Source organism: Pristiophorus japonicus, chromosome 23 (genome assembly GCF_044704955.1).
Source record: "Pristiophorus japonicus isolate sPriJap1 chromosome 23, sPriJap1.hap1, whole genome shotgun sequence".
Classification (NCBI taxonomy): domain Eukaryota; kingdom Metazoa; phylum Chordata; class Chondrichthyes; family Pristiophoridae; genus Pristiophorus; species Pristiophorus japonicus.
In genome coordinates this window covers 31,896,502-31,968,590 of record NC_091999.1, presented here as the reverse complement: position 1 = coordinate 31,968,590, position 72,089 = coordinate 31,896,502, and the positions used below count along the sequence as shown (strand labels likewise).

The window sequence follows — 72,089 nt, the reverse complement described above, 5'->3', positions numbered from 1 at the left end:
ATGAGAGAGGAGTAGATGGGAGAAGGGATGAGCCGAGTGGAGAGGATGGGGGAGGAGAGGGGAGAGGAGAGATGATGAAAGGATAAGGAGGTGAGCAGAGGGGAGAGGAGAGGAGTGTGAAGGAGAGAAGAGGCGAGAGGAGGAGAGTAGTGGAGAGGCGAGGAAAAGAGAGACGAGGGGAGAGAGGAGGGTAGAGATGAGCAGGGAGGGGACGAGTGTGTAGGGGAGGAGAGGGGAGAAGAAAGCAGAGCAGGGGAGAGTAGTGGAACGGAGAGTGGATGTGATGAGAGGAGACGAGAGGAGATGAAAGTGGAGTGAAGTGGGGAGGGGATTAGAGGAGAGGACTGGGGAGAGGAGAGGGTAGAGGCGAGGGTGGGAGAGGAGAATAGAGTAGAGGAGGGTAGAAGGTAGGGGAGATGAGAGGAGATGAGCATTGGAGAGACGTGAGGAGAGAGGTGAGGAGAGGAGTGGTGAGGAGGGAAGGTGTTGTGGTAAAAAGGAGGCTTCTCTCCTTCAAGGACGAACTGATGTAGTTAATCGACACCTGACCTTCCGTTGGGATAAAACTGGGCTTCTCTCCCTCGGGGTGTACGAACTGATATAGTTAATCGACACCTCGCCCAGCTTCCCACTGTATGACGAACACGGAAGTAAACACACGAAACCTCAGGTTTATCGGTTTTTTTACGAGCAATGCACGGGAAGGTTCCGTATTGGAACCTCCGACAGAGAAGAGTTTTGAAGCATAATGTATACAGGTGTTGGAGAGGAAGTATCCTCCTACAAAATCATCGATAGGTCTATTGCTATCAGCGAAGTTACAGTGATTTGTCGACTCTTATCAGACGGGCTCCGAGTGGTACATGAAACTGCCCATCTCTCATCATTGTTTTATTCCATTTTGCCCTCTACCCCAGTCTATCCGACACCTGGTGTGGTTGTCCTGGCTTCTTTATCTCTTGATCAGCGACTTTTAAACAAAACTGCTGACTTTGGCTGTTTAAGTTTTACACAGGTTAAGCTATGATATAATGCGTATAAGTGTGTCATACCTATATAAGCAAGTGTTACATACATCGACAATTGATAAGTTCACTACCTTCGGCATAATTCTGACCCCCTATCTAGAACCTTACTATTTATCCCTTACAATTACCCCCTAATGGCCCTTGACTATATGCCCAAGATAGGCCATTTCGCAATTAATACCACATGGGTGAGATTCCAGGGTTGTCCTTTCCCTTGGGTAGTGCTACTTCCCGAGCTCCTGGAGCTATCTGTTGGCTTTCCCATCAAGGTTATACTATGTATGTCCTTTCTGCCGGACTGTCTGATTTCCCTTTCTTCAATGTTTTAACTATAGTACGGGCTAGGGCTTGCCTCTTACGTCGGTTACAGCTTTTTAAAGGATAATACTAGCAAGGTGAGCACCCTTGCACTACAACCAGTACATTGAGTCTAGCTTAGTTCATGTATAAGTCCTTTGTAGCCAACATTTTCTCGGTGTTCGTATTATGCCGCGCCTGGAGTATCTGCTGTTTCATCTATCTTCCCTCCACTTGGGGTCTTCACTGTTCTGCCGAATTTCTGCCCCGCCTGGAGTATCCTCTATGTTGTCGAATGGTGTCCAATTCAGTCGAGTTTGTTTCTCTTTCAATTCGAGTATCGGTTTTCCTTGTGGCCCGCTGGTCTTCGCAAAACCTCCTCAGGCAATGTCCATCATTGTCCCATCGATCATTCCTCCTTTAGCTCAGGGGTTATAATAAACCCATTTATATCTGTCTCATCAAGTGGAGTAAAGCAGAAGTCAATATCCATAATGGTGCATGAGGTGTTCCTTTCTTCATTTCAGTTGCCGTGGTGGTCACACATCAATCTCCATATCCTCGTGAAACAGCGATAATTTTGTAGTCCTGTGTTAGTGGGGGTGATGCTCAAGGTGCACCCGTCCAATTGGTTATATCCACAGTCATCTTTGATCATTCGTAGTGGATCTCGACATAAAGCAACTTGGTTATTTTTATAACAATCTACATATGCTGAGACTCTTAGGACTGTTGTTCTCCTCAGTTACATTTCTGGTTTGTCATCATACCACACGCGAGTTTGATTCCTTATTTCTCCTGCATTGTTTGGTATGAAGGATCTCCTGTTGTCACATAATACTGTGGTAGAGATAATAAAAAATCTATTTAAATGTCCGGTAACACAGCTGGCCTTTGAAACCCAAGCATGACTGTTTCTCTGCACCTCGCAGGCATGAGTCATGTTTTTGTCTAAGGTTCAGTTTGTAAATATATCGAGTGTTATCCAATCCGACACCTTTCTCTTCTGAAGCTACTCTATGTTATGTTGTATTCCAGTGAGCAACCATGCTCCATATCCTGCACGTACTTGTTCTGTCTGTATGGTTTTACTTAAGTTGCGTTATGCTTTATTCATTTATAGTTCTGGTGTGGTCTCGCAATGTGTGGGCCACTGTAATAATTCGCTTTATGCGCCATTACCCAGCTGTGCCTGTATCTTTTCATTATCCTTATCGCTTTCCAGCAATCCCAGTCAGGTTCATGCGAAGGCGTTAACTCAATCATCTATCGTGTGTAGGTCTATAGTTTCGCAACTCCCGCCACATATACGTATTCCGCCGTGTATTCTGCAGTGTATCCTGCCACGTATCCTGCCGTGTATCCTGCCTCGTACCATTTCGAGTATCCCTCTTTTTCCCCTGTCCCGTTTTTTTTTACCTGACTCACTTTCCACATTAAACTTCATGGTTTTGGATTCAGCGCCTTTAAGTGCTCGAAGGATCATGTTTCTATACAGGCTTATACTGTTTAACGCGCAGATGTTGGGGTAGTTTTATTGTTTAAATTTAGGAATACAGTAATTATTCGCTGACGTACCCTGAAGTGTATCTTACCCTTGGTCTGCCTTATCAATTTCTCTTTTGCCCCAGTGTTCACAGTTGGACAGGTTTGTGGCGCTGGGGGTGTGATGGTCGAAGACCTGGTAGTGCTCACTGTTGCTAAACTAGTGGATGGGGCCGTGTTGGTGGGTCTATCTCTGGAGATATCCCTCCACCACCATTCATAGATGTTGAGTGAAATCTGCACCCCCTTCCCCTGGTGCAGTATGTTTGTCTTTCCTGATTAAAAACACACCGCGGTCTTATTCCCATTAATTATGGTTCTATATTATTGGCTCATCCCCAATGTTGTTTCGTTTCCTTGTAACGTTGTTTTATGCCCGTTATTTAACTCTACTGTTGCTCCGTCCGACACCATCAGTGTTTTTGATGTTTTATTGAACTAATGTCGCCCAAGTCCCTGTAATACAGGCCTTGCCATCCCTCAGTCTGTTGTCACTGATATGAGGCTGCATTACTCCACCTTATTTCCACGAGCTCTCGAGTCCTGCAAAAAGCAATATTTTCCGGTCGTCACTGGTTAGTTAGTGACCATGCTTTTTTAACTGGGTCCAGTGTTTCCACTTGCCAATACTCCGTATAAGTACCATAACTTACCATGATTACCTGATAGAGACCGATCCATTTGGATGCGATCCCGAACCTCTCTGTGGTAATCACTTGACTGCCTATTTGGTGTGTTTGGAACTTCTGCTTCTTAGTGTCGTTCTCTAAATCCTTGATTTGCTGATCTCTAATCTTTGCCTCTATATCATGTAACTGCTTACAGAGTTCCATTACAGATTTCCATATTATTTTAATTAAAAGGGTATCATTCCTATCGTTCGACTAGGGGTTGCCTTGAGCTTTATTTATACTCGGTGTATCCTGTCAACCCATCCCTTTCCAGTCTCGTTGATGTGGGATAGTTTTTGCCTAATCCCTAAGCGCACGCCTGTTTCATTATCTTCCCTGTGAAGGGTGAACTTTGATCTGAGTTCAGCTGCAGTGCCGTTATTTTGTTTGCTAGGATCCTGGCCATGGTTTCTACTGAACAATTCCTAGTGGCGAAAGCTTCTACCCACTTCATAAACGTGTCTATTATATCTAAGCAGTATGTTTTCCCCTTGTTGCTGGATAATGGTCCAGTAAAATCTACCTGCAAATTTTCCCAGAGTCCCTTCGGTGGGGGCTGATGTCCCATTTTGACCTTTACTTTCCCCCCTGGGTTGTATTTTGCGCATATCACTCACCTTCTGCAGAGGTCCTCTATATCTCTAGATATTCCCTTCCACCACCAGCATCTGGACATCAAGTTTATCATGTTTGTTCTACCTGTATGGACATAGCCGTGGTATAAATTTAATAGGCTCCCCTGGATGCATTCCGGGGCCACCACATTCCCATCTTTTCTCCATATCCCGTCGGTCCCCTGTTTGGCCTTCTCTGCTTCCACCCCTCCTGTTCCTGCGGAGTGGCCTCTCCCTGTACCTCAAGCATAGAAATATAGAAACATAGAAACATAGAAAATAGGTGCAGGAGTAGGCCATTCGGCCCTTCTAGCCTGCACCGCCATTCAATGAGTTCATGGCTGAACATTAAACTTTAGTACCCCATTCCTGCTTTCTCGCCATACCCCTTGATCCCCCTAGTAGTAAGGACCTCCTCTAACTCCTTTTTGAATATATTTAGTGAATTGGCCTCAACAACTTTCTGTGGTAGAGAATTCCACAGGTTCACCACTCTCTGGGTAAAGAAGTTCCTCCGCATCTCGGTCCTAAATGGCTTACCCCTTATCCTTAGACTGTGACCTCTGGTTCTGGAATTCCCCAACATTGGGATCATTCTTCCTGCATCTAACCTGTCTAACCCCGTCAGAATTTTAAATGTTTCTATGAGGTCCCCTCTCATTCTTCTGAACTCCAGTGAAGACAAGCCCAGTTGATCCAGTCTTTCTTGATAGGTCAGTCCCGCCATCCCGGGAATCAGTCTGGTGAAACTTCGCTGCACTCCCTCAATAGCAAGAATGTCCTTCCTCAGGTTAGGAGACCAAAACTGTACACAATATTTACTTCCTCAGGCCCAATTGTACATGCTCTGCCTTGGGCTTCCCCGGCCAGTGTACCTGCCACTCGCTTTGCTGCTTCATCTGTCCATGCATTCCCCTGTTCATACTGATCATTATTTTTTACGTGTGCTTTGATCTTTATTATCGCACACTCCTGGGGTAGGAAGGAGGCTTCCACTAGATGTTTCCCAATCTCCTCATGTTTAATCGGTCCTCCTCCTGAGGTCGTGTATCACCGTCTGCTCCAGGCTATCATATAATCAAGCTCTACTCCGAAAGCATATCGACTGTCTGTATAGATATTTACTCATTTTCCCCTCGCAAGCCTCAGAGCCTCAGTGAGAACCACAAATTCAACCACTTGAGCTGATAGATTCTCTTCTAACCGTCCTTCCCCTTTGACCTGACAGCTGCTATCTACCACGACCCATCCTGTCTGTGGTGTCCCATTGATATAGCGCCGAAACTCATCTACATATAGATCCATGTCTGCCTCCTCAAGCAGGGTTTCACTAGCCTGACTACTTCCCTCATCTTCTGTTGTGCTATAATGATGCTCCTCTCCCTTTGTAATGATCCACCCTGCAGGCGTCTTTTATTATTGTTACCATACCGTTGAGTGGTGTGGGGGGCGGGGTGGGGGGTGGCAGGAGAGGAGGGGGAGAGCATTATTTACCACCTCGCCATTTGTGCATCGAATACATTTTTAGCCTTCCAGTGTTAAGTAATTCTACTAAGGTACGCTGGGTTTGTAGAATAATGCACCCTGACATTATTATTGTTTCGTTAACTCTGATGGCCCAAGCCGCACAGTCGAGGGCATCAACGCACCTGGACCGTCCTGCAGCTACAGGTTGCGGTTTATCTGAGTAATATGCCACGGTCTATGCCTGTCGCCATGTAATTGAATCACTACCGCGTTATTATGATGGTTAATGTGGTAGGTATAGACGTAAAAAGGCCTATTCTGGTCTGGTAGTCCCAGGGCTGGAGCACTTGTGAGAGTTTGTTTTAACCGCACACATGCAGTTTCTTGATCTAGGCCCCAGTTTACTGGCTCTTAGGAGGGTTCCCACCCTTTGACCTGTTTCTGAATAGGTTAGGCCACCTTGGCATATTCGGGAATAACATTTCTGCAGTAGTTTAATAGCCCGAGTACCTGCCTGACCCCTTTCATGGTTCCTGGTCTGGGGATTGATTGAATTGCTTCCTTCCTGTCCTAGGGCATCTGTCTCTTCCCTTACGATATTATGTATCCCAGATATGTTACTTCGCTCCTTATTTCTCCTAAGTCTACTGGTTCCAAAATCCCTGACAATATTCGATGAAATATCCTGCAGCTGTTATTGAATCCCAGTGGTACCTTCGCCCATGTGTATTGTTATCCATGTACCTTGAAGACAAATTTTCCTTGAGACTCTTTGGCTAAGGGAATGGTCGAAGTTCCATTCACTATACCAGCATGGTGAATATCTTATGATCTGGATCCAGGCCATTAAATATTGTGGCTGGACTTACCACTATTGGGTGTTCTCCGGAAGTCACCTTATTCAGGGTGGTATAATCGATAGTCAATCGGTAAGACCTGTCGGGTTTCTTCATCAGCCACACAGGTGAATTAATGGAGGCTATTACATGTTTCAATATACTTTGCTCCTCTAATTCATGCACTATCTGACAGACCGCTACCTCAGCTTCGGGTGTTAATTGGAACTGTCGGTGAGCTTTCTGTTCGGTTCCAGGAATTTTGATGGGTAATATCTCTGCTAATCCATAATCTTGTTTGCATTGTGCCCACAGAGTCGGGTATAATTGGCACACGCTACCCCATACACCCTTTGTTTCCCACTCGGGTTGGATTATGGTTGTTCCTACCACTCGTTGCTGCTGGTGTCCCGGGTTTTCGAACTTAATTCGGTTTCGTGCTTATCTCCCAAAATTATCCGATTACGCTGAAGAGCTATCAATACCCCTATCTCCCTTAATGTATCGCTGCCTTCTGTATGCCTTCTTTATGTTGCCTTCTGTATTCTGACGGCACCAAAACTGAGCAGGTTGCATAACCCCTGTACTTCGACAACACCATCTCACTTCGGGTTGCTTTCTGATATCCCCGACTCTCTCCTTGTATGTTGATGGTCCTGTGGGTCAGGGGCAAATCTAAGTTGGTTATTGGGTGTTCTCGGGTTGGGGCGGTGGTGGCAGTGGTACCAGTGGTGCTGGTATCTGTCTGAGCATGTCCATCAGATCTTCCCTGGTTAATGGTATTTCCATCTTTGCCTGTTTGTGATCTCGCCATCCAGCGCCTTCCTCATAACTCCAGCAATCTTTGGCCAAATGTCCAAGTTTACCAAAATTTTGACATGTCCCTTTAGAATTGCTGTAACGTCTGCTTTTCTGCAGGCAATCCCTGCTGAAGTTGCAAGCCTCTGGTGGTCTCCACTAAACCACCAGGACAGCGTGGTACCGGCCCTGCAGCCCGGCACCCAAAAGAGATTAACGGGCTCCACGATTGTGGCTCGGACCATAAGAACATAAGACCATTAAAAATAGGAACAGAAGTAGGTTATACGGCTCCTCGAGCCTGCTTTGTCATTCAATAAGTTCATGGCTGATCTGATCATGGACTCAACTCCACATCCCCGCCCGCTCCCCACAACCCCTTATCCCCTTATCGTTTAAGAAACTGTCTATTTCTGACTTAAAATTATTCAGTATCCCAACTTCCACAACTCTCTGAGTCAGCGAAGTCCATAGATTTACAACCCTCTGAGAGAATAAATTCCTCCTCATCTTTGTTTTAAATGGGCGGCCCCTTATTCTAAGATCATACCCCCTAGTTCGAGTCTCCCCCATCAGTGGAAACAGTCTCTCTCCATGCATTTTGTCAAACACGCTCATAATCTTATACGTTTCGATAAGATCACCTCTCCTTCTTTTGAACTCCATAGAATATAGGGCCAACCTTCTCAGCCTTTCCTCATAAATCAACTCCAGAATTATCGGAATCAACCTAGTGAACCTTCTCTGAACTGCCTGCAAAGCAATGATACCCTTGCGTATATATGGAAACCAAATCTGCACACAGTATTCCAGGAGAGGCCTCACCAAAACTTTTTATAGCTGTAGCAAGCCTTCACTGTTTTTATACTCCATCCCCTTTGCAATAAAGGCCAAGATACCATTGGCCTTACTGATCACTTGCTGTACCTGCGTACTATCCTTTTGTATTTCATGTTCAATTACGCCCAGGTCCCGCTGTACTGCGGCACTTTGCAATCTTTTGCCATTCAAATAATGACTTGCTCTTTGATATTTTTCTGCCAAACTGTCTCACACTTTCGAACATTTAACTCCATCTGCCAAATTTTTTGCCCACTCACTTAGCCTTTCAATGTTCTTTTGCAGATTTTTTGTGTCCCACTCACACATTTGTTTTCCTCCCATCTTTTTATCGTCAGCAAACGTGGCTAGGTTACACTCAGTCCTTTCTTTCAAGTCATTAATATAGATTGTAAATAGTTGGGGTCCCAGCCTGATCCCTGCGGCACACCATTAGTTACTGGTTGCCAACCAGAGAATGAACCATTCATCCCGGCACTCTGTTCTCTGCTGGTTAGCCAATCCTCTTTACATGTCACAACCAAGTGAACTTTATCTTGTGCAGTACCCTTTGACCATGCCAGAGGGGGACATGAAGAGCTAACCCGAGAGTCGGCAAAACGAGGAAGATGATGTCGCCGGGCTCTGGCGACATTACCTTTAACTTCTGGCTGCAGCGGATGTCAGAAGCTGGTGTTGGCACCCACCCGCGCCAGCCTTGCGGGAAGCGTTCTCCAAATTCCCGTGCAATTTACCAGGAGCCAGGAGAACCCCCCACCCCTTGCTAAAATTGTCTTTTGCCCCGTTGGCACCCCTGGAGGCACTAACGGGCCTCTAAAAATGGGCAATTTGGTCCCATCAGTTATGCTTTGGCACTCCGTGCTGAAAATTATCCTGGGTTGATCCATAGTTCTTATAAACCGGTGGGTATCCTACTAGTAAGTGTAGAAGTATGACATACTTGTACGTTCTGTCAATATTAATAAAGTAAACAAGTTCGAGAATATATGTGGTTATAGATTTTCGATATATATATATGTAGATAGAGAAATGAGAGGGGGAATGTGTGCGCGAATGCTCTGTTGAAGAGATGATGGATCCTTATACTTTATTAAGCGTGTAGCATCGGCTGCGTTTCATTTCGATTTACTTCAATGTTTAACACAAACAGCGATCTTTATAATGGGCAAAGTCGATGAAAATAGATTGGTGTGCAAAAGGGACTGGGATTGCCTGCGACACATTTTTTGCCTGGCAGCAAAAGATGGAATTCACCCCAGTCCTACAATACTGATTCAGTATTATTATTCCTAGTTAAATAGAAACCGTTACTGAATTTGAGGAAAATAGATGGTTGAAGATTTGGCGATTTTTTATAGTGTAAAGTGAGCAGCTGTGTCACATCAAACTAAAGCGCTATAACGCCCTTTATGCCGGAATTGTGTAAGTAAATAGTTAGCAGTTTCTATTAATGTAATGAAATAAATTCGCACAAACATTTGCCAAAACGTAAAAATGGAAAGTCACTTTCCTTTAGTCACCAAGAGCAAGCATAAATATGTTTAGCATATTATTATTCAATATTGCAATCGATAGATTTTTCATATTGGAGGTATCAAGGGATATGGTGATAGTACGAGAAGGTCGAGTTGAAGTCGAAGATCAGTGCTGTCCCTGTGATTTTGAAGCAACGGCCTCATTTACGCCAGGCCGGCAATTCGGGTCACCAAACGGGTGTCCCGATGCTGCTCCTGGATTGAGATCTCCCAATATCCGGACCCTACATTCCACGTGAATTTCCTGTTCATCACTCTTTCTATCTCAATTTTTTCTCAGAGTTTTGTGTCACACTCAATTAGATGCGAGCATATTTTAGATGGAAATTTCATGCAGCTTATTGTTTTATATCAAACGTTCATCTATCACTAAAATATTATAGCTTCTCTTTGCAACTAAATATAAAATTTACAAGACAAAAACATCAAACTTATTCACAGTTTATTTAATTACGTGTGGCTACTAATGTACACTTTTTAAATAAATCTTAGCCAAAACTTGTTTTGTTCTACTGGCCTTTGACTAGGCCCTGTGCCCAACTCTCAACCTAACGACCGTTTCAAGACCTGTTCCAGCTTCCCCGATGAATGCCGACCCCACCGACTCCCTCCACGTTCATTATGTCTTAAACACTGGTCCTATGATACATGTTAAATTCTAATTCTGTCTACTCAGCCTCAACGATTTTCCTGTCAAACACATCACTCCTCGGTCTACTAGCCCGGTTTTATGCTGAACGTGCAAGCAGCATGTCTTCCCTGCCACCTTCCTTGCTCATCAACCTCTGATCATCAGGTGTGTCTCAGAATCGAGCATCGCGAAATTACCCATTAACACTAAGCAGCCATACCTGAACAACGTTCTATCGAGTAAATAAACTATTCACCTTATTTGACAGTGATACTGACTCTCTCAATTAATAATTATTGTATAAGTTAAACATAATCACTTAAGTTAACTTACTCGATAAATGTAATCATTGATTGAATAATTGATTTAACAACCTCACTTTTTAAAAATTCTATCCGATGCATGTGATCGTTCTCGTCTGATATCTACATTGGTTTACAAAATGTTGTCTGTATTCAGTTTATATTCAGTCTTTCATTATCAGCAACGCAATCATTTCTGCTAGGAAACCCACTAGAAGCCGACGAAAGATCCAATTAAAAGGCCAAAATTAGCGCATTATGAGAAATAACAATAAAAAGTGGGTAACAAAAATGAACCAAAACCCTCTGAAATGAAACTGCAAATATTGCAGCTCTGAAAATAAACCATTGAGATGGAAATGCACAACAACTCAATTAGCATCTGTAAAGAACACAGAAGGAATCTGGCTTCGGTTGCAGGCCCTTCAACAGAAATGATAAATTCCTCACCAATGACCTACACATCAACCCTTACATGTCGAATGCTCCTTACAAACGGGGACCCACCTGTTATTCATGTGCAACTTTTCCATGTTGTCTTTTCATGCACACTGTACGACAACGAAAATATTGGAGATTGCAATCCCCAATAATAGTAGCAACTAATTAAATGGGGATAAATCCCGAGATTTTATCTCTAGTGGAATAGAAAATAAAAGCCAAGAGTAATAATGAAACTACATAATACAAGAAATTGCATTTATATTGCGCATTCAATGTAGTAAAGCGTCCCAAGACGCTTCACAGGAGCATCATACTGAGCCAAATATTCGGAACGATAACCAAATGCTGGATCAGAGAGATAGGTTTAAGGAGCGTCTTTCATGACGAGAGAGAGATAGCACGGTTCGAGAGAGAATTCCAGAGCTTAACGACTAGGGAGCTGAAGGCATGGCCACCAATGGTGGAATGAAGAACATTGGGGATGGGGGATAGGCCATAATTGAAGGAATGCATTCATGATCCAAGATGGTAGGGCTGAAGGAGGTTATAAAGGTCTGGAGGTGTGGTGCAATGGAAGGATTTGACCAACGGTGAGAACGTTCAAATCAAAGCGTTGTTCGACCAGGAACTCGTGTAGGTCAGCAAGCACAGGGCATGATGGATGAAACGGATGGTGGGAGTTAGCATACGGAAAGCATGGTTAACGAGATTTAGTTAAGAATACGGTATAAAGTATTGCAGTATAGGAAGGATAGTGAGGCAATAGAGAGAGAAAATCACGCGATGCTGATTGGCATGATGAGATACAAATATCAATAAATCTTCCAAAAATGTTTTTTAATTGATTAGAACCCTAATTATGGGACGATGTGATAGAAATGTTTCAAATTATGAAAAGATAGGACAAGGGAGCGAGAAACAGACTGCTTGCATTGATTGAGATATGTAGAACGTGGAACACAAAAGGTCGATCCCAACTGAGCAGCTTGGTGTTGGAGCTGGAAATGAAAATCGACCAGCTTCCATAAGGACAAGTGATCAGCGATGCCAGTTTTAGGTAATAGCTGCAAATTGCAATCCTACCTCAATATTGAAAGTCAGGGCCGAAGAATTAATCTCAGGTGTTAGACACTGAATGTCAGGCACTGCGTATACCGGGCGATATATAGACCTGGATATTGTAAATTGCCTCCGTCCTTAGCAACACGGGAATATAAAAATCAGAAGGAACACTCGGGTGCAATTAATGACGGGCTGTAGCGAATAGGCCACCTGTTATATGCTCAGTCGTAATTTCTTCTCCTTCGATGTCAATGGGCAGATAACCGGGAGAATTGTAAAACTGTTTACTGATTCCCTCTACCATGCAAGACGAATTTCACCCATAATCATTTCAAGCAGGCACATCTTCACTTCAAGAGGTAGTGTAAAGCGGCTGATAATGAACCTGCAGCTCGTTTTATGGTCGCATTTTCGCCTACCTCAGTGGCTCCGTGCAGGTTCCGATCTCGCTGCCTGCTCCAGCCAGTTATGTAGATAAGATTATCCATTGATTAAGCTTGTTAAGCCCGCCCAGAGCATTGCTCGGGCGGTTTGAAGGAAGGGGGCCTGATGACGTCATTTGGAGACGCTTCATCAGACGGTTTCCTGAAAGGGACCTTTTCGAAATTGAATTTAATAGTTGTGCTCTGAGAGTTCCACAGCATTGAATTGCTACAAACAGTGACACGCACTGCAGAAAGGTGCACGGCTTCACCCAGGCTCTCCTATGCAGCACAGAGAGACGTTTTCGTTACTTACTATGGGCAGGGGCGACCTCCCCAGGAAACCAAATCAATACGGTTGCACATTGCAGTGGAATCAAAGGCAGTGATATCGTCAGCAGGACCAGACTGCAGTGGTGAAAATCTTTCCATGATCTAAGTGGATCACACACTTTATTGCAAAGCCATTCTCAACCTTATCCTGTTGTGCCACTCACCACAGCCCCATCACTTCCTGCACATTCTTACGCACATCAACTTTCCTTGCACATCCACCTATCCCTCTCTATCTACATTATAACTTCTCCATCTCGCTAGCCACGCCCCATACTCACCCTCATCCTGTTGCAATTATACCAACTAACAACACACAAGGATAGGCATGTGTGGTTTAGCCAATGATCATACAAGATTTCTTTTAATGTGCTGTCAAATATTTACACCTGTAATTTCATCACTTTGTGTTCTTGGACAGATTTATGCGCATCTTCAGATGTGATGCTATGAGCTGTGTGAATGTTGAAACATAACGGTACCCCCCCGCAATGGCAACGATTGTGAAAGCTGTGGCTTGGGCACTGTAACGACGCTGTATGATGTTCTTTTGGAGTGGTGTCAAAATGGCGCATTATGTGACAGGCAGGATGTACAGCGTCTGCTGAAGTAAATCATGGTCAGGCCATCCCTCCCGTCCTGGTCAGCAATGTGGCCGAGTTCTGATGCCCTCTCTCCTGTGCAGCATCAGTTGATTGCGGAGAAGGATGTTGTTGTTGGTGCTGCTAGTGTTAATTGTGATTATGGTGCTGGCGCTAATCGTGATGTGATTCAGAGGAGCAAAGTGAGAAAGCTTAAATTTCCAAAGGCTAATGTAATAGATGGCAAATGACCTTGAGAGGACAGAAGTGATCTATCAATGGTGAGAGTTTGTTCCAATGAGGTGAAACTTCCAATGAGAGATTGTTCCAAGGACGTGCAACGTCCACAAAGTTCAATGTGCCTCCCAAACCCAGTAAGCATGACGTTTTAATCTTGAAATGCAAACAGCTGTGAGATGGGAGTATTTATAACATATTTGTAGCTAGCAGGTAAAGAAATGAATTCATGGTAACAGATGGCCCGATGTCCTGCTTCCCGAGCCGTGTGAATCTCATTGAAAACCAGGCAAAATGGGAAGTTCAGCACAACATTATTTTTAATAAACTCTTAACAAGGTCACAAGGACCTAAATTGCCTCGCCTGCTGCAGCGTGGCGGGTCTGTTGAGAGTTTACAGACAGGACATCTGGGAAAGTAGCATGGCGCTCGGTCCCAACACACTGTCAATGTTTTTATTTTGATAGCTGACTCTCCACCGATCCCGTCCTCTGAGCGCTGGCAAAACTCCAGCATCCCAATTAGTATTTCTATTGAAGTCAATGAAATAAAATTCGGGAGAGATGTAACACGGACTGCCAACTCACTTTCACCTTTTTCACAATGACACATATTAAAATTCTATCTAAGGTGATCTTGCTGAAAATTTGTCCTCAGATTTTCACATGTAGAATTATCCACACACAATCATAGGTGTTAAAAAAGTGAACAAAACATTATTTAAAAAATATAATTCAGTACAATTAACAAGCCGAACATAATGCTTGCTATTTGCAATAATCGCAGAGTACTGTGTGTATTTGAGACTCAACCACTGCAGCTTGTGTAAAAAAATACATATAAATTAAAGAATGATGGAAAACTAGGATACCACTCACGAAGTGACTTTCTAACAAACAACTGGAGATGAATATGTCACATTTTAAATTGTCAGTAACAGCTGTAAGTTCATTCAACAATCATTTACAATTTAATGATTTAGTGCAATGACTCACCCGGAACTCCAATAGCTGCGAGAATAGGATAGTAAATGGCATAAACTAGACCAGTTATCCGACCGTGCATATTCTATGAGAAGCGATGGTCTCTGCTTGTGAGAGTCAATCAAACAGATTCTCCATGACAGGCTCAAAGGGTCCTCATTTATATGTGTTGGAAATCCACAGGTAGACAATTAGTTTTCACAATTATTTACAGTTATTTGAACAAACAAATTCAGCAGTTACTTTCCATTTTCATTGTGGGAGGAGGAACAATTTTGTTCGGACTCTTGGGATATGACTCCCAAGGCTCGAGATATCATGTGGCCCAGCTTAGCATCTAAAGTAATATCCCAGCAGTTTTTGCAAAACTAAGTACGGCTGACTCATATGGAATGTTCAATTCTGTGAAGCAGCAAAGGAACAACACTTCCAATGAGGCGGAACCAATCACAGCTCAAGGACATCTAGAACAGGCACGAATCAGAGCAACAGTGACAGTCACATGCTGCCGTATGTAGTTATGTAATGGAAGTTATACCCACACAATGCAAGTTACACCCCAGAATATGAGACGTACCCACACAATAAAAGGTGTACTCGCACAATACTAGGTGTACTCACAGAATACAAGATGTACAAATAAACAAAACATGTACTCACATAATAGAAAGCGTACTTTCAATATACAATTTGCAATAAAATAGTACAAGTTGCACACACACAGTACAAAGTGTACTTAGAAAATAGAAGTTGTACTTACCCATTACAAGGATCGCTCACACAATACAAGTTGTACTAATACAAAATAATGTGTCGGTAGACAATACAAGGTGTACTCACACAATATCAGCACTACTCACACAATACAAGGTGAAATCACACAATACAATGTATCCTCACAAAATACATGGTGTACTCACACAACACAAGATGCACAAACTGACAATGCAAGTTGCAGTCACACATTACAATGGATTCTCACACAATACATGATGTACTCACACAATAGAAGCTGTACTCACACAATAGATAATATATTCACACAATACAAGATGTACTCGCACAATAGAAGATGTGCTAACACAATACAATGTGTACTTATACAATGTGTACTCACATGCTTTAAAGTGTACTGCCACAATACAATATATATTCACACAATACAAGATGTACTCACACAATACAAGGTGTACTCACACAATACAAGATGTACTCGCACAATACAAGATGTACTCGTTCTATAAAATGTGTACTCACATAATACAATGTGTACTCAAATATTCCAAGTTATTCTCACACAATAAAACGTGAACTGGCAGATTACGGGGTGTACCCACACAATACAAGGCGTATTCACATAATGCAAAGTGTCATCACGCAATACAAGGTGTACACTAACAATACAAGGTGTATTCACACAATACAAGGGGTAATCACCATACAAGGTGTAATCACACAATACAAGGTCTATTCACAATACAAGATGTAATCACACAATTCAAGGTGTATTCACATAATGCAAAGTGTAATCACACAATACAAGCTGTACACTAACAATACGAGGGTAATCACAATACAAGTTGTAATCACACAATACCAGGTGTAATCACACAATACAAAGTCTATTCACATTACAAGATGTAATCACACAATTCAAGGTGTATTCACAATACAAGGTGTAATCACACAATACAAGCTGTAATCACACAATACAAGATGTATTCACACGATACAATGTTTACTCACATGATACAAGGCATATGCACAAAATGCGAGGTGGACTCACAAAGTGCAAAGTGCTCACAAAATACAAAATGTACTCACGAAATACAAGGATGACTCACACAGTACAACGTGTACGTACACAATTCAAGATGTACTCATGCAACTCTGATTGTCCTCGCAAAATACAAGGTGTACACACACAATACAATGTGTAGAAACATAGAAACCATAGAAAATAGGTGCAGGAGCAGCCCATTCGGACCTTCGAGACTGCACCACCATTCAATATGATCAGGGTTGATAATGCAATTTCAGTACCCCATTACTGCCCTCTCTCCATACCCCCTGATCACTTTAGCCGTAATGGTCAAATCTAACTCCCTTTTGAATATATCCAACGAACTGGACTCAAAAGCTTTCTGTGGTAGAGAATTCCATAGGTTCACGATATTCTGGGTGAAAAAGCTTCTCCTCATCACGGTCCTATTTGGCTTACCCCTTATCATTAGCATGTGACACCTGGTTCTGGACTTCCCCAATATCGGGAACAATGTTCCTGCATCCGACCTGACCAATCTCGTCAGAATTTTATATACTTCGATGAGATCCTCTCTCATTCTCCTAAATTCCAGGGAATATAAGCCAATTGAATCAACCTTTCTTCATATGTCAGTCCTGCCATCCCGGGAATCAGTCCGGTTAACCTTCGCTTCACTCCCTCAAAAGCAAGAAAGTCCTTTCTCAGATTAGGAGACAAAACTGCACACAATACTCAGGGTGTGGTCTCACCAAGGCCCTGTACAACTGCAGCAAGACCGTCCTGCTCCCATACTCAAATCCTCATGCTATGAAGGCCAACATGCCATTTGTTTTCTTTACTGTCTGCTGTACATGCCTGCCTATTTTAATGACTGATGTACCATGATGCCCAGGTTTCGTTGCACCTCCCCTTTTACTAATATTTCACCATTCAGATAATAATTTGCCTTCCTATGTTTGCCACCAAAGTGGATAAGCTCACACTTCTCCATATTTTACTCAATCTGCCATGCATTTATCCACTCACTTATCCGGCGAATTCAACCTGCAGCCTCTTAGTATCCTCCTCACAGCTCACACTGCCACCCAGCTTAGTGTTATCTGCAAAGTTGGAGATATTACATTCAATTCCTTCGCCTAAATCATTAATATATATTGTAAATAGTTGGGGTCCCAGCACTGAAACTTGCGGTATCCCACTACCCTTCATAATTAAACCCTTTGTCTTTCTCTACTGAATTCTAAACTTCTTCCAGTCCTCAGGTTTGCTACTTTTTCTGGCCAATTTATATGCCTCTTCCTTGGATTTAATAATATCCACAATTCCCCTTGTTAACCACGGCTGAGCCTCCATCCCCGTTTTATTTTAATGCCAGACAGGGATGTACAATTGTTGTAGTTCATCACTGTGATCTTTAAATGTCTGCCATTGCCTATTTACCAGCAACCCTTTAAGTATAATCCGCCACTCTATCCTAGCCAATTCATGTCTCATACCATCGAAGTTACCTTTCTTTAAGTTCAGGACCCTAGACTCTGGATTAACTGTGACATTATCCTTCTTAATGAAGAATTATACCATATTATGGTCGCCCATCCCCTCGTATGACAAGATTGCTAATTAATCCACCCTCATTACACAAGACCCAGTCGAGGATGGACTGCTCTTTAGTTGATTCATCGACATATTGGTACAGAAAACCATCCCAAATACACTCCAGGAAATCCTCCTCCACAGTACTGCTACCAGATTGGTTACCCAGTCCATATGTAGATTTAAGTCATCAATGATAACTGCTGTACCTTTATTGCACGCATCCCTAATTTCCTGTTTCTTGCCATCCCCACGCTCACTACTACTGTTTGGTGGTCTGTACATAATTCCCGAAAATATTTTCTGACATTTGGTGTTTCGCAGCTCTATCCATATAGATTCCACATCAGTCAAGGTAATGCCTTCCTTACTATTGTGTTAATCTCCTCTTTAATCAGTAACGCTACCCCACCTGCTTTTCTTTTCTGTCTATCCTTCCTGAATATTGAATACCAATGGATGTTGTGTTCCCAGCCTTGGTTACCCTGGAGCCATGTCTCCGAAATTCCCAATTACATTATATCCGTTAAAAGCTATCTGCGCTGTTAATTCATCCACCTTATTATGAATGCTCCTCGCATTGAGACTCAAAGCCTTCAGGCTTGTTCTTTTAAAACTCTTTGTCCTTTTAAAATTATATTTTAATATGCCGCTTTTTGATTCCTCTGCCCTCCACTCTTACTTTTCTCCTTCCTATCTTTTGCTTCTGCAGCCTTTTTACTTCCCTCTGCCTCCCTACATAGATCCCCATCCGCCTGCCATATTCGTTTAAACACTCGCCAACAGCACTAGCAAACACACCACCAAGGACCTCGGTCCCGGTCCTGCCCAGGTGCAGACCATCCGGTTTGTACTGGTCCCATCTCCCACAGAACCTGTTCCAATGTCCCAGGAATTTGAATACCTCCCCCTTGCCCCAGACCTCAAGCCACGTATTCATTTGAACTATCCTGCTGTTCCAACTCTGAATAGCACGTGGCACTGATTGCAATCCTGAGATTCTACCTTTGAATCCCGACTTTTAAATTTAACTCCTAGCTCCCGAAATTCATCTTGTAGAATGTCATCCAGTTTTTTACCTATATTGTTGGTACCTACATGCACCACGATAGTTGGCTGTTCACCCTCCCCCTCCACAATGCCCTGCACCCGCTCCAAGACACCCTTGACCCTTGCACCAGGGAGGCAACATACCACTCTGGAGTCTCGTTTGCGGCCGCAGAAACCCCTATCTCTTCCACTTATAATAGAATCTCCTCTCACTATATACCTTCCACTCTTTTTCCAGCCCACCTGCGCAGCACAGTTACCCCTGCTGTCATGAACTTAGCTACTGCTCCCTTTCCCTGATGAGCCACCATCCTCAGCAGTATCCAAAACTGTATATCTGCCCTACCTTCCTTCCCCTGCTCTTCCTGATGGTCACCCATTCCCTATCTGTCTGTGTCACCTTTACCTGCTGTGTGACCAACTCACTAAACATGCTATCCAAGACATCCTCAGCATCGCGGATGCTCCAGAGTGAATCCATGCACAGCTCCAGTGCCTCAATGCGACCTGACAGGAGCTGCAGCTCGACACACTTCACGCACACATAGTAGCCAGTGTCCCTGACTTCCCACATACCACAGGAGGAGCAGGACACGGCTCTGGGCTCTCCTGCCATGACTTAACCTTTAGATTAACATAATTTGGCAACAATGCCAAAGGTTTCCTACTGATAAGAAAAGAAAAAAAAAAGAAAAAATGCTTACCAATCAACCAGCCAAAAACTTACCCCCTTGGCTGTGACATTACTCTTCGATTTCTTTTTAATTCTATTTTGCTTTTTGATTTTTGACGCTACAGCAGCTGTTCCTGCGACTGCTCTTCCTCCCGATCTGCTGCAGTACTTTTATCCGCCTCGATCCTCCCGCTCCCTCTAGCTCCTCCAACTGATGCTCCTCCCGATCAGAGAGCAAGGTTTACTCACATAATACATGGTGTACTTATACAATACAAGCTGAAATTACGCAATACAAACTATTCTCACACAATACAAGGTGTACATACACATTACAAGGTTTACGCACACAACCCCAAGGTGTACTCACATAATAAAATATGTACACATACAGTAAAAGGGGTGCTCATACAATACAAGGAGTACACATACAACAAAAGCTTTACTTTCACAATACAAGATGTACTTACACGATAAAACGTGTGCTCACACCATAAAAACTATACTCACACGATATAAAATGTGAACTCACACCATAATATCAGTACTCACAATATATAAGCTGTATTTATGCAACAAAGTCAGTACTCACACAATACAAGGTGTACTCACACAATAAAAGCTTTACTTATAAATACATGGTGCACTCCCACAATACAAGATGTAGTCACGCAACACAAGCTGTACTCATGCAACACAAGTTCTACTCACACAATATATCGTGACTTCACACAATACAAGGTGTCCCCACACAAAACAACATATACGGACAAATGTCAATCTGTACTCACACAACACATTGCATACTCACCCGATACAAATTATCATCATTGGCAGTGCGTCGAAACGAGGATGACTTGCTTCCACGCCAAAAAGAAGGATGAGTTCACAGATGTTTCAATGAAGGACCTAATATTCCATGTTCCAAACTACATCCTGACGGGTGGAAGATGCTTGTGCATGGATTTTTTTAACGTGTGCTGGCCGTTACACACCAGCCGCCACGCGGGCTTGACAGAGTTAGGTCTTATTCCAGTGGCAAGGGTTATCCTAGATGTGCTCTGCTGCACGAACCTAGTGTGCACACTTATCACTGTGTGGTCTGGCCCGCGCTGCCCAATGGCCCCGAACTCACGCCTCTGTAAGCTACAAGGCTACGGACTAAGAGCTGGAAAGTGGGATTAGAATGGATAGCTCTCTATCAGTCTGCACAAACACGATGGGCCTAAATGGCCTCCTTCCGTGCTGTAAATTTGTATGGTTATATAATGAGAAATAATTTACAGTTTCGGGGGTCGATAACCAGGTGTTTAAAGGCCATTCATTTCTCTCTTTCCATTTCGCTGTTAGTTAAAGATACACAGATTGATTTCCCCTCATTATGCATCTTTAGTTGTGAAACAAAAATCCTTCCTGTTAATAGAGAGCCACATTCTGCACTGGGGGAGACGGCGGGTAGCTTCAGCCTTTAAAATTCTCCTCCTCTTGTTCAAATCCCGCCAAGACCTCGCCACTCCCGATCTCTGTAACCTCCTCCAGCCCACCAACCCTCTTAATGAGGGAAAACATTTTCAGTGTCAGACGGCTCGGTAGCCAGAGGACACTTATTTAAGATGATTGGCAAATGAACCAGATGCCACACGAGCGAAAAACATTCAGTAGCGAAATGTTATGGCCTGGAACGCACTGCCTGTAAGGGTGGTGGAGGCAGATTCACTCTTTACGTGCAAAAGAGATAAATATTTGAGTTACAAAGATTTGCAGGGTTATGAGGCAGAGCAGTGGAGTGGACTAATTATACAGCTTAGGATGAGCAAGAGAGGAAAAAATGTTCCAGAGAAACTAGAACTGTCTGTAGAGAATGTATATCTTGGGCAGGCAGCTCAGTCCCATGGAATGCACATCCTGGGCAGGCAGCTCAGTCCCATGGAATGCACATCCTGGGCAGGCAGCTCAGTCCCATGGAATGTACATATTGGGCAGGGAAGCTCAGTCCCACGGAATGCACATCCTGGCCAGGCAGCTCAGTCCCATGGAATGCGCATCCTGGGCAGGCAGCTCAGTCCCATGGAATGTACATCCTGGTCAGGCAGCACAGTCCCATGGAATACACATACTGGGCCATGTGGGAACATCTGGATGACCACGTTGCGGGAAGTGTCGCCAGCTCCCTAATTACCTGTAAGATGCCCTCCCCAACATCACTACTACGGTTTGGATGTCTGTACAAAACTCCCACTAACGTGTATTGCCATTTGGTGTTCTGCAGCTCTACCCATATAGATTCCATATCATAAGGGTGCATTTTGAGCTCCGGGTTTCGCAGCTTGACCGGTTGCTAGCGTCAATGCAGTCTATCCGCGGAGCTGAGAGCTTCGAAGACACCACATTTCAGGAGGTAGTCACCCAGCAGTTTAAATTGTGCAGGCATAGAGGGAATGGAAGATCGTCAGACAGACAAGGAGGAACTGACATGTAGGACAGGAATCCCCTGACTCATCAACCGCTTTTCAGTTCTGGTTAATGAGGAGCACGATGGTTGCTCTGGGGAGTGAAGCCAGTGCCAAGTCCACGGAACCATGTTTGGCTCAGCTGCACAGAAGGGAAGGAAGAAGAGTGGAAGAGCAATAGTGGTAGGTCACTTGATACATGGGGAATAGACAGACATAGAAACATAGAAAATAGGTGCAGGACTAGGCCATTCGGCCCTTCTAGCCTGCACCGCCATTCAATGAGTTAATAGCTGAACATGCAACTTCAGTAACCCATTCCTGCGTTCTCGCCATACACCTTGATCCCCCTAGTATAAGGACGTTTGGCGGCTGCAGACGTGACTCCAAGATAGTTATTGCCTCCTTGGTGCCAGGGTCAAGGTTTGTCGTTAAAAGGTTGCAGGACATTGTGAGGGAACCGGGGGGAGGGGTGTGAATAGCCAGAAGTCGTGGTCTATATTGTCAGCAATGACAAAGGTCGAAAGAGGGATGACGTCCTTCAGGCAGTTTTAAGGGAGCTGGGAAGGAGACTAAAAAACAGGACCTCAAAAGTAGTAATCGCCAGATTACTCCCAGTACCACATGCTAGTGAGTACAGAAATAGGAGGATCGAGCAGGTGAATATGTGGCTTGAGACGATGCAGGAGGGAAGACTTTAAATTTCTGTGGTATTGCGACTGTTTCTGGGGGCGGTGGAACCTGGACAAGCCAGTCGGGTTGCACCTGAACAAAGCTGGGACCTAGTTCCTCTACAAGCTGGGGAGAGCCTCAGCTCGTTGGTGGGAACATTTTTGGACAAAATGCTGAGGGATAGGATAAATCTTCATTTGGGAAGACACGGATTAATCAAGGACAGTCAGCATGGATTTGTTAAGGGAAAGTCGGGTCTGTCTACCGATTGACTCTCCTGTATATCCCCTCAAAAAATTTAATGAGGCAGTGCATTTGATGTAGCGTATATGAATTCTAGCAACGATTTTGATAAAGTCCCACAAGGCAGACTGGTCACAAAATTATAAGCAATTGGGATACAAGGCAAAGTGGCAAGTTGGATCCAAAATTGGCTCAGAGTCAGGAAGCAAAGGTTAATGGTTGATGGGTGTTTTTGAGACTGGAAGGCTGTCTCCAGTGGGGAATCCATAGGGCTCACTACTAGATCCCTTTTTTATCAATAATTTGGACTTGAATCTATAGGGTATGATTAGGAAGTATGCAGATGACACACAAATTGGCCTTGTGGTTGATAATGAAGAAGAAAGCTCTAGACTGCAGGAAGATAGCAATGGACTGATCAGGTGGGCAGAATAGTAGCAAGTGGACTTCAATCCGCGGTAGTGTGAGGTCTTGCATTTGGGGAGGGCTGACAAGGCAAGGGAATACATAATGAATCGTAGGATACTGAGAAGTGTAGATGAATAAAGAGACCTAGGATTGCATATCCACAGACCCATGAAGGTTTCAGGACAGGTAGACATTATAAATACATTAAAAGGATAACTAGAGAAAGAATGCGGCCTATTAGAGACCACAAAGGAAATCTGTGTGGAAGCAGAAGATGTGACTATCATTCTTAATCAATACCCTGCATTTGTTTTCACAAAAGAGAGGGGCGATGCAGATTTTGCAATGAGGGAGGAGTGTGAAATATTGGACGAGGTAAACATAGTTAGAGAAGAAGTATTAAGGGACTTAGCAGCTTTGAAAGTGGATAAATCCCCAGGCCCAGATGAAATGTATTTCAGGCTGTTAAGAGAAGCAAAAGAGGAAATAGCAGAGGCTCTGACCATCATTTTCCAATCCGCACTGGCTACAGGTGTGGTGCCAGAGGACTGGAGGACCTCTAATGTTTAACCTTTGTTTAAAAAGGGAGCAAGGATGGATCGATTTATTAAAGGCCTGTCAGCCTAACCTCAGTGGTGGGAATTTGTTTTGGAAAAATCCTGAATGACAGGATTAATCTTCATTTGGAAAGACATGGATTAATCAGGAACAGTCCGCGCGGATTTGTTAAGGGAAGGTCATGTCTGACTAACTTGATTGAATCTGTCCCCTCTTCCAGGTCATCTATGTATATTGTAAACAGTTGTGGTCCCAGCACCGATCCCTGTGGCACACCACTAACCACCGGTTTCCAACGCGAAAAGGACCCATTTATCCCGACTCTCTGCTTTCTGTTATCCAGCCAATTCTCTATCCATGCTAATACATTTCCTCTGACTCCACGTACCTTTATCCTCTGCAGTAACCTTTTGTGTGGCACCTTATCGAATGCCTTTTGGAAATCTAAATACACCACATTCATCGGTATATCTCTATCCACCATGCTCATTATATCCTCAAAGAATTCCAGTAAATTAGTTAAACATGATTTCCCCTTCATGAATCCATGTTGCGTCTGCTTTATTGCACTATTCCTATCTAGATGTCCCGCTATTTCTTCCTTAATGATAGCTTCAAGCATTTTCCCCACTACAGATGTTAAACTAACCGGCCTATAGTTATTTGCCTTTTGTCTGCCCCCTTTGTTAAACAGAGGCGTTACATTAGCTGCTTTCCAATCCGCTGGACCTCACCAGAGTCCAGAGAATTTTGGTAGATTATAACGAATGCATATGCTATAACTTCCGCCATGTCTTTTAATACCCTGGGATGCATTTTATCAGGACATGGGGACTTGTCTACCTTGAGTCCCATTAGCCTATCCAGCACTATCCCCGTTGTGATAGTGATTATCTCAAGGTCCTCCCTTCTCACATTCCCGTGACCAGTAATTTCTGCAATGGTTTTTGTGTCTTCCACTGAGACGACCGAAGCAAAATAATTGTTTAGGGTCTCAGCCATTTCCACATTTCCCATTATTAAATCCACCTTCTCATCGTCTGAGGGACCAACATTTACTTTAGTCATTCTTTTCCGTTTTATATATCGGTAAAAGCTTTTACTATCTGTTTTTATGTGTTGCACAAATTTACTTTCGTAATCTATCTTTCCTTTCTTTATTGCTCTCTTAATCATTCTTTGCTGTCGATTAAAATTTTCGCAATCTTCTAGTTTCCCACTAACGTTGGCCACCTTATACGCATTGGTTTTTAATTTGATACTCTCCTTTATTTCCTTGGTTATCCACGGCTGGTTATCCCTTCTCTTACCGCCCTTAATTTTCACTGGAATATATTTTTGTTGAGCATTATGAAATAGCTCCTTAAAAGTCCTCCACTGTTCCTCAATTGTGCCACCGTTTAGTCTGCCTTTCCAGTGTACTTTAGACAACTCTGCCATCATCCCACTGTAGTCCCCTTTGTTTAAGCGACTGTAATATAAATAGAGACAGGGTCTCGTGTAATGAAAATAGGGACAGGGTCTCGTGTAATATAAACAGAGACAGGGTCTAGTGCAATGTAAGCAGGGACAGGGTCGATTGTAATCTCAGCAGAGACAGGGTCTAGTGCAGTAATACATTTTAAATCTCTGGCTTGTGGTTACTGTCCGTCCTACCAGTGGTAAAGGTTTCTAACTATTTACTTGATTAAAACTCCTCATAATTTTGATCGCCACTATTAAATCTGCCTTAACATTCTCGGATATAAGGAGCACCGTCCCAGTTTCCAGCTGTTCTACTGATGCACCTCATGAACATCAAGATGAGGAGTCGCTAAGATTTGATCCCATTTTACAACAGTGCCAGAATATCATCCCAGGCAAGATAAGAGCATTATCCCCGGGAATTAAACCGATTGTGTAAGACTCGTCTCAGGCACTAAACTTTGGACACTCTGAACTAAATGACAACATCTACAAAATTAAGCTGTGACGTGCTAAAGCCCCGGTACAATGGGATCACTCTCACCTCTGAGTGAGAAGGCTGTGGGTTCTCAACCCCTCTCCAGAGGCTGAGCACATAATCTCGGCTGGCACTCCCGGTACCAGTACCGAAGGAGAAGGGGAGGGGGGGCTACATTGACGGTGGAGCAGTCTTTCGGATGAGACGTTACATCTGCTGAGTCTTCACTCACAGTTGGATGTAAGAGATTGAATGGCACTATTTTAAATAGCAGGGGAGTTCACCCCGAAGTCCATTACACATATTTATCCATTAACCAGCATCGCTAAAGCACAGATTCTGTGGTTATTATCACATTATGTTTGTGGGAGCTTGCTGTGTGCAATTTGACTCCATGTTTCCTACATTATAAAAGTGACTACACTTCAAACATACTTCATTATAAAGCACTTTTGGACATTCTGAGGACGTGAAAGTCGTGAAAGTTATTTCTAAACGTCAACATTTAAAATACACGTTGCAATGGGTGACTCCTCTGGTCGCTGTTTTAACTTGTTTAGTTTAAGTGGCTGGAATCTTAAGCTAAATGGACATTCAGTGAATTACTGATCTGTTCAGCGAGGTTCCATTGACATTGGTAGCAGAATTTTCAGAATTGAATTATTAATTTTAATATGTTCCCTTTGATATAAATCACATCTCTTCTAATTGAACAAACCAAAAACCGATGTCACAGCTGGAGATATTTCCATTTCTTTGTACCAACTACCAATATTCATAAAATAAACCCGTGCTGTGAGTTAAAACTAATCAATAAATGACTTTGTGGATCTGCTTTTGCTGCCATGAACACTTCATGGAAACCTGTGAGGTGTTTATGTAAATAAACGCAGAAATAGAAGACCCAGATTAGAATAGTGAACGACAGAATTGAAATAAACAGAGAAAGAAACGCTAATGTCTCAACGGATTCCAGCAACAATTGATGTTTGTGATATTTTTTCAGTTATTGGTGAACAAATCAACGATGTTATCTGCGGCCAGAATGGGGCAAGATTCTAGTCACCGTATATAGTAACAGCTCAAATGTATTCGTGGCAATTCTCTGTATCCCCTCCCTCTCTGCCTCTCTCTACTATCCCCACCTTTTTCCTTGCCTCTAAAGAATGCGTCATTATTTTTACCTCACAATAAGAAGTCAATGTCTAACAAAAATGTTCTCTAAGGTCTATTTCCAGGCCTCAAACCAAATTGGTGGGTGTGCGGAGAGGCAGCTTTATAATAAAATATGTCGTGTGAACTCAATGATCTTGGGTGTTTGATGTGACTCTGTAGCGGGAACTTTACTCTGCATCTAACTCCGTGCTGTACCTGCCCTGTGAGTGTTTAATGGGACTGTTTCGATGGAGCTTTGCTCTGCATAGACCAGTGATGTACCTGCTCTGGAAGAGTTTGATGGGACGGTGTAGAGGGTGCTTTACTACATAGCTTACCCGTGCTGTACCTGCCCTGGGAGTCTTTGCTGGGACAGTGTGGAGGGAGCTTTACTCTGCATAGACCAGAGCTGTACCTGCCCTGGGAGAGTTTGATGGGACGGTGTAGAGCAAGATTTACTCTCTATCTAAACCGTGCTGTACCTGCCCTTAGAGTGTTTGATGTGACGGTGTAGAGGGAGCTTTATTGTTTTTCGACTCGTGCTGTACCTGAGCTGGGAGTGTTTGATGGGACAGCATCGAGGGAGCCTTTCTTTGCATAGGCCCGCGCTGTACCTGCCCTGGGAATGTTTGATGGCACAGTGTGACATCACTATCGCAGAAAATTGATTTTGTCAGTGCAACTTCCTGTATATTGCATTTCGTGTTTACCTGTTTGACATCATCATGTCAGCAACACGTAAACAATGGGTGACGTAATTGTTTACAACAAAGCAACGTCATCAACGTGATTTGGTCGCCATAGCTACATCAGTGCGACGTCTGACCCTCAGCCAAATGGATTGCTCGATTTGACCTATATAGACACATCTATACCCCAGGGTCTAGTGCAGTAATAACCGAGACACGTCCAAGTGTAACATAGACAGAGAGATGATATAGTGTAATATCTACAATGACAGGGACCAGTGTAAAATAAAAAGACACAGCGTCTAGTGTAATATAAACAGAGACAGTGTCTAGTGTAATATAGAAAATAAAGGCTCTAGTGTAATATAAACAGAGACAATGTCTAGTGTAATATAAAAAATACAGGGTCTAGTGTAATATAAACAGAGACAGTGTCTAGTGTAATATAAACAGAGACCGTGTCTAGTGTAATGTAAAAAATACAGAGTCTAGTATAATATAAACAGAGACAGGGTCTAGTGTAATATAAATAGAGACAGGGTCGAGTGTAATATAAACAGAGACAGGGTCTAGTGTAATATAACCAGAGACAGGACCAATCTATTATAAAGAGACAGGGGATAGTATAATATAAATAGTGACAGGGTCCAACATAATATAACAAAGAATAACGTGCTCTAATACTAACTAATACATGAGCTCTTTAGTAGAAACATTGACATTTTCTAGTGCAATATAAACTGAGACATGTCGAGTGTAATATAAAGAGAGACAGGAACTAGTGAAATATTGACAAAAACATGGTGTACGGTCATATAAACAGAGACAGCGTCTAGTTCAGTAGTAACTGAGAATGGGTCTAATGTAATATAACGGAGGGTCCAGTACTGTGATAACTGATACAGAGCCGAGAATAATATAAACAGAGACAGGGTCTAGTGCAGTGTAACTGAGACAGTATCCACAGTAATAAAATTGATCCCGAGACTAGTGCAGTAATAACTGAGACAGGGCCTTGTGCAATCCGAAAAGAGAGATGATCAGGTGTAGTTATAATTAAACAGGGTCCAGAGTAATTTAAACATATAGAATGCCTGGAATAATTTGATAGTAACATTCCAGCCATGCGAATCTTCACGTCTGTCTGACTGTCTATCTGTCTGTCATTCGGTCGGTCGGTCCATTCGTCTGTCCGTCCGACCGTCGATTCGTACTTCTATCCACTATCTGTACTTCTATCTAATATTACACTAGAACCTGTCTCTCTTAAGACCCTGTCCCTGTTAATATTACACGAGACGCTGTCTCTGTTTATATTACCCGTGTCCCTGTCTCTGCTTATATTGTACTAGACCCTGTCTCTGTTTATATTACACTCAACTCTGTCCCAGTTTACATTACACTAGACACTGTCTCTGTTATATTAGTCTACACCCTGTCTCTGTTTGTATTATAATGGACCCTGTCTGTGTTTATATTATACTGGACCCTGTCCCAGTTTATATTGCACTAGACCTGTCTCTGTTTATATTACAGTAGACACTGTCTCTGTTTTTATTACACTGGACCCTGTCTCTGTTTCTATTACACTAGACCCTGTCCCAGTTTATATTACACTAGACCCTGTCTCTGTTTATATTGTACTAGACCCTGTCTCTGTTTATATTATACTAGACCCTGCCTCTGTTTACATTACATTAGACCCACTCCCAGTTCATATAACACTAGAGACTGTCTCTGTTTATATTAGTCTAGACCCTGTCTCTGTTTATATTCTACTAGACCCTGTCTCTGTTTATATTACACTGGACCCTGTTTCTGTTTATATTAAACTAGACCCTGTCTCTGTTTATATTACACTAGACACTGTCTCTGTTTTTATTACACTGGACCCTGTCTCTGTTTCTATTACACTAGACCCTGTCCCAGTTTATATTACACTAGACCCTGTCTCTGTTTATATTGTACTAGACCCTGTCTCTGTTTATATTATACTAGACCCTGCCTCTGTTTACATTACATTAGACCCACTCCCAGTTCATATAACACTAGAGACTGTCTCTGTTTATATTAGTCTAGACCCTGTCTCTGTTTATATTCTACTAGACCCTGTCTCTGTTTATATTACACTGGACCCTGTTTCTGTTTATATTAAACTAGACCCTGTCTCTGTTTATATTACACTAGACTCTGTCTCTGTTTATATTACACTAGACCCTGTCTCTGTTTATTTTGTACTAGACACTGTCTCTGTTTATATTAAACTAGACCTTGCCTCTGTTTACATTACACTAGACCCTCTTCCAGTTCATATTATATTGGACCCTGTCTCTGTTTATATTAAACTGGATCCTGTCTCTGTTTATTTTACACTAGACCCTGTCTCTCTTCATATTACACTAGACACTGACTCTGTCTATATTCTTCTTAACACTATCCCTGTTTATATTGGACTCGAACCAGTCTCTGTTTATATTAAACAAGACCCTGTCTCTGTTTTTATTAAACTAGACCATGTCGCTGTTTATATTACACCAGACACTGCCTCTGTTTATATTCTTTCTGACACTATCCCTGTTTATATTACACTAGACCCTGTCTCTGTTTGCATTACACAAGACCCTGTCTCTGTTTATATTACACTAGACCCTGTCTTTGTTTATATTCTTCCAGACACTATCCCTGTTTATATTACACTAGACCCTGTCTCTGTTTATAATACACTAGACCCTGTCTCTGTTTATATTACACTAGGCACTGTCTCTGTCTATATTCTTCTTAACACTATCCCTGTTTATATTGGACTCGACCCTATATCTCTGTTTATATTAAACTAGACCCTGTCTCTGTTTATATTACACTAGACCATGTCTCTGTTTATATTACACCAGACATTGCCTCTGTTTATATTCTTTCTGACACTATCCCTGTTTATATTACACTAGATCCTGTCTCTGTTTGTATTACACTAGACCCTGTCTATGTTTATATTACACTAGACCATGTCTCTGTTTATATTACACCAGACACTGCCTCTTTTTATATTCTTTCTGACACTATCCGTCTTTATATTAAACTAGACCCTGTCTCTATTTATATTACACTGGACCCTGTCTCTGTTCATATCACACAAGACGCTGTCGCTGTTTATATTCTTCCAGACACTATCCCTGTTTATATTACACTAGACGCTGTCTCTGTTTATAATACACTAGACCTTGTCTCTTTTTATAATATACTAGACACTGTCGCTGTTTATACTACATTAGACCCTGTCTCTGTTTATATTACACTAGACCATGTCTCTGTTTATATTACACTAGACCATGTCTCTGTTTACATTACACCAGGCACTATCTTTGTTTATATTCCTTCTGACACTATCCCTGTTTATATTACACTAGACCCTGTCTTTGTTTGTATTACACTAGACCCTGTCTCTGTTTATATTCCAGTAGACACTGTCTCAGTTTATATCACACGACACCCTGTCTCTTTTTATAATACGCCAGGCATTGTCACTGTTTATATTATCCTCGACACTGTCTCTCTCTTTATTACACCAGATCATCTTTCCTTTTCAAATATATATTGATTTCCCTATTTGAAAGTTATAATTAAATTTGCTGCCATCACCCTTTCAGAGAGTGCATTCCAGGTTATTACAACTCGCTGCATAAAAAATCTCCTTATCTCCCGTCTGGATTTATTTTTTCATTCATCTTAATCTTTGTGTTCTGGTTACCGATAGACCTGCCGATAGAATCCCCACCTTACTATCAACTCAATGAAACCCCTTCACAATTTTGAAAACATCTGTTAATTCTCCCCTAAGCATTCCCTGCTATAATAAGAATGAACCCATCCTCTCTCGTCTCCACAAAACTGAACTCCCTCATGCCTTGCACCAATCTCCTCTGCATCCTTGACAAGAGGCTGACAATCTTCTTAAAATGTGGATTGAAAAAAATGCAATCTTTATTTGCCCTTCAGATTATTTCTAAGGATACATGCTCCCTTTAAATTTGACTGACTGAGAAGCATTAATTATATTGTTTTACTTGTTTTGACAAAACGGACGGTGACTGAAATGCTCAGCAATATCCGTCTCCACATGACTCATGTATCAATATGATCACTGTCGCCACCTTCTGATAAAAGACATCTACTGCAAGCTCCAGAGCTTACTTTAAACATGATTCATAACACCCACTACAATAACTTGTTTGAACGTTTACCCAGAGGATTTTTTTAGAACAAACCACAAGAGGTGCAGATGATCAGGAAGTATCAAGGGCGGAATTAGCAAAATTATTATTGCAAATTCACCTTCAGCTCATCATACAGAGCCGTCAGATTAGATAAACTTCCACAATGAATAAAAACCTCACAGGAACAATGGTGCAACCGTGGCTAACAAGGGAAGTTAAAGATAGTATTAGATTAAATTAACAGCCATGGAATGTTGACAAAAAGAGTAGTAAGCCCGAAAATTGGGAAGATTTTGGAATTCTGCAAAAGATGCACATGCAACTGATAATATGTGAGAAAATATAAAATTAAATAAGCTATCAAAAATCTACAAACAGATTGTTAGAGCTTCTACACGTGTATAGAAAGATGACTTAAATTAGCGTAATTTACAATACAAAAGTAGGTGGGACAGTAAACAGTGAGGAAGAAGTAAGGAGGCTGCAAAGGGATATTGACAGGTTAAGTGAGTGGGCATGAACATGGCAGATTGAGTATAATAGGAGAAGTGTGAAGTTATGCACCTTGGTAGGACAAATAGAGATGCAGAATATTTTTTGAATGCTGAGAAACTGGGTAATGTTCTTATTCAGAAAGACCTGGATGGCCTTGTACACGAATCACAGAAAGCTAACATGGAGCCAAAGTGAGCAATTAGGAAAGCAAATGGAAAGCAACATTTTATTGCAAAGGGATTGGAGTATTAGTAAAAAGAAGCCTTCATGCACTTATATAGGGCTCTGCTGAGAATACACCTGGTGTATCGTGTACAGTTTTGTTCAACTTCTCTAAGGAAGGATATACTTGCCTTGGACGGAGTGCATCTAAGGTTCATCAGACTGATCTGATTCCTGGGACGGCGGCGGGGGCGGGGGGCTGTTCTATCAGGAGAGATTGAGTATCTTATGTCCATATTTCCTCGGAAATCACAACATAAGAACATAAGAATTGGGAGCAGGAATAGGCCATATGGTTCAGCGAGCCTGTTCCGTCATTCAATATAAATTGTTAATATAAGTTGTGAACAATAGTGGACCCAGCACTGATCTTTGTGGGGTCCCTCTTTCTATCTCTCTGTTTATCTGTTTATCTATCTCTCTCTCTATCTATCTATCTATCTATCTATCTATCTATCTATCTATCTATCTATCTATCTATCTATCTATCTATCTATCTATCTATCTATCTATCTATCTATCTATCTATCTATCTATCTATCTATCTATCTATCTATCTATCTATCTGTCTATCTATCTATCTATTACAGGGTTATGTGCAGTACTGATACTCCAGCTGACTGCTGCGACTGACATGGTGTCTGAGACTTTGGATATATTTCCTTTCCTGCAATATGTGAACAGTTACACACATTTACACAACGAAAAAATTTAACTTAACACCAGTTCTGTTATTGGGTAGATGTGTATATAAATAGGTCTTTTGTCAATGTAAATGTTTTGAAGTTGGCTTCCAGGCATGCGGTCAGTAGTGAGAAAACTGGCCTTTGATGGAGTGCACAGAACCCCAGATGCTTCCTGAAAATGACACTGGTGTTCGAGGCTCGCTGACGGCAGTCGGTTGGGTTACTGCCAAATATTGTGCGGGTCAGATTAGCGTGAACAAGAATGAGAGAAATATGGTCTTTAACTATTTAAATATTACATTATTCAGTCGAACTTTTAAAATAAGAAACATTTTCCATAGTATAACATCTCAAGAATGATTTTACGTAAATTGCATGCTCACAATATTACAAAACAGGATCTGAAAATAATGAATTGATCCACACGGTACCTAATGAAAACTATTTCCAAATAAAGACCATTCTAAATCTTTCAATCGATTTATTCAGTACAGCATGAAGTGCTGGAGAGAGGTTTAATGTCCTCACCCCACACTGTAATGAGATGAGTGGGATTCGCAAAGAAACTAAAACAGGTTGAATTGCCTTGAATATTCTCACAGAGAAGTGCCAGCTGCACTTCTTTAATATTCTCACAGAATTTTGCGCCTGGTCTAAACACATGTCTCCATTATTCGTGATCAGTAGCCGCGCAGGGTGCGGTGTAACTTGAACTGATTTGGATCCCTGAACAAGCCCTCTCATAGCCCGGCTACCAGTGGGTGGTGAAAGGCCCAGATTGTGATCTGTTTCTGCTGGAGATGAAGCATTTATTCCTGTGATATTCTGTAAGATACCACTATGTCCTGATACACCGTGTTCCTGTTACCCGTGTCTGTTACACATTCGGTCGCTATTAAAGTTAGCGGCAAGGATTTGGATGTCAAGGTTTGCTGATCACATTATCGATTCTGATTCACCAGCTTCTCTCATAAAACGCTGGTCTGAAGCGGGCGGCCCCCACTTTCTTATGTGTCTTCGTCAACTCACTCCTTAATCATCAGACAAGCAGACTTATTTTACAGCTAAATTTACAAACGGCTGTCTTAGAGTCACAGACTCAGGGGCACTTAGTGAAATGCAGTGAGAGACAATTGTATAATGTGAGGAGTATGATCTCATCTCCAGAACAAACGTGTAGCTTCAGCCAAGTACACTGTAAATAGAATCACATTACCCATCTACCGCACTCGGTTACATAGAGTGATATCAATTCAGATTATAGGGGATACTTTATTGGTACAGTTGCATGGATAGATAGCGGGAGATGTAAAAGCACAAACTGGCCGTGTCATTAGATCCTGATAATGTAATTCAATCTCAAAGATTTACATCCCCTGTGAAAGAGTGAGGAATAAAGGGATTTAATTTACAGTCCAGATGTGAGTCCATTCTGTTGGTGATGTGGAAGGAGTGACGTGGATCCAGAAACCGCTTCTATCAGGGAATCAATGGGTGGCGCCTTTAACCTCGCCCCCATCTCCCAGGTATTTAGCTGCCGGCCACTGGGAGCGCAATACAACAGTCTGGGAGTGGGTTTGCTCAGTGAGTTCTTGCTGGAACCAGTCACCACACATTGCCAGGAGGATGAGGTCGGCGATTGCTTTCGTTCTGTTGCTGGCTTTACTTTCCCGTGAGTAGTTTTTATTGTCCAATTCTCTCATTGTTACTGTCTCAGTGCGAGTCTCTCTCTGAAATTTTACAGAGTCAGGAATCATTTCCCGAGGATTGATCCTCGGGATATTTTGATTATTTTTACAGGTGTCCAGTCGGATGTGGTGTTGACTCAGCCCGAGGCAAAGACCAGGATTTCCTGAGTCTCCCTGAGACTGACCTATAAACCAGCGGGTTCGATTTTGGCGGCTATGGCATGAACTGGGTCCGCCAGGTTCCCGGTCAGGGGCTGGAGTGGCTGGTTTACTACTACACTCCATCGAGCAAGAATAACGTCCCAGGGATTGACAGCCGATTTACTGCATCCAAAGACACATCAAGCAACATCTTCACGTTGGACATAAAGAACAAGAGGAGCGAAGACACCGCCATCTATTACTGTGCAAGGAAGGACTACGGGAGTGGGTCACGGTGCAATACAGAGTGAGCTCTCCATACAAATACCCCAGACAGGGAGTTTGCTAAAACCTGCGACCATTACCACGCCAGGAGCGTCGAAGGAACTGAGGCTTAAATAAAAATAATTAGAAATAAGTTATATATATATATATATATATTTAAATGTATAACAGTTTTCTTCTTTATTACTATTGATTGCCATGTTGAACATGCACAGATGCTTGAGAAGTATTCCAATCATTTTTGTAAATATAATGAACGCTACAAAATGAAATATCTCGCTGATTCACTCTTACGACAGTCAGAATCGGGTTTTTAGAGCTGGGTGGAATTTAATCTCTGTATTTTACAGTTAACAGTCCGCCTGAGTATTTGACACAACGTGTCTCACTGTGTTACGCAATGGGCTACTGGGGACAAGGGACCATGGTGACGGTGACTGCAGGTAAGGAGCATTCACTGATTCAGTAACACTTGTATTTGTGTCTTTATTTTATATTTCTGTTTATTTTAATAATTATTTCGTTCACTGAAACTTGGGTTCGGTGGATTTTGTTTTGAGATTTTTTGCAATTATAAATGTGATTCTGCTGCAAAGTGATTATAGAATTCAACTGTTTCTCCACAGAAAATGTTGTTGATGTGATTTGGTATTTATTTGCTGCCGAGACTGTGTGTCTAGGTTACTTTAAATACTTTATGATTATTACACTGTTTGACGTTTCTGCAATGTTTAATCTTGGTGACCTCTGATTGCTGCAGTTTTTCTGGTCGAATGCAAACATTGTGTTTGAATGTGTTTAAAAGAACATTGTAGGCACAAAACAGAAAGCTTAGCGATCAGTAAATAACCTAAAGGACTTTTAAGTTTTTTCATGAAAATTACATTGTCATTTACTGACCGAATGTTCCCAAATGATCAGATTCAATACGTGAGCTGTAATTAAGAACTGAAAAATTAACATATTTCCAGCTGGAACACATTTAAATTAACATTATTATAACGCAGTAATATCACCAATTATTATTGAAATACGCTATAATATCAAAATTAACGTATTTAACATAATCCGTCGAATCACAATTCTCTGTCAGTATTTTATATTTCTGTTGAATTCAATCATTAGATATCTCAGTGTGAGGCGGGTTCGGTGATTGTGTAATGAGATTTTTTTGCAATGATACATTTGATTCTGCTGAAAGTGTTTATAGAATTACGGATCTGCTCCATGAAAGGTTCTGTCGAGGGATTCCGCCCCTCAGCGATGTGATTTTGTGTTGATCTGCTGAGGAGAGTTCGTGCCTGTGTTACTCAGAATACCTAGAATTAGTGAAGCTGTTTGGCGTTTCTACAATGTTTAATATCGGTGACAGCGGGCAGCAGCAGGTTTCTGATCGAATCCAAACAAGATATGTATTTTGAAACTGTTTTTAAACAGTAGGTAGGCAAAGAACAGGACGGGTTTAGACATCAGAAGTCATTGAAAGGTATTTTAACAGCACAATTATTGAAGTGATAATTATATATTCAACTATTAATCTATTTTGACGATGCTGGTATATTAATATGTGAAATGTAACTAGTTGCCATCTACATAATTAACTTATTCAGGTTGTAGTTGAATTAAATTACTATTAACCAACCGATTATAATGCAATAATATCACCGAATGTTATTAAAATATGCTATTAGTCCAATGTTCATTTACTGAATATTATTCGTCTTCAAAAATCCTGCTCTACACTGGGCACCATTAAGGGAAGCAGAAACTTTTAGAGGCTGGATACAGTTATTAATTATGCCTGCAATTATTTCATTAACAACATACTGATTCCACCGCTGTGTTCAGTTTGAGTCGGGAGTTCAATTACTTGCTACCTCCTCTTTACACAGATGAATGACTGAGTGCAATTAATTATAACTTAAAGCCGTGTTGCAAATTGCATTTTGTCAATTTAATCTATCTGCCGGGGTATGACATTCTCACTGTGTAGCCGAAATTTGTTATTGAATCAATATTGTGTGTTGTTTGATAGAATTATCACTAAGTTAACCTTGAACACTTTGCAAGAACAAAAGCTGAGAGACAGGCATCGCTGGCAGTCAAAGAATTGTTCATGTAATTATATTGAAATTCAAGGCAGATTCCGAATGCGTATGGCTGGAGACAGCAAGTAATCCATTGAAATTCAAGCAGATTAATTTACTTACAAAAGGTTCATCTTACTTTGTATTTGAAACAAAATCCTATCTCCCAAAACGCTGCTGTATGCGGAATAGAAGGTAGACAAAGCACAAACCATATCTGAGAGCTATGTTTAATTTTTATTAATATTAAATTGATGTACAAAGTCTCTCCTCCATTTGCACATTCAGTTTCAGTGCTCCAGATGGTCTGAATGAATTGTTATCCTCTAGTTTTACACTGGCCATTCTGGAAACTATTTTCAAGAAGTAGCAGAATATATTTAATCATTAACTTACGGGCATTTTGTGAATAACTGGAGTGTTCAGCCAGGAACTCATTGAATGGCGGTGCAGGCGCGAAGGGCCGAATGGCCTACTCCTGCAGCTATTTTCTATGTTTCTATGAACTTTAAAAGATTGTCTGTGTTATTAAGTAGTGAAGGCTCTGCTACTGACTGCAAACTGCAAGGATGGATTTTAATTAATAAAACCATTTTTGGGGTTTAAGATTGAGGAGAATATTTCAGCTCGAGATTCCAGCATTAGTAAACAAGCGGTTTACAGCCCATCGGAGTTGTGACCCTGGCTGGACAGAGAACTATTTAAATTAGTCCACACCCAAATCCATAATGTGAAATGCTCTCTGCAAATAGACGCAGTTTATGCTATATTAGAAACATGCAGAGTTTAAAAAGGTGTCGGTCGAGAACGGGACAATAGTAGAACTGCGTGATTATTGTCAATTATTCAAATTTGATTCCATTTAAGTAAAAATAAGGTATATTTCAGAGTAGTCATGTATTAATATGCTGCTTAATATTTTAATATTGATTAATTGTTGTGGTAAGTTAAGTAAACCATAATATATCACAAGTTATCAGGCATAAAAGGTTTTAAAATGTTTAATAATTACTTCTATTTGTATGGCTGAAATTCAAGCACGTTAATTTAATTTCAAAAGTTCCAGGTAGGTATGCTTCTGAGGAGGAAGGGCCAGACTGGCACTCAGATTATTTTCAATATTCAGCTAACATGAACATTAAATTAGAATGTAACATCAGTGCTAATTCATTAAAACATAAGCGAGCACTTACAATTGTGTTGCATACTGGTCAGTATTACAATTATTGCAAAATTTCAAGCGTTGGAGATAATGTTTAATTCATTCATAAATTAATTTAGAAAACAATGCATTGATAACTCGGCTGTGCTGAGTTCGACAATGTGTCGCTGCAGATTTTAGTGAATTAATTTCCTGTTTTGCCGCGATGATTTTACAGGTTATATTTACTGATGAAAACATATAAAATCAGTGGGTGATTAGGTATCGCTGTATATGTCTCCTGGATTGTGACATTCTTACTCTGTCACCGAGTCCCGTGTGACGGGCAGCAAATTCCCGTGGAATGTGAATTATTTCCAGCTACTTGCTTTCAGGGAAGTAAATGTTTACACGGTTTACAAGATAGTTGACAGAGATGGGGAAATGGCTGGATGTTGAAGAGTCTCTCAAATTCATATCAGATTAATTTCAAAGAATCTGCAGCGTTGAGGTGGTTGGAAATTGACAAGAAAAAAACTAGAAATCTAACATCTTCATTGAAATTAACAGATTGAACTGGTCTCTCTCTGCCTAGAGCACCCTTGTTGCACCGTTTGTGTCTGTTCTGTTTCTGTGCGCCTGCTCACTGTGTGAGCATCAGGAGTCCTCCTGACGGGTTGTAAACCTTCTGGGTTGTGATCCTGTATTGCGGGGAGTGTCATTTAATTCAGTTATTTAAGAAATTGGTATCTGTGAGAAACGTGAAAGATTGACTTTAAGGTTGAGGATTCGCCGTAGAAATGAGATCAGTAACCCAGATTGTGACAGTCAGAAGGAGCAGTTCCGAAACACCACGAGGAGACAGTCGAAGAAGCTTTAATCAGTTTCTAACCCGGTTGTACCTGCCCTGACAGTGTTTGATATGACTGCTTTACTCTGCAACTAACCCGTGCGTTATCTTACCTGGCAGTGCATGATGGGACATTGCAGAGATAGCTTTAATCAGTATTTAACCTTTTCTTTACAAGGACGTGGAACTTAATTGGGTCCTTCAATATAGAATGTCTTCTATTTAATCAGAGCTTTGGAGGGGTGGTGCGCTTTAATGGGACAGTGCATTGGAAGATTTTCATTGTACTCGTAATAATTGTGCTTAATTAATCGGTAAATTTGATAACGCATTTTATGGGGAGAAATTTCGTAGCACATCTCTGCAGTACTTGAGCTGGGAATGTTTGACGGGATAGTATAGATAACATATTACTCTGTGTGCAACACTTGCTATACCTGTCCTGACCCACACGGCAGCATAGCGGGAGCTTTGCTCTCTTATCCGTGCTGTGTCTGACCTGAGAGTGCTTGGTCAGTAATGTTCAAGGCACCGTTATCTGCGTCTAACAGATAGCAGATAAACTGCTCGTGCCAGATATATACAATAATTCGGCCCATTGCACAGATTAAATAGCGCACATTCTTTGATGTTTATATTCTTTCTGAAAAAATGCCCAATTTTTTATGAGTTATTAATGTTTGAACATTTTGAGCATCAGATTACTAAAGAACATGATTGGCCTGATCCTCAGCTCACTTTCAGAACAAACAGTTTCAGGAAGTGAATAACGCTCCAGAAAGCAGCGCCTGTTCTGATCTGATGGGAGGTTACAAGTTATTTCCACAATTAAAATAGAGAATATCGAGACTCCCACTTCAAATAACCATCATGGGGACCTCATGTTTAGAAAAATTATGTTGTCCAATTCTTCCTGTGAAGGTTAAAGGCAGCGACAAACTGTGAGGAGATGCAGCTATTGGCCTGGGTCACAACACAAGGCACACAGTCACTGAGCTGCAATTCTGTGAAACATTTAAAGAGAGAGAGTCAACCTGCAATAAGTCATCATTCGCAATGAATTTAAGCTTTTCTAACAGCATGCGATTGACTAATTTGCGTCAGATTTATAAGATCCCTTTATTTTAAATATCCTCTTTCATTATAACGAACAATAAAAATAGATCTGGTAGAGGTGTCCAAAATATGAAGTGTTTCCTTCCATGAAATCTAGAAGAACTATTCCCACTGACTTGTGTAGACTCATAGCATCACACATAATTGGAAGAGGCCATTCAGGCATCGTGCCTGTGCCGGCTCTGAAAGAGCTGTCCAATTTAGTCCAACTCCCCAGAGTTTACATTGTAAACGTGCAAATGAGTCCTCCTGACGTACAGGAGATACTGGCTGGAGCATTCCTGAAATTAGCAAACCTCTGTGTGAATAAAATCACCTGAATTTCACCTTCTGATCTTTTCACAATTATTTTAAAACTGCGACATTTGGTTACCCACCTACTTTCCAGCGGAACATTTTCTCCCGACTTAGTATACTTAACCTGACATAATGTTGAATATCTCTCTTAGGTCTCCTCTTAACCTCTGCTCTAAGGAGAATATTCCAGCTTCTCCAATCTCTCCGCATAACTGAAGACCCCATCCCTGGCATCATCCAGGTAAAAGCCTCCCCTCTACACTCCCCAAGGGCTTGACATCCTTCCTACATTGTGGTGACAAAATTGTAAGCAATAGTCCAGCTGAGGCCTAACACGTGATCTGTAAGTTTAGCATAACCGCCTTGTTTTTGTATTCAATGCCCCATTTACAAAGTCAAGTATCCCATACGCATTCCTAACAGCCTTACCAGTTTGCCCTGCCCTCTTCAAAGATTTGTGAATATGTACATCCAGATCTCTCTATTCGTGCATCCGCTCAAAACAATACTATTTAGATTATACTGCCTCTCCAACTTCCACCCAATGTGCATCGCTTCTCAATGATTCGCATTGAATTGCAATTGCCATGTCCAAGCCTATTTCACTGGTCCATCTGTCTCCTCATGGAGTCTGCTGCTATCATGCTCACTATTGGCTACGTTTCCAGGTTTTGCATCATTTTTGAACTTCGAAATTGTATTCCCTGTAACCAAGTCGATGTCATTGTTATATAACAAGAACAACAATAGGAATTGAAACGGGCCATTTAAGGAGTAACTTCAAATTAACCGGATTTTGGAATGGTATTTTATTCGGATTATTAATTGAGTTGCAGGAAGCAGGCTACTCAAGAGACATGCATATAATAGGATGGAATAGAGCTCAGATCACAGTGCGCTGAAGGACATCGCTCTCCCTCAAATGCTGAGAAAATAAGGAAGAAATTCGACTCAATCGCGGTTCATTTACAACTTGCATCTTAGAAACTAGACTATGGAAACGCTACCTGTTGAATTATGTGGTAGGCAAGTTTGCAGGGTTTTTGCGAACGTCCTAAGCCGGAATTCCGCTGTTACTTTGAAGTGCAGTCACTGTTGTTTTGTACGGATACACCGCAGGCAACGTGCACAGAGCAAATTTTCCCAAACTGCAATTAAATAAAGGACAAGAAATGGTGCTGATTGAGAAATAAATGCAGGCCGAAATAACAGGAAAAACGTCTCTGTTCTGCTATTGTATGATCCAATGAAGGCTTCTTTATTGACGAGTTGTGTAAAGGTTCTTGTTGTGTAATGTGATAGAGCTCGGTGATAGAGAGGTGCGTTCCTGACCAGCGCATTAACAGGTGCTTACGATAGAACTGACAGAAGCTCAAATGCCCGTGTAGCCTTTGATGGAGAAATGGTGGAATTAGTTTATTCTGCAGTCAAATTTCGATTTGTTTATTTCTTTTATAAGCACGGATTACAGAGTCTAACTTGTTCAATGGGCCATTCCTTCCCAGTAACACCGTCTCCCCCCACCCTCTGCGCCCTGCTCTCCTCCTGTGAACAACCCAGCACCGATGGCTCCATCACGTAGGGCTGTTTGGTGATGGACTACTCCCCTGACATCATCAGCATTTTCTGGAAGGAAGATAAAGAGCCGATCACCACTGGATTGAAGACCTACCCGTCATTGCTCAAAAAGATTTGAACCTGCACCCTGAGCAGCCAGTTAACCATCACCGAGTCCGAGGTGGGGAGCAGCACAATCTGCTGCGAGGTTCGACGTGGTGTGTCGGTGTGGAACATCACAATGTCAGGTTAATGATGTGGGATACAGGGCAATCTGTGATAAGGTGAGAAGTTATGTTGAACTTGTATAGAAACTTGGTTAGACAACACTTAGAGTACTGTGCATAGTTCTGGTCTCCATATAATACTTAGAATACTGTGCACAGTTCTAGTTTCCTTATCACATTTAGAATATTGTTTACAATTCTGGTTTCCATCTCATACTTAGAATACTGTGTAAAGTTCTGGTCTCCATATCGTACTTAGAATAGTATGCACAGCTCTGGTCTCCATATCACACTTAGAATACTGTGCATGGTTCTGATCCCCATATCGCACTTAGAATATTATGCACAGTTCTGGTCTGCATATTACACTGAGTATACTGTGCACAATTTTGCTCTCTGCAAATGCCAGGTTAGTGTGAATCTGACAGCAAAGAACTTGTTAAAATATAAGGACACTTTGCATTTCTTAATCATTTATTTTGCAAGCAATGTCAATAAAATGCCTTCTCGTGAACGTCGTGAACGGATCATTGTTCCTCCAATTGTTCTCCTCTTGCCATGTTCCACTGAACAAATCATCAGCAGCAGATATGCAAGCGCCATGTGTTCAATCATCGAATTAAGGCCAAAGTCACTGACCATGAATTGGCTGAAGAGTGGACAACTCCTGGATTCGGGCTTCATCACCTCTCCCGCCTTTGAGATGAACGGAAACGTTTTGACGGCCAGTCGGCTGACACTCCCCGCCAGGGAATGGTTCACCGGCTCGGTCTACACCTGCCAGGTCACTCATGAAGGGGGCACACAAAGCCGTAACTTCAGCAGATCTCAGGGTAAGAGGCACAATCCAGGGAGGTTCCAGACCATTCTGAGCGCTGATCTCAGTCAGGACTTTGATTGAAATTAGTAGAAAGCAGAGGAATATTCCTAATTCCCAATCATGCAGTTTGTGTATTCTTGCGATACAATTTTGACTTTATACAGCGCCTTCAGCGACCACAGACTGAACCAAAGCGCTTGCCAGGCAATGAATTAAGTTGTGAAATGTGGTCACAGTTGTAATGTACAAAGTGCGGCAGTCACCTAGTGCACAGCAAGCTCCCACAAACAGCAGTGTGATAACGACCATTTTTTTTGTTTAGTGTTATTTCTTGAGGGATTAATATTCACAGGCCACCAGGGAGAACTCCTCTGCTTTTCATTGAAATAATTCCAGGGGAACTTTTACCTCCACCTGAGAGGCTAGATGGATTCTTGGTTTAACACATGATCCGAAATACGGCACCTCCGACAATGCACCACGCCACCAGCACTGCACTGAGAGACTCTGCTTACATATTGTGATCAAATATCTGGAGTGGGACTTCAACCCACGATCTTCTGGTTCAGGATTCCTCATTGCTCAGGATTTATTAACCTCGCCAAAGAAGTTTTCCCCTTGCTCTGGTGTCAGGCAGTGAGTGACGTGTCCTTAGTCTAAGGTATATCCTGAGTTGGCTGATCATATACGCAACGGCAATAGGAGTCTGGAATCCTTTACTGCTAACTGTCCAGGAACCCACTGCAAGAATGGGCATCTACCCTATTCAGAGTACTGAGTCCAATTCTAGGCTCTGCACCTGAGAAAGGATATACGTGGAGGTGCTAAACTGCATGTTTACCCGAATTATACCGGGGCTAATAATGTAAAATGATCAGGTGGCGAGTATGGAACGTTAAGAGATGATCCAATTGACGTGTTTAAGTTGATAAATGGAATTGATCGAGTTGATATAGAAACATTGATTTAGTTTGATGGGAGAGTCCAGAACAAGTAGCAGAACCTTAACATTAGAGTTAGGCCGTGCACAGGTGATGTCAGAAAGGAATTTCTCAAATGAAGAATAGTGCAAGTCGGGATTTCCCTCTCCAAAAGCTGCTGACACTTGCTTTCTATTGAAAAGTTGAAAACTGAGATTGATAGATTTTTGTTCGGCAAGGTTATCATGGGTTACATAGCCAAGGCGTGAAGATGGTGTTGAGTGTTGATCAGCCATGATCTAACTGGATGGCGGGACAGGATGGATGGGCTGAATGGCCTTCTCCTATTCCTATGTTGATATTAATGCCCTGAGGTCATAGTGCTTTCTGAATCTCTCTCACCAGACATGATAAATGTTCAGTAATTACAGATATTAACAAACTACCTCACATCATTACAAATGATGCCCCACCACAAAAGATTCCTTGCAACTCCATTCTCCGGACCTTGCACTTCTCCTCTGATGGGATCTGACTGGTTCCTGCACATTTTCATCGCAACAAAAATAGCAGCAAAAGACTAGAAACTTAACTTTGTTTCCTGTTGTCCCATAAATCCTGCAATTAATTTGACACTGGTTTTGAACCAGTATAATGCTGGTGTCGACCTCTTGAACTTGGGGATATTTGGGCATCAGCTATTATACGCAGTGGAGATACGTTTGGGTGCAAGAATCTAGAGACGGGCGTAAAGGAGCAAGGGATTGCAGGGAGAGCGCCATTCAGTGCCTATCACAATTGTGTCCCAATGTATTCCCATTTTAGGCCAGGTATTTGCTTCACAGCCCATTACAGGTGGCTCTGGCTCAAATACACAGGAAATATTACAGACCTCCCAGAATCGTTGCCAATTCATTGCCCTTCCATAACGAAAGTGTTCAAGCAATAGCGAGAGGTTGATATCTCAAAAGTGAGTTATTCCCCTTGAAAGAGTTAAGGCTAATTATTGGTGTCCTGATTCTGAAGATGCGGCTTTTCCTGACTTTCATTCCTGTTTCGCAGTGGATGTCCCATGCAGCGATTAAAAATCACTCTTCGCCCACCGTCACTGGAACAGGTTTTACTGGAGGCCACGGTGACCTTAATGTACGTCGTGTCTGACGTTCCTTACGGGCTCACCGTGACCTGGACCCGAAAAAACGAGACTTTGAAATCAGAGATTGCCGTCCAACCCGGAGAGGATCCCAACAGTGTGATCAGCAACTTAAACATCTCGACACAAGACTGGCTGAGTGGGGATAGGTTCTACTGCGTGGTGAGCCATCAGGATATGTCGACTCCTCTCAGAGATTCCATCCACAAGGAAAAGGGTGAGCGGGGAAATTGTTGCAATAATTGAGAGACTGCGACAATTTCGATGCGTGTGCAAGGGCCAATTGATTATATAAAGTGTTTAATGGCTACTCTGATCATTCAGGTTGGTAAATCCACCAACTCAGCACTCTGGGACCTGACATTATGTATTTTAGGGGAAACTGGATAAGTCCATGAGCGAGAAAGAAATATAAGGGTATATTATTAGGTTTAGATGAAGTGGGCTCGGAGGAGGCTTGTGTGGATCATAAACACCGGCATAGACCAGTTAGCCAAATCTCATCGTTCTGTGCATTAAATTCTTTGTCATTTTCCAGTCCAATGCTTCAAGATTTCAGAGTGAAAGATTACGTTCCCTCGGATAAGGGATGGAAAACCAGAGAGGCAACAGAGGGGAAAAGGAAAAGCGTAAAAAATTAAACGCAGTGTCCATTTCTCTCACATCTAACCACCGGAAATTGGCTGAATTTAAATGAGGAAGGCGAGTTGTGGGCGTTGGTCTCACAGGCCACCAGTGAAAACGGGAGGATTGGAAGCCGAGTGAGGAGGTCGCGGATCGCGGGGGGTGGGTTAGGCAGGGACCCTGGATTCAGGAGGTAGGTGTAAGGGCAATTACCACCTGGGAGCAGCAATCTCCACCTTGCTGTAACTGCTGAGATTTACAAAGTGTGTCCAACCGGACCAGCGACTGTTAAACACCAAATGGTGGTTAAAATAGAGGATTCAAGTCTCATTTAAATATATTACTGAAATATAATATTACAACCGGAAGTGAGCGAGTTGAGGTAGGGATTCTAATTTTTACCAATTTAACAACCACCACGCCCAAAACCCGCCCGCTGTATTGGGTTGAATTTCCCCCATTGTCTCTGGAACTAACCAGTTCATTGGCCTTTGTTGTAACTGTTCTACAGCGAAAGATCCGCGGGAACCGGCCGTGTCTGTCCTCCTGCCCTCAGCAGAAGAAGTCTCTGCTCAGAGGTTGGTCAGCCTCACCTGCTTAGTGAGAGGTTCTCCCCCCGATAGATCTTCATCAAATGGACCGTCAATGACAAGCCCGTGGATTCCGGCAACTCCATGAACACCGAGGTGATGGCGGAGAACGGCAGCAGCTCCTTCTTGATGTACAGCCTGCTATCCATTGCAGCCGAGGAGTGGGCCAGCGGCGCCTCTCACTCCTGTGTGGTGGGACATGAAGCGATCCCATTGATAATCACCAACAGAACCGTCAATAAATCCAGTGGTAAAGCATTTCCCTTGTTCTGATGGACACCTTCATAAGAACATAAGAACATAAGAATTAGTAACAGAAGTAGGGCATCTTGCATCTCGAGCCTGCTCCGCCATTCAACAAGATCATGGCTGATCTGGCCGTGGACTCAGCTCCACTTACCCGCCCGCTCCCCATAACCCTTAATTCCCTTATTGGTTAAAAATCTATCTTTCTGTGAATTGAATACATTCAATGAGCTATCCTCAATTCCTCCCCTTTGCAGTAAATTCCACTCTGTGGGAGAAGAAATTCCTTCTCAACTGAGTTTTAAATTGGCTCCCCCGTATTTTGAGGCTGGGCCCCCTAGTTCTAGTCTCCCCCGACCAGTGGAAACAACCTCTCTGCCTCTATTTTGTCTATGCCTTTCATTGTTTTAAATGTTTCTATCGATCACCCCTCATCCTTCTGAATTTCAACGAGTAAAGACCCAGTCTACTCAGTCCAGCATCATAAGGTAACCCTCTCATCTCCTGAATCAGCCTCGTGAATCCTCTCTGTACCCCCTCCAAAGCTAGTATATCCTTCCTTAAGTAAGGTGACCAAAACTGCACGCAGTACTCCAGGTGCGGCCTCACCAATAACCTATACAGTTGCAGAAGGACCTCCCTGCTTTTGTACTCCATCTCTCTGGCAATGAAGGTCAACATTCCATTCGCCTTCCTGATTACCTGTTGCACCTGCAAACTAACATTAATTGCCGGTGCTTTTAGTGTCCCCCTCCCCTTTTATAGGGAGCACTTGGAAAAAAATATGTTTCTGTGCCCAAAAAACCCCCCCAAAAAATACCACAAAAAAATAAAAGGGCCTGTAAATGTGTGGTGTTTCCCCCAGATCGGGGGGGAGGTTACGGTTTAATGTTTTTTGTTTACTCCCAAAAAGAGTTTCATGCACAAGGACCAATGGTGGAGCTTTGGAGGCGTGGCCTATGCACTTGGAGCCTGGCTGCTGTGAGAGAAGGAACTCCCTGCTTTAGCTCCCGTCTGGAAGGCCTGGAGTGAGCCCTGAGACCAGCCCAGGAACTGGAGGAAGGAAGGGGCTTCATTACCATTCATCTAGAGTGAGAGGAGGAGAGCAGAAGACTGCAACACCTTCATTATTTCAACAAAGATTTGGAGAGAGGGGGGAAAAAGAACAACAACTTGCCAATGTGGAAGGAGGGAAAGACTTCTTCAGCCAAAGGTGGGTGTGTTTTGGTGCATTCACCAAAAAGACTTTGTTGCATCGGTGGGGGGAGGAAAGATGACCAATCGAGGGCCAGAACATCGCGGGGGGTGTGTGTGTGTGTGGAAGTGTATGTTGGGGTCTTGACTACAGCTAGGCCCACACACCACTGAAGCACCCCTCCCCCATTGCCTAGCCTGGGATAGCTGGAGCTACCAGGCTGAAGAAACTAAATCACCCTAATTAACATCGTTGGGAGTGTGTACATGTGTGGCTCCAGCTGCTCCAGGTGAAGACATCTTCTGCCCCACCCGAAGTCAACCCCAAAGACTGTTTTGTTTGCCATCTGGGGAGTGCACCCACCCATTACTGTGAGGGGACATCTGCCCTTGCAGCCTCCCTCTTTCCCACAACCCCTCACTCTATCTCTCTCTCTGTCTCTCCCCTCTCTCTCTGAGAGCCCATCCTCCCAATTGGAAAAAAAAAAGACAAGAACAATTTAGACAACTGAGCAGAGGGAGCAAGGCCCCTCCCCAAATGCCAACTAGGGGAGAGGAGTGCCTCTTTCAGAGCTCCCGCTGTTAAATATTTAAACGAGGCCACTTAAGACAATTAAGGCATGTGACTTTGGGGTGGGTGTAGCCCTGAAAGGGACCCCGTGATGGCGACCACATCCACGCCGGTGGCAGGGCCAGCTAGGACTTATGCGCAGGTGGCATCCACATCCACGGCAGCTCCTGCGCCTCCTGCTGCCCTGCCACCATTCAGACTGATAACTAAAAAACACGGGGTCAAGAGCTACACTAAACCCGCAATGAGCATTGAGGAGTGCGTGCGGGCGATGGCTGGGGTAGTCGGCCCCTCGGCCATTGTCGAAGTCTCCAAGATGTCTGGGAAGGCCGTGTTCTTCCTGGGGTCAGAGCGGGCGATGTCCCTGGCCATTGAAAAGGGGCTCATGGTGGGCGGGGTGTTCCTGCCGGTGGACCCTCTCGAGGCCACCGCGCAGAGGGTCATCATTTCAAACGTCCCGCCCTTTGATCCCGCTGAGCTCCTCCTCCCTCTTCTACACCAACTGGGGGAGGTAAGGTCGGGGATCAACCCCATACCGCTCGGCCTCAGGGAGAACAGCCTGCGCCATGTGTTCTCCTTCCGCCGCCAGCTCTTTGTCCGGCTGGCGCGGGAGGAGACGACGGAGGGCAATTTCAATGTGGTGCACGATTGGACTGCCTACCACGTCTTCTGGACGTCGAACGGCTTGCGGTGCCATGCCTGCAGTGATGTGGGGCACGTTCGCAAGAACTGCCCCGCCTCCAAAGCCGCCAAACCACCGAGGGTGGCCAAGGCTGGCGCCGCCGCCACCCCTCCCCCTAGTAGCGTCCACGTGCCGGGAGCCGTAGGTGCGCGGGCATCGTCGGAGGCCATTGTTTTCACGGCCTCCGGCGGTGGGGGGGGGGGACAGCGTCCGACCGGAAAGAAGGCACGGAAGAAGGCGAAACATCTAGAGGCGGGACCCCTCAGTGCGCCAGACAATCTGTTTACCGCGCTCGGGCCAACCCCGTCACCGGCGAGCGCGGGGTGCCCTGAGCCCGTGCCTGAGCCCTTGACCAGTATCACAGAGGCGCTCGGGCGCGGGCAAGAAAAGAAAAAGGGGGGGGTGGAGCGGGAGGCCTCGGCAGACATGGAGGTCTCCCTGCCTCCACGCCCTCCCAGGAACAAAAGGAGGCGCCGCTCCAATGAGGCGGAGGGGGAACAACATCCCTCCGCGGAGGAGTCGGTGCCCGCCGCGTGTCCCGCGTCCCCCACCAGCGCCCCCAAATTGCGCTGCAGGCGTGAGGAATCTGTCCCCGGGGAGGGTGAGGCAGTCGAGGCTGCCCGGCCTCTGCCTCCCGGGGATGGTGTGAATGATCTGCCTGACGAGGGGGGCGTGGGGCCAGCGGTGGAATGCGTAGCCGCCGGGTCGAGCGTCCCCGGGACTGAGGCAGGCGGGCCGAACAGGCCCAACCTGAGCCCGCCCAGCTATTAATTATCTGCCCCCTAGAGTCGCTCGGCCCGGAAGAAACTGAAAATGGATTCATTTTAACGATTCTGTACACGCTGGGCCGGGGGGTGGCGGCGGGGAGGGGGAAGAACAACAACCTTCGCCACCTACTTTGGAGCTGGGGTACTTGGAGGACCTGGAACATTACTTTGACCAAGTCTCTCCGTGTTCCGCGGTTCCTGGGGCGGAGGAGGAAACCCTTCCGCTGTTGCTTCCCGACCCAGTACCAATTTTAAAAGAGCTCAGTGGGGACTCCTCTGCCGACGATCCTGGGGTGGGATTGGGGCAGAGCCAGGGCCAGATGGAGCGGCCGGGCCGTTTGCCATACCTCGTGCGGTCGACGAGCCGGCTGCTAGCGGCGACCTCCCGGAGGAGGACGGGGACTCGGTGGAGGACGCAGGTGAAGATCTCGAGTCCATCGCCAGTGAGGCGGTAGATCTCCTCGTGACCGCCGCTGAATCCCCCCTCATTCCCGTCGAGGAACTCCGGGACTTTTTGGTCCAGCGCCAGGGTCGCCGCAACCGAACCCATCTGGCCCGGGAAAGATGGTCTGAGCCGGGGCTGCTCATGGCTTCCGTCCGCGCCGCCGCTAAAACCATGGCCATGGGCGGGCCCTTATCAAAGGCGCAAGGCCTTGAGCGGCGCCGGCTCAAAAGGTTCCTCACTGGGCTGCTGAAGGAGTGGAGGTCAACAAACGACTCCACTCCCACCCCCCACAATAGGTTATGAAGATAACCATAGCCAGCCTCAACATCAACGGCAGCAGAGAGGCACGACGTAGATTTAACAATTTTTCGCTCCTGCAGGAGGGGAAATATGCAGCGTGCTTCCTGCAAGAAACCCACACCGTTCCGGGAGACGAAGCCACGTGGCTCCTGGAATGGCAAGGAGAGGTCCGCATGAGCCACCTCACTGCCACTTCTAGTGGGGTGGCCATCTTGCTGGCCACGCATTTTCAGCCGGAGATCTTGGGGGTCGAGGAGCCCGTGCCAGGCCGCTTGCTGCACGGAACGGTTCGCCTGGGGGCGTGCCGCTCCACCTCGTGAACGTGTACGACCCTCAACCCGGCCCGCAGCAAACGCGCTTCTTCGAAGAGGTGTCCGCTCTTCTTGGCTCCGTCGACGTCGGCGACTGCATTGTCCTCGGGGGGGATTTTAACTGCACCCTCGAGGCCAGGGACCCCTCCGGTGCCCCGCAGAGCATGACGGCGATGGAGAAGTTGTGGGACCTGGTCGGGTCCTTCGACTTGGTGGACGTCTGGCGAAATCTCCACCCAGACTCCAGCGCCTTTACTTGGGTGAGGCCTGGAGTTGGATGGTCCACAGTCGACCGCCTTTAACTGTCTCGGGCGTACGTTTCCTGCGTCCCGGCGGCCTCCATGCGGCAGGTACCCTGTTTAGACCACCACCTGCTGCGGGCAGAGCTCGCTTCGCTCCGCGCGAGGACGGGGTCCGCGTACTGGCATTTTAACAACCAGCTGCTGGAGGACGTGCGGTTCCAGGACTCGTTCCGTCGTTTCTGGGCCGACTGGAGAAGGAAGCAGGGGGGCGTCCCCTCCTTGAGGCTATGGTGGGACGTGGGCAAGGCTCACGTCCGCGTCTTCTATCAAGAGTACGCGAGGGGGTCGACCAAGAGGCGGGCGGCCAGGGTCGGGCATCTAGAAAAGGAGGTGCTCGACCTGGAGCAAGTCGTCGGGGACCCGGCCCTGCGGACGGTGTACGAAGCGAAGAAGGCCACGCTGAAGGACCTGCAGCTCGTAGGGTCCCGAGACGTGTTCGTGAGGTCACGGATCCAGTTCCTGCGGGATCTGGACCGCTGCTCCGCCTTTCTTCTACTCGCTGGAAAAAAGACAGAGTGTCCGTAAGCAGCTCTTGACGCTGCTGGCCGACGACGGCTCTCTCGTCTCGGATCCGGAGGACGTCAACAACAGGGCCATTGAATATTACGGGGCCCTGTTCTCTCTGGAGCCGTCCAGCGAAGAAGTGCATAGAGTTTTGTGGGAGGACCTGCCGAAGGTCAGCCCGGAGGGCGCCGAAAATCTGGAAGCTCCGCTAATCCTGGCGGAGCTGACCGGCGCCCTCGACCGGCTCTCGAGGGGAATATCCCCGGGTCTGGACGGGCTGACCGTGAAGTTCCACAGGGCGTTCTGGGAAGTCCTGGGGGGTGACTACGCGCGGGTCCTGTGGGAACGTCTGGTGACCGGGGAGATGCCCCTCTGTTGGCGCAGGGCAGTCATTGTCCTGCTGCATAAGAAGGGCGATCTCCGCCTCCTTAATATCTGGCGCCCAGTATCCCTCCTCAGCACGGACTACAAAATCATCGCCAGGGCGATGTCTGCTCGCCTTGGTGCCGTGCTGGACCACATGATCCAACCCGACCAGTCCTACACGGTCCCGGGCCGGACAATCCACGATAACATCCATCTGGTCCGGGACCTCATCCATTATTCCCCAGGAGGCTGGTCTGCCGGTCGCCTTCCTATCCCTCGACCAAGAGAAGGCGTTCGACAGGGTGGATGACGACTATCTGCTTGGAACTCTGCGCGCTTTCGGGTTTGGGATGCATTTCGTCGCCTGGATCCGACTTTTATACGCCGCCGCAGAGTGTCTGATTAATGTTAACGGGTCCTTGATGGCGCCCCTTCGCTTTGGGAGAGGGGTGCGCCAGGGATGCCCCATGTCCGGCCATTTATATGCCGTCTGCGTGCAGCCTTTCCTGCGCCTCCTGCGGACGAGGTTGACGGGACTGGCTCTGCAAGGGCCGGGCGTGGAGGTCGTCCTCTCGGCTTACGCCGATGACGTGCTCCTCACGGTAGAGGATCCCGCTGACCTGCGGAGGATGTGTGAGTTCCAGGAGATTTACTCAGCCGCATCCTCCGCCAGAATCAACTGGGAGAAATGTTCCGGACTCCTGGTGGGTCAGTGGCGGGTGGACTCCCTGCCGGAGGAGCTCACGCCTTTTGCCTGGAGCACGACCCATCTCCTCAATCTGGGAGTCTACCTTAGCCCCGACGAGGAAGTGTGGGTGGCGAACTGGCAAGAGCTGGAGGCCAAGGTCGCCGCTCGCCTAGGGCGCTGGACAGGACTGCTCCGAGTGCTGTCCTGCAGGGGTCGAGCGCTAGTCATAAACCAGCTTGTGGCCGCCATGTTGTGGTACCGGCTGGTCACTTTGACCCCTCCACCTGAGTTTGTCGCCAAGATACAGAAGAAGCTGGTGGACTTCTTCTGGAACAACAGGAAGCACTGGGTCTCTGCCGCGGTCTTGAGTCTCCCGCTTGGGGAGGGCGGTCAGTTGTTGGTGTGCGTCAGCGCCCAGCTCGCGACTTTCCATCTTCAGACCCTGCAGAGATACCTTTACGTTGACCCCCCTCCCAGGTGGTGTGCTCTGGCGACGTCTTTCTTCCGCCAGCAGCACGGCCCCAACTACGACACGCAGCTCCTGTTTGTGAGTGTGGGGGGCGTCAGGACCGCCCTCCGGGAGCTGCCTGTCTTTTACAAGGAACTCATCAGGGTCTGGAACAAAGTCTCCACCAAGCGGAGCTCTCCACCGGCTGGAATGGCGGCCGTCCTGCAGGAGCCGCTGCTCGGGAATCCGTACCTCCACGACCGAGGTTTTAGGTGGCGATCGGATGAGAGTGCTTTGGCTGGTGAGGTGACCAGGGTCAGGGACCTGCTCGATGGCGGAGGAGCGGGTTGGATGGCGCCAGACACGCTGGCGCGGCGCCTAAATTCCGCCAACGTCCGCCGCGCGGCTGATGCCATCGAGTCGATAAAAACAGCTCTGGGCCCCGACTCCATTAGGTGCATCGAGGAGGCTCAAGCACGCGGGGAGATCCCATCCGAACTGACCCCCGTCCGGACGGAATTCCTCATCGGCGCCAAACCCCGGAACCTCCCTCGGGGGCCGACGCCTCACAACTTGAGCCGCCTCGTGGAAATCCCCTCCGTGCCTTTCAGTTCTGCGCGGAGGGGTTTCCTGTACGGGCTGCTCCTGCACACTCTCAACTTTGCCATCCTTGCCTGCCATCTGGACACGCCATGGCATACCATCTTGCCGTCCAGAGGAGGCGGGGGTCCCCGATGGAGGGCACTCTACGCAGGGGTCCTCCCACTATTTGCCGGGGACTTGGCCTGGAGGGTGATGCACGGAGCAGTGCCGTGCAATAAATTTTTAAGCCGGTTCACGGGCTCCCAGGCCGCCTGCAATTTCTGCGGTCTGGAAGAGTCCGTGTTCCATGTTTTTATTGAGTGCACGAGGTTGCTGCCCCTGTTTTGTTATTTAAAGGAGCTGCTCCTGAAATTCTGGCTGCACTTCAGTCCCACACTCCTGATCTTCGGGCACCCTGTGCGGAAGGGAGCGGGTAGGTCCGAGGGCCTCCTCGTAGGACTGCTCCTGGGCACGGCCAAGGGGGCCCTCAGCCGGTCCAGGCAGCAGGCGATCGAGGGGGTCGTTCAGCCAGACTGCCTGCCTCTCTTCCGCGCATACATCCGGTCAAGGGTGTCCCTGGAGGTGGAGCATGCGGTGTCCACCGGTACGCTCGTGGCCTTCCGCAAGAGGTGGGCACCGGAGGGACTGGAGTGCATCATCATGCCCGGCAACCAAATTTTAACTTGATTTCATATTTTTAAGTTAATTTGTTTTAATTGCCGGTGCTTTTAGTGTCCCCCTCCCCTTTTATAGGGGGCACTTGGAGAAAAAATATATTTTTGTGCCAAAAATAAACCTTGTAAATGTTGGTGTTTCCCCCAGATCGGGGGGCACGGGTTAATGTTTTTTGTTTGCTCCTAAAAGAGTTTCATGCACAAGGACTCCCAGGTCCCTCTGCATCGCAGCATGTTATAATTTCTCCCCATTCAAATAATGTTCCCTTTTGCTGTTTTTTTTCCCTCAAGGTGGATGACCTCACACTTTCCGACATTGTATTCCATCTGCCAAATCTTAGCACATTCTCTAACCAATCTAAATTTCTTTGCAGCCTCTTTGTGTCCTCTGCACAACCCGTTTTCCCACTAATCTTTGTGTCATCTTCAAATTTTGTTACACTATACTCTGTCTCCTCTTCCAGGTCATCTATATATATTGTAAACAGTTGTAGTCCCAGCCCCGATCCCTGTGGCACACCACTAACCACCGATTTCCAACCCAAAAAGGACCCATTTATCGCGACTCTCTGCTTTCTGTTAGCCAGCCAATTCTCTATCCATGCTAATACTTTTCCTCTGACTCCACGTGCCTTTATCTTCTGCAGTAACCTTTTGTGTGGCACCTAATCGAATGCCTTTTGAAAATCTGAATACAGCACATCCATCGGTACACCTGTATCCACCATGCTCGTTATATCCTCAAAGAATTCCAGTAAATTAGTTAAACATGATTTCCCCTTCATGAATCCATGCTGCGTCTGCTTGATTGCACTATTCCAATCTAGATATCCCGCTCTTCCTTCCTTAATGATAGTTTCAAACATTTTCCCCACTACAGATGTTAAACTAACCGGCCTATCGTTATCTGCCTTTTGTCTGCCCTCTTTTTTAAACAGAGGTGTTACATTAGCTGCTTTCCAATCAGCTGGTACCTCCCCAGAGTCCAGAGTGTTTTGGTGGATTTTAACGAATGCATCTGCTATAACTTCCTCCATCTCTTTATCCCTGCGATGCATTTCATCAGGACCGGGGGACTTTTCTACCTTGAGTCCCATTAGCCTGTCCAGCACTACCCCCCTAGTGATAGTGATTGTCTCAAGGTCCTCCCTTCCCACATTCCTTTGACCAGCAATTTCTGGCATGGTTTTTGTGTCTTCCACTGTGAAGACCGAAGCAAAATAATTGTTTAAGCTCTCAGCAATTTCTACATTTCCCATTATTAAATCCCCTTTCTCATCTTCTAAGGGACCAACATTTACTTTAGTCACTCTTTTCCGTTTTACATATCGGTAAAAGCTTTTACTATCCGTTTTCATGTTTTGCGCAAGTTTACCTTTGTAATCTATCTTTCCTTCCTTTATTGCTTTCTTAGTCATTCTTGTCAATGAGAATGTCTCGATTGCATTTCAGTTCTTATATAAAAAACAATGAAGGGCTTTTCTTCCATCGTGAGTTAAACACACAGCCACTCAATTAATTATGTTTCCTATTTTGGCCAATGTGAGGGCTGTTTATCTGAAGTAGGGTGTTTGCGGATCTCGGTCCCAAGGCTTGTACAGCCAGCGCTACCAGCTCAGATACAGCATGAGTTAGAAACTGCGTGGAGTTCTCTCATTACAGGATTCCTGAAGGTAACTTCAGCTGAGAGGGAGTAAAGGGTAATTTTAACTCACTGTACCTCTCACACGCACCAGCGGGAGGAGAAAGGGAAACGTATAATTCATGTAACCCCCACTGCCACTCCCGCAGGGAGATGGGAAGTGAACCACTCTCTTTTTAATGCACTAAGTTGCCATCGTACATTCTAACCCATGATCTAAAAATTTTAAATTTGCCATATGAGTATTATATTCTGAAATAACTATTTATTCCACATAATATTTTTAAATAGACTTGGGGGTGCAACAGTCCCTGTTAATTGTAAACTAACATGTTGAATTCTAATGGGCCATGTCTAAACTGGTGACTGAATCCTCTCCGAGTTTCTCACAGTTGTGTCCCTGATGTTGCTGAAGCCCATCGGTTGAATTGTTGCATTCGTTCGGCTGATATCACATTGCGCCTTACACAGAACACATTTACACAGAGCGGAGGAGAATACATGTGAAAGTGAGTTTGTGTGTGTTCACATGTAAGTGTTTTGATGATTTTGTATATGTTTGTGTTTTTGTGTAAGTGCACAATTACACATGAACGCACAAAGACTTACATATGAAGACATACTAACAACCTTAAACATAATATTATACATAACTAGAATATAATGAAAACCATCATTGTCAAATCCAGTTATTGGTACTCTCTGAAACTTTGAACAAAACAATAATACACGTCAATCGAAACGTACACTAACACAACGGAAACTTATACGCACTTACACAAGCATAGACACACATATCAATCCAGACACACACTTACACAAAACACACTTACACACATTTACAAACATATCAACACATACATCAATCTACACACACATTTACACAAAGCACACACACACTTACACACACATAAACACACACATTATTCCACGCACACACACTTACACAAAACACATTTATACACACTTACACACACATAAACACACACATCTACCCACACACACACTTGCAAAAACACACTTACACACACATCAATCCACACACACACTTACACAAAACACAGAAACAGACTTACACACAGGTAAATACACACGTCAATCCACACACAGACTTGCACAAAACACACACACACTCGTAAACAAATGCATAAAATCAAATACAGATTTACACAAAACACACACACACAAACACTCACCAAACATGAACAACATTGAGACATAACCATACACTTATTGGAAAACACATACCTCAACACACTTACACAAGCATGGACATGCCTATAAATCCAAACACAAACTAACACAAAACACACACACACACACACTTACATGTGAACACAATGTTACACGAAAACTCACACACACTTACACCTCAACATAAACAAACATTTCGACATAACCACACATATACATTTACAAACATGAACAAAGCAAAATTTTAAAATTGAGTCATTATTATTTTATCCATTTTTGTAACTGCTGATAAAGCTTCATTTACAAATAGAAGGATCAAGGCCGAAATTATTAATCAATAACATAAAGGTATACATTGCGTACCAGTTCTTGTCATATTTTTGTAAAGCCAAGCTCAGTAATTAATTCTGTGTGACCATGGTCTGTATAATTGTTCTCAGAGAAGTGATTCCTGCCACAGAGAGGGAGGGAGATAGAGATAACATAGAAAGTCAAAGGCAGTAGATAATATGATCTACTGTAAGGCTACAACAGCTGTAAATTTTCACAGCTTTTGAATGGGAGAAAAATGGTATAAAGTAACAGCTCTTCTACTCAGAAGGCAGTGCGAATCAAGCGAACAGGAGATAAGGAGTCGGCACCACGGTCAGCTCGAGAGGACGCTATCGAGAATTAGGCTGTGACTATAATTTGTTAAGTATTACTTTTGTAACAGAATGTAATTTACTTGATAAAACACTGTTTTTACTCACTATACCTGTATTAAAAGTATTTGGTATGATGTGAACAAGAGTCTCCCAGTTTGAATTAAGTATATACCCTGGAAATAGCTGAATTGCTATAGTTAGCAAAGCGGCAAAAAGCGGCTCATTGGTTAAAAACTACATCTGGCGACCACGAAGGAACAAAACAAAGAGATATTGAACAAAATGCAATATACTCAATAATCAAGTTAATTGGGAACTCTTGTAATTTTTTCTGTCTATTTGGAAACAAGTTCTTGTGTGTCACCAGCAGATGCAAGGCAGATCAAATCTTGTGTAAGGTTGATTTACGTCAACTGCTAGTGACTGTTATCTTCATTAAGGAAGCTTACATAAAAATATTTAATTTTCAGATGCCGGAGGAGTGTCTCTTGGAAGAGTATCAGAAAAAGTTTGAAAAAATATGTGACAAAACGCAAGTGCAGACACTGTTGCTAGATTGCCTAGGGAAGAATCCGAATGTATCCCTTAAGGATACGGTCACTTTTATTGATGAACAGATTAAAGCTAAGAAATGGAAGCTGGGTAAGGCGATGAGTCTAGTCACCTGTGCAGCTTCGTACTTCGCAGGACGTCAATCAAAGGTCAAGAAAGAATTAGGGGATAAAATATCAGAACTGGAAAAAAAAATTCGGCTAAGAATGAAGAATTGCAGAAAATAGATTCAGACATTAAACAGAAAATTGTGAATTTGCAGAGTCAATTTGCCTCAGCTACTGCAGTAATGCAACAGCAGAGTATCAATGCAATTCACGTAGGGGCTGCAATGTAAACAATTAGGAAATCTTGAGATTTAAAAAGAAGATCTAAGCAGAGAGAATAAACGTCTCACCAAACAATTAGAGGACACATGGGGAACAATGATGGAGGCTTTGCATCGATCCCTTCAAGGGATAAATTATAAGGTTGCAAATAGGAGCTCAGAATTATGATGAAGGTCTTGAACTTATAATTGCTACGTAGGTAACACTTGCTTATGTAGGTACAGCGCAAATGTATAACGCATTGAACTGAATCCGTAATCTCTGTAATACTTAAACAGCCGGTCAGCAGTTTTTTTACGTCCCTGAGGAAGAGATAAATAAGCAAGTACAGCCACTCTAACCGTCGGATAGACTGGGGTAGAGGGAAAAATGGAACAAAACAATGATGAGAGATGGACTGTTGCATTTACCACTCAGAGACCGTCGGATAAGAGTCGACAAATCAATGTAACTCCGCTGATATCAATAGACCTATCGATGATTTTGCAGGAGGATAGCTCCTCTCCAAAACCTGTATAAGTTATGCTTGAAAACTCTTATATTTCGGAGGTTCCACGACTGAACCTTCCCTTGTAATTGCTCGTAATAAAAGCGAGTTGATCCTGGGATTTCGTGTGTTCACTTCCGTGGTCGTTATACAGTGGGAGAAAGGTGAGGTGTCGATGAACTATATCAGTTAGTCCACGTGGAAGAAGAGAAGCCTCCTTTTTAAACCCAATATTTGGCGTCATGAACCGGATGCAGACCTTCCGACCTGGATCACGTGACTGCTAAATGGTAGTGAGCATGTTTTTTACCACATGCAGCTGTAGCATTTACGGGGAAGGAACTAATTTGTATGAAGAATTTGAAGGGGTCAGCTGTCGGACAACTTATAACGAACCACAGATGGTTGAAAACCAAGGGTGGCATAGGTGTATGCCTGAGAAAGAAGGAATGCAACCGCATGGGGAGTGGACCCCAGCGATCGTTATGGGAAATATAAGGTGTATGTCCTGAAGCATGACGTGGTAATCACACAGTGAAGCTGGTATTGATCGTGTGCGGTGCAAACAAGAAGGAATACAACCTAAACCGTGGGGTGGGACCCCAGGATCCTAGGAAAACTGGCCAGTGGGATAAAATGCGAGTTGAGATAAATGGAAAATTAATAAAAGAAAAGAAAAATGTTGGATATCAAATTGAATTTACAAAGGACAGTTTGTTTTTATCAAAAGATAGAAATTTGACCTTGAAAGCTGCAGAGAAACAATGATGTTGAGCAAAATGGACTGGAGGAAGATCATCAAAATACAAAACCTAATTTGAAGAAACGAGATTTAAATTGGCTGTGAAAAGGATATTGGTTGAAATATAAAAACTTATGAGTTAAACCCGACAACACTTTGTGCCGAGGAAGAGAAACAAAGATGTTTAACTATGGACTGAAGTAAGGTCATCAAAAAATGATTAAGTTCAGATTCAAAAGGGGGAAACGATCTAAGCTATGTGAACTCAGCACAGAAAGAAAAAACTGGGAATTACAGGATTCTTAAAAAGATGGACTGGCACCGAAGTTTAGATTTTGTGCCGAGAGAAAATAAAACGCAAGATTTGCTCAGTGAACGGGACCATAAAAAAACAAAATGCTGGAATGTATATAGCTTGCGTGGAAATTGGATTTCTGTAAACAAAATAGCTATTAAAATGTGTGGTCTCGCTTTAAATCAATGAAAAACTCGTTGGCACGTATTTGAATTGGGTGTGTAGAGAAATTGGAGTTTAATCTAAAATGCTGCCTTTCCCGCTGAGAAAGTTTTATTTTGACAACTTTACCAATAATTTCTGCTATTTTAACGGATTCCTAATTTCTTATCAAGCTTTGAAAGCACAAAGACTTGGGGTAATATTTTCAGATGGATACCCGAAGTCACGTAATGACGCCAGACCTTCTTACAAACCTGTAGTGGAGTTAACCCTTTCCATTGAAAGATATTTTATACTGGACATTATTAGTTTGGATTTCTTAATAAAAGAAAAAAGACTCACCTGACAGACAGAAGAAATGTGGGGATATTCAGAATGAAAACAAAAGGAAGAAAGCGTATGTAATAATACTCACCTGCTACAGAGGACACATAGATACTTAAACACATAAAATTCAAGAGTTAGAAGCTAAGATAAATAAGCTGGCAGAGAAAAAGACAGGACCAGATAGATAGTGCAGAGCACAGCCACAGCACCATCACCTACGGTAATAGAGATAATGTACCCCAAGTTGGGTAAGTGCTGTCCACAACCCCAACCTAACAGTCAATCAGACAGGGATAATGAGTTTGGAGTAGAGGTGGCCCCGGCACATGATAATGGCTATTTATCAGTGGCACTGATACGCACGACCACCATTCGCTCCAGCGGATGTAGAGCAGCCCACATTGCCATACAGGAGGTGCCCCTCAGCCCACAGGAGACAAATTCTATTGAATAAGTTACCACCCGCTAAAGCAAAATAGTAGAGATACAGAACTCTGACAAAAGACTGGAGTAGAATACTGTGACTCAAAAGGCAGGGAAAAGGTTTGGGGAGTACGGGGAACGAAAGTGGATTGAATACAAAAACCACTCTGGGGCTGATGACCGCAACAGAAATGATGCAGCATTCTTGAAAATGTTTAAGGATGGACTAGGAAAGGCACATCAAAAGATAATTAAGTGAGTATTTAAGACAGGAGATGATTATGATAAAACTTTGGAATGGACAGAACATGTAGAGTGGTTAAAGTTAGAACAAGGGATAAATGAGCAAAAATAGCAGCAACAGCGTTAGCAGCAGAGACGAAGGAGGAAGAGACAGACTCCCGCGAAGCTCCACTGATATGTTTAAACTGCAATCAGGAAGGTAACTTCAGTAGGGATTGCCTGCAGAAAAGCAGACGTTACAGCAATTCTAAAGGGACATGTCAAAATTGTGGTAAACTTGGACATTTGGCCAAAGATTGCTGGAGTTATGAGGAAGGCGCTGGATGGCGAGACCACAAACAGGCAAAGAAGGGAATATCATTAACCAGGGAAGATCTGATGGACATGCTCAGACAGGTACCAGCACCACTGGTACCACTGCCACCACCGCCCGAACCCGAGAACACCCAATAACCAACTTAGATTTGCCCCTGACCCATAGGACCATCAACATACAAGGAGAGAGTGGGGGATATCAGAAAGCGACCCGAAGTGAGCTGGTGTTGTCGAAGTACAGGGGTAGTGCTACCTGCTCAGTTTTGGTGCTGTCAGAATACAGAAGACAACATAGAGAAGGCATACAGAAGGCAGCGATACATTAAGGGAGATAGGGGTACTGATAGCTCTTCAGCGTAATCGGATAATTTTGGGAGATAAGCACGAAACCGAATTAAGTTCGAAAACCCGGGACACCAGCAGCAACGAGTGGTAGGAACAACCATAATCCAACCCGAGTGGGAAACAAAGGGTGTATGGGCTAGCGTGTGCCAATTATACCCGACTCTGTGGGCACAATGCAAACAAGATTATGGATTAGCAGAGATATCACCCATCAAAATTCCTGGACCCGAACACAAAGCTCACCGACAGTTCGAATTAACACCAGAAGCTGAGGTAGCGGTCTGTTAGATAGTGCATGAATTAGAGGAGCAAAGTATATTGAAACATGTAATAGCCTCCATTAATTCACCTGTGTGGCTGATGAAGAAACCCGACAGGTCTTACCGATTGACTATCGATTATACCACCCTGAATAAGGTGACTTCCGGAGAACACCCAATAGTGGCAAGTCCAGCCACAATTTTTAATGGCCTGGATCCGGATCATAAGATATTCACCATGCTGGATATAGTGAATGGAACTTGGACTATTCCCTTAGCCAAAGAGTCTCAAGGAAAATTTGTCTTCAAGGTAAATGGATAACAAAACACATGGGCGAAGGTACCACTGGGATTCAATAACAGCTGGAGCATCTTTCATCGAATATTGTCAGGAGAAAGAAGGAGCGAAGTAACATATCTGGGATACATAATATCGTAAGGGAAGAGACAGATGCCCGAGGACAGTAAGGAACAATTCAATCAATCCCCAGACCAGGAACCGTGAAAGGGGTCAGGCAGGTACTCGGGCTATTAAACTACTGCAGAAATGTTATTCCCGAATATGCCAAGATGACCTAACCTATACAGAAACAGGTCAAAGGATGGGAACCCTCCTATGAGCCAGTAAACTGGGGTCTAGATCAAGAAACTGCATGTGTGCGGTTAAAACAAACTCTCACAAGTGCTTCAGCCCTGGGACTACCAGACCAGAATAGGCCCTTTCACGTCTATACCTACCATATTAACCATCATTATAACGCGGTGGTGATTCAATTACATGGAGACAGGCATAGACCAGTGGCATATTACTCAGATAAACCGCAACCTGTAGCTGCAGGACTGTCGAGGTGCGTTGCTGCCCACGACTGTGCGGCTTGGGCCATCAGATTTAACGAACCAATAATAATGTCAGGGTGCATTATTCTACAAACCCAGCGTACCTTAGTAGAATTACTAAAAACTGGAAGGCTAAAAATGTATTCGATGCACAAATGGCGAGGTGGTAAATAATGTTCTCCCCCTCCTCTCCCGCCACCCCCCACCCCCCGCCCCGCCCCACTCAACGGGACGGTAACAATAATAAAAGACGCCTGCAGGGTGGATCATTACAAAGGGAGAGGAGCATCATTGTAGCACAACAGAAGATGAGGGAAGTAGTCAGGCAAGTGAAACCCTGCTTGAGGAGGCAGACATGGATCTATATGTAGGTGAGTTTCGGCGCTATATCAATGGGACACCACAGACAGGATGGGTCGTGGTAGATAGCAGCGGTCAGGTCAAAGGGGAAGGACGGTTAGTAGAGAATCTATCAGCTCAAGTGGTTGAACTAGTGGTTCTCACTGAGGCTCTGAGGCTTGCGAGGGGAAAATGAGTAAATATCTATACAGACAGTCGATATGCTTTCGGAGTAGAGCATGAATATATGATAGCCTGGAGCAGACGGTGATACACGACCTCAGGAGGAGGACCGATTAAACATGAAGAGATTGGGAAACATCTAGTGGAAGCCTCCTTCCTACCCCAGGAGTGTGCGATAATAAAGATCAAAGCACACGTAAAAAATAATGATCAGTATGAACAGGGGAATGCATGGACAGATGAAGCAGCCAAGCGAGTGGCAGGTACACTGGCCGGGGAAGCCCAAGGCAGAGCATGTACAATTGGGCCTGAGGAAGTAAATATGCTTGAGGTACAGGGAGAGGCCACTCCGCAGGAACAGGAGGAGTGGAAGCAGAGAGGGCCAAACAAGGGACCGACGGGATATGGAGAAAAGATGGGAATGTGGTGGTCCCGGAATGCATCCACGGGAGCCTATTAAATTTATACCACGGGTATGTGCATACAGGTAGAACCAACATGATAAACTTGATGTCCAGATGCTGGTGATGGATTTAGAGAACGACACTAAGAAACAGAAGTTCCAAACACCCCAAATAGGCAGTCAAGAGATTACCCCAGAGAGGTTCGGGATCGCATCCAAATGGATCGGTCTCTATCAGGTAATCATGGTAAGTTATGGTACTTATAAGGAGTATCGGCAAGTGGAAACACTGGATCCAGTTAAAAAAGCATGGTCACTAACTAACCAGTGACGACTGGAAAATATTGCTTTTTGCAGGACTCAAGAGCTCGTGGAAATAACGTGGAGTAACGCAGCCTCATATCAGGGACAACAGACTGAGGGATGGCAAGGCCTGTATTACAGGGACTTGGGCGACATTAGTTCAATAAAACATCAAAAACACTGATGGTGACGGACGGAACAACAGTAGAGTTAAATAACGGGCATAAAACAACGTAACAAGGAAACGAAACAACATTGGGGATGTGTCAATAATACGGGACCATAATTAGTGGGAATAAGACCGCGGTGTGTTTTATAATCAGGAGGGTCAAACATACTGCACCCGGGGAAGGGGTTGCAGATTTCACTAACATCTATGAATGGTGGTGGAGGGATATCTCCAGAGATAGACCCACCAACACGGCCCCATCCACTAGTTTAGCAACAGTGAGCATTACCAGGACCTCGACCATCACACCCCTAGCGCCACAAACCTGTCCAACTGTGAACACTGGGGCAAAAGAGAAATTGCTATGGCAGACCAAGGATAAGATACACTTCAGGGTACGTCAGCGAATAATTACTGTATTCGTAAATTTAAACAATATAACTAACACCAACACCTGCAGGTTAAACAGTATAAGCCTGTATAGAAACCTGACCCTGCGAGCACTTAAAGGCCCTCAATCAAAAGCCATGAAATTTATTGTCGAAAGAGGGTCAGGTAAAAAACGGGACAGGGGAAAAAGAGGGATTCTAGAAATGGTACACGGTGGGATACGTTGCGGGAGTTGGAACACTATAGAGCCAGACACGATAGATGATCGAGTTAACGCCCAAACACAAACCTTACAGGGATTGCTGGAAAGGGATGAGGATCATGAAAAGTTACAGACACAACTCGGTAATGGCGCAGAAAGGGAATTATTAAAGTGGCCCACACATTGCGAGACCACGCCAGAACTAAAAATGAAAAGAGCAGAAACGAACTTAAGTAAAACCATACAGACAGAACTATTATGTATAGGATATGGAGTATGGTTGCTGAATGGAATACAACATAACATTGAACAGCTTCAGAATAGAAAGGTGCCGGATTGGATAACAGTCGATATATTTACCAACTGGACCTTAGAAAAAACATGACTCATGCCTGCGAGGTGCAGAGAAACAGTCATGCTTGGGTTTCAAAGGCCTGCTGTGTAACCGCACATTAAATAGATTTTTTATTATCTATATGACAGTATGATGTGACAATCGTAGATACTCTACACCAAACAATGTCGGAGTAAAAAGGAATCAAACTCGTGTGCGGTACGATGAAAAAACAGAAATTTAATTGAAGAGAACAACAGTACTAAGAGTCTCAGCATATGTAGATTGTTATAAAAATAACCAAGTTGCTTTATGTCGAGATCTACTACGAATGATCAAAGATGACTGTGGATATAACCAAGTGGACGGGTGCACCTTGAGCATCACCCCCACTAACACAGGACTACAAAATTATCGCTGTTTCACGAGGATATGGAGATTCATGTGTGAGCATCACGGCAACTGAAATGAAGAAAGGAACACGTCATGCACCATTATGGATATTGACTTCTGCTTCACTCCACTTGACGAGACAGATATAAATGGGTTTATTACAACCCCTGAGCTAAAGGAGGAAAGATCTTCGGGGCAATGATGGACATTACCTGAGGAGGTTATGCGAAGGCCATCGGACAACAAGGAAAACCAATACTCCAACTGAAAGAGAAACAAACTGGACTGAAATGGACACCATTCGTCAACATAGAGGATACCCCAGGCAGGGCAGGAATTCGGTACAATAGAGAAGACCCCAAGTGGAGGAAAAGTAGAAGAATGAGAGGATACCCCAGGCGGGGCATAATTCTAACACCGAGAAAATATTGGCTAGAAAGGACTTATACACGAACTATGCTGGACTCATTGTACTGGTTGTAGTGCAAGGGAATTCACCTTGCTAGTATTATCCTTTAAAAAGCTGTAACCGACGTAAGAGGCAGGCCCTAGTCCGTACTATGGATAAAACATTGAAGAAAGGGAAATCAGACTGTCCGGCAGAAAGGACATACATAGTATAACCTTGATGGGCAAACCAACAGATAGGTCCAGGAGCTCGGGAAGTAGCACTACCCAAGTAAAAGGTCACCCCTGGAAGCTCACCCATGTGGAATTAATTGCGAAATTGCCTATCTTGGGCATATAGCCAAGGGCCATTAGGGGGAATCGTAAAGGATAAATAAAAAGGTTGTAGATATGGGGTCAGAATTATGCTGAAGGTTGTGAACTTATCAATTACCTATGTATGTAACACTTGCTTATAAAGGTATAACACGCTTATACGCAGTATATTATAGCTTAAACTTAGTAAGACTTAAGCAGCCAATATCAGCAGTTTTCTTTACAAGTCCCTGAGAAGAGATAAAGAAGCCAGGACAACCGTACCAGACATCGGATATACTGGGGTAGAGGGCAAAATGGAACAAAACAAAGATGAGAGATGGGCTGTTGCATGTACCACTCAGAGCCCATCTGATAAGAGTCAATAAATCAATGTAACTTCGCTAATAGCAATAGAACTATCGATGATTTTGCAGGAGGAAAGCTCCTCTCCAACACCTGTATAAATTATGCTTGAAAACCCTTCTATTTCAGAGGTTCCAAGATTGAACCATCCCGTGCATTGCTCGTAATAAAACCAATAAACCTGAGGTTTCGTTTGTTTACTTCCTTGGTCGTTATACAGTGGGAAGCTGTGCGAGATGTCGTTTAGCTCCATCAGTTAGTCCACCTTAAAGGTGAGAAGCCTCCTTTTTACCCCAACACCTACCCTCCTCACCCCTCCCCTCTCCTCTCTCCTCACATCTCTCCTATGCTCATCTCCTCTCCTCTCCCCTGCCTTCTCCCCTCCTCTACTCTATTCTCCTCTCCTATCCTCGCCACTACCCTCTCCTGTCCCCTGCCCAGTCCTCTCCTCTAATCCCCTCCCCTCTTCACTCCAATTACCTCTCCTCTCCTCTCATCACATCTACTCTCCATTCCTCTACTCTCCCCTGCTCTGCTTTCTTCTCACCTCTCCTCCCCTACACTCTCGTCCCCTCCCTGCTCATCTCTACCCTCCTCTCTCCGCTCGTCCCTCTTTTCCTCCCCTCTCCACAACTCTCCTCCTCTCGCCTCCCCTCTCCTCCACACTCCTCTCATCTCCTCTCTCCTCTGCTCACCTCCTTTTCCTTTCATCTTCTCTCCTCCTCTCCCCTCTCCTCCTCTATCCTCTCCACTCGGCTCATCCCTTCTCCCATCTGCTCCTCTCTCCTCTCCACTTCTCTCCTCACCTGTTTTCCCGTTCTCTCCTCTCTCCTCTCCCATCTCCCCGCCTTTCCACAACTCTCCTCCCCTTTCAGCTGTTCTCCTCAACTCTCTTATGTCCTCATTTTCTCCCCTCTCGCCTACCTTCTCCATTCCTCTATTCCATTCTCCCCTCACCCGACCCATTTCTCCTCCCCTTTCCTCTCCTCCATTCTCCTCTCATCTCCTCTCATCTCCTCTCCTCTGCTCTCTCATCTCCAATCATCTCCTCTCCTCCCCTATCCTCTCCTCCCCCCTGTTTTCAAGTCGCTTCTATCTCTACTCTCCTCTCCACTCCAATCATCTCTACTCCGCTCCCCTAAATTCTCCACTCTTCTCCTCTCCCCTCTCCCCTCCGTCTCACCTCTTCTCCCCTTTCATTTTAACTCCTATCCTCAACTTGTGTCCTCTGATGTTCTCCCCTCTCTTCTCCTTCCCGCTCCTCTCGTTCCCTCTGCTCTCCTGTACCCTCTCCACTCCTCTCTTCTCCACTCCTCTCCTTGCCCTCCTACCCTCTCCTCCCATCTGCTCTCCTTTCCTCTACCCTCTTTTCACCTCCTCCTCTCATTCATTGTCTTCTCTCTCCTCTCCTCTCCCCTAACTTCACCACCCCTCTTTTCCATTCACCTCTACTCACCTCTCCACTACCCACTCTTCTTTCCTCTCCTGCCCTCTTTTCTCCTCTCCTCTCTTGTCCCATGTCTCATCCTCTCCTCTCCTCTAATCTACTACCCTCCTCTCTCCTTTTCATCTTTTCTCTCCTCTCCTCTCATCTCCTCTACTCTCCTCTCCGTTGCTCGACTCTCCACAGCTCTTCTCCCCTCCATTCTCCTCCCCACTTCCCCTCTCTTCTCCCCTCTCCTCCCCTCCCTTCTCATCTCTTCTCGCCCCTGCTCTCCCCACTCTCTTCCTCTCTTCTCCTCTGATGGTCTCTCCTCTACTCTCCCGCCGCCCTTCCCCTCTCCTCTGCTCTACTCTCCTTCCCTCGCATCCTCTCTCCCCTCTCCAATTCACTCCATTCCTCCCTTCTGCGTTCCGCTCCTCTCCTCCTCTCCCCTCTCATCTCTCTTCTCTCCCCTACCTTCTCCCCACCTCTATTCCACTCTCCTCTCCTACCATCTCCCCTACACTCTCATCTCCATTCCCCTCCTCTCCTCTCTTCCCCTCTCCTATCTTCTCCTCTGCCCTCTTTTCTCCTCTCTTGTCCTCTCCTTACCTCTTATCAACTTTCCTCTACTCATCTCTGCTCTGCTCTCCTCTCTACTTCCCCTCTCCTCTATCCTCTCCTCCACTAAACCCTCCTCCCCTTCCTGCTCATCTTCTCTCTTTCCTCCTCCAACCTCTCCTCTCACCTCCTATCCTCTACTCTGCTCTGCTTTCTTCTCCACTCCACTCATCTCCTCCCCTCACCTCTGCTCTCCTATTCCCCTCCTCTCCTCTCCTCCACACTCATCTCCTTTCGCCTACTCCCCTCCCGCCTCCTGTCCTCTCTCTTCTCCCCACCTCACCTCTCTGCTCCTTTCATCGCCTTTCCTCACCTCCAGTCTCTCCATTTCATGCTCTGAGTAAAATAAACGATAGCATGGCTTGTGACTATCTGCATGGCATAGGTCGCCATGAATCCTTACTGACCATTGTATTAACAGCACACATGTATCCTTACTGACCATTGTATTATCTGTCCCCATGTACCCTTATTGACCAATATGTTATCTGCCCCCATATGCCCTTACGGACCACTGTATTATCTGTCCCCATGAACCCTTACTGACCAATATATTATATGCCCCATGTCCCCATAGTGACCACTGTATTATCTGTCCCCATGTCTCCTTACTGACCTCTGTATTATCTGTCCACATGTATCCTTACTCACCATTATATTAACAGTCACCATCTACCCTTACTCACCATTTTATTATCCTTCCCAATGTACCCTTACTGACCATTGTATTATCTGTCCCCATGTATCCTAATTGACGACTGTATTATCCATTCGCATGTACACTTAGTGACCACTGTATTATCAGTCCCATGTATCCTTACTCGCCATTATATTAACAGTCACCATGTACCCTTACTGACCATTGTATTATCAATCCCCATGTACCCTTACTGACCACTGTATTATCAGTCCCCATGTACCCTTACTGACCACTGTATTATCAGTCCCCATTTACCCTTACTGACCATTGTATTATCTGTCCCCATGTATCCTAATTGACGACTGTATTATCCATCCGCATGTACACTTAGTGAGCACTGTATTATCAGTCCCATGTATCCTTACTCGCCATTATATTAACAGTCACCATGTACCCTTACTGACCATTGTATTATCAGTCCTCATGTACCCTTACTGACCACTGTATTATCAGTCCCCATGTACCCTTACTGACCATTGTATTATCAGTCCTCATGTACCCTTACTGACCACTGTATTATCAGTCCCCATGTATACTTACTGACCATTGTATTATCAGTCCTCATGTATCTTTACTGACCAGTGTGTGATCAGTCGTCATATATCTTTACTGACCTTGTATTATCAGTGCCAATGTATCCTTACTTAGCACTGTACTGTCAGTCCCCATGTATGTTACTGACCTTTACTTAGTAATCTATCCTTCCATTTGTTTTATTTCACTTGTGTTACGCCGAGAAGTGAATTGAAAATCTGAAATTACAGAGTTATTTTATATCTCAGTAATAATATAAACTCCCTAAATGAAGCTGCTCCCTTCACATGCATGCTGTGATTCTGTGGACTTAACTATTTCTGCTTTTACCAATAGTGATTGGTTTTGGATAAAGTTATTTGATCTGAAAGCCACGTTGCTTTTAAGATATTTTGCAATTGAAAGTGATGCAAAGAAAAGGTTCGGACAACTTGTTTATTCAGTGACTGTGATTAATATCCTTCAGTGTGCAGTTTAATTGTCTCACTGGAGAGTTCACTCAGGCTATAAATAGGGATTTTTTTCAGCCTGTACAGCAATGTTTGACTGAAGTTGTTGTCTAAAAGGAACAGTTCTCATTGGAGGTCACAGAAAGTCAAATCATGTTCTGGGAGATTCCAACTGAGCTTAGGATCCTGTGGGCACTTTTGAATGTGGAACGTATTTATTACCCGCTCCTCGCTGCAGTTGGTGTTCCTGGTGAGACCTTCATCTACAATTAATTATGTAACCCATGTTTCTCTTAATTTTCTGTCCTTGTCCTTTAGTTCTAGTTATTAATTGTATTCAATTTAAACCTCTTGTTCTGTGTCTGGCAATGCAAAGAAGTTTCTGTCATGTAATGTTTGATCATTTGTTAATTTGCTGCTCCCAGTTCAATGAACAGTATGTTGTTTTCACAATTTAAACCTATTTTCTGTGTCTGGCAATGCACGGAAGTTTCTGTCATGTAATGTTTGATGATTTGCTGATTCGCTGATCCCAGTTCAATGAACAGTATGTTGTTTTCACAATTTAAACCTCTTGTTCTGTGTCTGGCAATGCACGGAAGTTTCTGTCATGTAATGTTTGATGATTTGCTGATTCGCTGATCCCAGTTCAATGAACAGTATGTTGTTTTCACAATTTAAACCTCTTGTTCTGTGTCAGGCAATGCACGGAAATTTCTGTCATGTAATGTTTGATAATTTGCTGACTCACTGCTCCCAGTTCA

At 44.2% G+C, this 72,089-nt stretch overlaps 1 pseudogene; it reads left to right on the top strand.

The window, feature by feature from the left end:
- Positions 1 to 35,064: 35,064 nt before the first annotated feature.
- LOC139235469 (Ig heavy chain C region, secreted form-like) lies at positions 35,065 to 60,058 on the top strand (annotated as a pseudogene).
- Positions 60,059 to 72,089: the final 12,031 nt, after the last annotated feature.